Consider the following 72,089-nt stretch of genomic DNA (forward strand, 5'->3'; position numbering starts at 1 on the left):
ATCAACATGAATAGTAGCAGTGCAAATGGTACAACATCCATCGCTAAACAGGTCGAGATATGTCGCACGTATCGATCTGATGTAGGTGGCAGTGGAGGTGTAGCAGATGATGTCACAGCAGTAACGTTGTTGATGACAACGTTAGGAACGACGGGTCGAAGTAGACGGCGTTGAAGACGATGGTAGGCAGCACCGCCCGACTTGGACGGAAGGTGACCCGTGATGAAGAATTTGAGCAGTCGCGTAGAGCGCTTCCCAAAAACCTAGTTCGCCCTCTCCCATACAGGATCGCAAAGACGAGCGGTTCCGGAGACCTGCACTCCCGTTCGCCAGTGCACGCCGGCGGGCGGGATGGAGTAGGCTACGATGGTGGCGCAAGCAGAGAGAGGTGGAAACCCTAACTTGTGTATATGGTGTGTTTCTGCGGTAGCCGGGCAAGAGATTATATAGGCTCGGGAAACCCTAGGCAACGTGGGCCACGCCCACATCGCACGAACGTTTCGAGTCGGTTACGGATAGCCCACGATCCGAGAGCGACCCGAACCGACTAACTGCGAAGCGTCCGTCTAGGACTAGTCTCGGCTAGAGGCTCAATCCACTCACCATGATCGCGACTCGCGTTGCGACGTGTCGAGACGAGCGAGGAGGAGGAGCGCGCGTGTACCACTCCTATTCTCACTCACTTACTAGTGGTGGAACAACCCACCATATAAGGTGGTCTAACTTCCTCCCAACTTTCCATGTGGGACTAAACTTCCCACCTCTTGCCACTCCCTAGTGAGCTGCCACCAACTTGGGCTCAAACTCACATGGGCTACCACAATGTGGGCTTTGAGATTTATAGGTAAATCTGAAATATAATGTGGGACTAAAAGTGGACCCAATATTTCAACATATACAACATAGATATGAACTTATCTGAGCAAGTCGAAAAATTTCAGCTCGAAATTCAATATACAATCGGAGAATCAAAAAAGATAAATTCTACTGTGAATAGTATTAGGGTAGTATTTCACACTATTCATTTCTAAATTTGTTTTTTTAGCTCTCTAAGTGTAGGTCGAATTTGAAGCAACAGTTCTTTGGTGTTACATACATAACACAAATGTATGTTTTCAACCATTTTGAGAATATTTCAACATGTTTTCTGTCTTCGAAAGAAGTGATTTCAGATCCTACCCAAGTTATTCACGGGTTCTCCTCTGCGTTTAGGGCGGGTGCACCCAGCTGGCGTTCCATTTGGTCCACGCTGCCATTTTGTTTGTTTTTTTTATTTGAACCAATATGTATATATAAATGGAAATAGCAACAACAATTGAATGTAATAGCTACTAGATTACAGCTAATTATATGGAGTTCAAATGCCAGAACTAAAGAGCAAAATGGCAAGAGTTTCATAAGATATTTACAAAATAAGATAGATACGTGACACCACGTGTCACGTTCTCGGATGACCATTTGCCTCTTCAAGAACCAAGCAAGCAGGGTTAGGTGGGTCCATGATGGTCAAGTTGGCCATCATGATTCGGTATTCCTCGGCGAGCAATTTGACCTCTACCTCCATGGCTCATGAACAGTCATTGCTCTCTTCAACTTGAAGAGCTCTCTCTCTCTCTCTTACCTCAAGTGTCTTCATTTTGGAGGTCAAGAAAGCTTACCATTGTGTCCTCCTTTCTCCCTCCATGCAGCACTTCTCATCCCTCTTGGCATTTGCCTTCTTCTTGTCGGCGATTAACCATTTCAATGTTGTGACGCAAGTGCTAAAGCATTACAATTGGGATCATGCTTGGTGGCCCTGTGGCCCCTAGGCTGAACTGCACGACGACCGGGGCTTTTATCACTCGTGCTTGGGTCATCTTTTCAAGATAGGTGTCCGATGATTAGTTGTCACCCTTCTTCGAGGCTTCTAGAATCTTTTTGTATGAAGCATAGCTTTTTCCACTTGGGACACTTTTTCGTTATCTTCCAACAATGGGTCAACATAGACCACTTGTTCTCATAGAGCTCATTGAAGTAGTCCAAAACTTGGAGCAGCTACACATATCGATGAGATTCCAATAGATATAGTCACGTATGCAATGTACATTCACAAATTTGGAATAGATGAGATTTTATCATGTCTACAACACAGATGCTCACGAGTCATGCTATCACATGCTCGTATGCACCACAAAATTGTACCACAAAATTTATTTCACTCTGCTTGGATACTTGCTGATTCGGCATCGAGGCACTCTTTTGAGTTCGCCCCTCTGACAACGGATAATGGAAATCGAAACTATTTGATGTCTGACTCAGGCAAAAAGAAAAGAAAGAAGAGAACGAAAGGAGAACAGAACTTTGTATTTGGTAACTCTCCGCTCTCCTCTTATTTCTTCATTGGAGGGTTCGGATGGACTTCGCCGTTCTTTCCCAACGAAAATGGAAAGGGCTGTATCACATCGAGATACGACAGCTTTTTCGTACACGTTCACTTGCATCACATACACCAACAGGCGTAGCTATCGATTGGGGGAGCCTCGAGCATTCGCTGATCGATTTCTAAATGAGTGGAATTTAGATTCTCTAACTGCTAAAATAGCAATGGTTTCCTGTTCAAGATAGATGGTTGGCTAAGCCATTAGGTTGGATTATTCCCAACTTTCTGCCATCCTTCCTTTTGCTTTGATTAGCTGTTGTCATGCAATAAGTTGTGAGTGGTCGCTCCCAAGTGATCGATGGAAGCAAAACCAAGGGATTTTTTGATTTCCTAAAAGAGTTTCGGTATAACAGTTTTTTCTCAGAACAAGAAAAGGCCATACCTTCATGGACTAGAATTTTGCCATTAAAAGCAACCGTAACCACCTGTCTTTTTGTCTTCGGGACTACCGATCTTCACTTCTTATTCGCTTTACCGCTCCCGTAGCATACAGAGCTAATAGCCCCCGACCAAAAACTTCCTCAGCTACCTGACCATCTCTTGTGAAGATAGACGTCATTCTAGTCACTATCAAAGTAGTAGGACTTGCATTCCTCCCTATGCCCATGAAAGTACTTGCCAATTCTATGCCTCCTTTTTTTGCTCGGTACCCACTAGTGGAAAACAGGCCTAATGTCGCGGGTCGTATGACCCTTTTTTCGCGGGCGGCCAGCCGCGACAAGGGAGGCGCGACAAAAGGTCCCCCTTTTGTCGCGGGTCGCTTACGACCCGCGACATAAGGTCCACCACGTGGCAGCTGCGGGGCGCGCAGGGGACAGGCCCTTTTGTCGCGGGCGGTATTACCACCCGCGACAAAAGGCCCTCTACGTGGCGGGCACACAACGCTGCTGCTTTAGGGTTTGAGAGGTACAGCACCCTCCCCCCCCCCTGCCACCGACCGCCTGTTATTTCATTTTTTCATTCGAAAATAAAAGTTGGATATATTTGTACGCTACTAGAAGTGGTACACGTTCATTCATTATATATAGATCGATCAAACAAATATTGGAAGCAAAAGTCGATTCCCCTTACATATATATATATACATTTAGCTCACGATCGACAAGCGGTACTAACGACCGTCTATTTGGAGGTAGAGCATCTATTTGGACTAAACAAGCTTTTGTTGTTTAGTACTTCTTTAACCAAAAGTCCCGCCAGTTCCTCCGCAATTCCTAGTAGGTGTTCCTTTGGTTGGAGTCTGTCCCGCATGTAGTCCACCTATATACCAAAATGAGATGAGTATGACTATATCAATCTTGATAACGAAATATTGACGATAATAAATAAAGTTGTGAGTGTTATTGCTTACGTTGAATTTATTTTTGTTCTGCTTCTCAGTGGTTAACATGCGAATGGACTCGCAAACGTAGAATCCACATAGATTTATCCCTTGTGGCTGCTGAGGGCACGGTACAGGAGTAAATGTTAGCTTCTCTGCCCAGGTACCATCCTGACGATGTCTCTTGAAAGCGGTCCAAGCCCTGCCAGGCAAAAGAATGATTGAATGAGTGGATAATTAATTGATATCTCACGAAAGATATAGCGCGGCGATGAAGGAAATTACACTTGGAGCAACTTCTGCAAGTCGCTGAACCCGTCCACGCCTCTACTCAGTGGGTCTCTTACTTCAACTATTCCCTTATCAGGTTGAATGTCTAGTAGAATCCAGTGGAAGCTGCACATGTTATGTATATACGTCAGGAATTACACTTAACATCGAGTAAGAAAAATTGGATGTGCATAAAAGATCATTAAGACTCTCACTCGTAGTTGTAAGGAAACAATATTGAATCACAGAAATATTGCTCCCCCAAAAACCTTAGTAGGGTTCCCCCCGTATCTTCGCGGTTATGCTTTACCGTTTGAACATGTATTTTATCTGGGTCAATAAACCCAATATTGATAATATTATTACTTTTGCATTCACTGATCTTCAGTCTGCATAATAGAGAACACATAAGATATAATGAGTATATGCAATGAGAACGAACATGAACTGAATGAAAATGAACTTATATGTAGTTAACAACTTACAAAGCAATAGCAACTCATGAGAGATTTGTCAAGGGCTTCTAAATTGAATAACTGCCAGAGTTCATTCATCTCAATATGGATCTCTGATACGTCTCCGACGTATCGATAATTTCTTATGTTCGATGCCACATTATTGATGATATCTACATGTTTTATGCATACTTTATGTCATTATTATGCGTTTTCCGGAACTAACCTATTGACGAGATGCCGAAGGGCCAGTTGCTGTTTTCTGCTGTTTTTGGTTTCAGAAATCCTAGTAAGGAAATATTCTCGGAATTGGACGAAATCAACGCCCAGAGTCTTATAATTGGACGAAGCTTCCAGAACACCCGAGAGCCGCCAGAGGGGAGCCCTAGGGGCCCCACACAACACCCTGGCGCAGCCAGAGGGGGGGCCGCGCCCCCCTAGTGTGTGGGCCCACCAGGCCCCCTCCGAGGCTGCCCTTCCGCCTACTTAAGGTCTCCGTCGCGAAAACCCTACCACGTTCGATGAAACCAGAGAAAACCTTCCAGAGCCGCCGCCATCGCGAAGCCAAGATCTGGGGGACAGGAGTCTCTGTTCCGGCACGCCACCGGGACGGGGAAGTGCCCCCGGAAGGCTTCTCCATCGACACCACCGCCATCTTCATCAACGCTGATGTCTCCCATGAGGAGGGAGTAGTTCTCCATCGAGGCTCGGGGCTGTACCGGTAGCTATGTGGTTAATCTCTCTCCTATGTACTTCAATACAATAATCTCATGAGCTGCCTTACATGATTGAGATTCATATGATGATGCTTGTAATCTAGATGTCATTATGCTAGTCAAGTGGATTTTACTTATGTGATCTCCGGAGACTCCTTGTCCCACGTGTGTAAAGGTGACAGTGTGTGCACCGTGTGGGTCTCTTAGGCTATATTTCACAGAATACTTATTCGCTGTTATGAATGGCATAGTGAAGTGCTTATTTATATCTCTTTATGATTGCAATGTGTTTTGTATCACAATTTATCTGTGTGCTACTCTAGTGATGTTATTAAAGTAGTTTATTCCTCCTGCACGGTGTAATAGTGACAGTGTGTGCATCGTGTAGTACTTGGCAGGCTATGATTGTGATCTCTTGTAGATTATGAAGTTAACTATTGCTATGATAGTATTGATGTGATCTATTCCTCCTTTCGTAGTGTGAAGGTGACAGTGTGCATGCTATGTTAGTACTTGGTTTGGTTATGTTGATCTGTTATGCACTCTAAGGTTATTTAAATATGAACATTGAATATTGTGGAGCTTGTTAACTCCGGCATTGAGGGTTCGTGTAATCCTACACAGTTAGTGGTGTTCATCATCCAACAAGAGGGTGTAGAGTTTAGCTTCTATCTATTTATTCTGTTATGTGATCAATGTTGAGAGTGTCCACTAGTGAAAGTATGATCCCTAGGCCTTGTTCCTAAATACTGCTATCGCTGCTTGTTTACTGTTTTACTGCATCTTTACTTCCTGCAATATTACTACCATCAACTGCACGCCAGCAAGCACTTTTCTGGCGCCGTTACTACTGCTCATATTTATTCATACCACTTGTATTTCACTATCTCTTCGCCGAACTAGTGCACCTATTAGGTGTGTTGGGGACACAAGAGACTTCTTGCTTTGTGGTTGCAGGGTTGCATGAGAGGGATATCTTTGACCTCTTCCTCCCTGAGTTCGATAAACCTTGGGTGATCCACTTAAGGGAAACTTGCTGCTGTTCTACAAACCTCTGCTCTTGGAGGTCCAACACTGTCTACAAGAAAAGAAGCACCCGTAGACATCAAGCTATTTTCTGGCGCCGTTGCCGGGGAGGAAAGGTAAAAGGCATTCATACTTCGGTCCCAGGTACTAAGTACTTTTCTGTTACCGTTGTGTGTGTGCTCGAAGCTATTTCCTTTAGATCCTGCAATTGCATCTTTTTGTTTCTTGTTTACACTAGTTAGGCATAATGGACAACAATGAGCTTCTTATTCTATTTCCTGATTTAAGACATGGATGGTTTGATGCGAAAATTAAAAAACCTATGGAACATATTAGTATGAACGCTTTGAACACCATTGTTGCTAATGATATGGAAAATTCTAAGCTTGGGGAAGCTGGCCTTGATGAGCATGATATTTTTAGTCTCCCAAGCATTGAGGAGAAAATTTACTTTGATGATACTTTGCCTCCTATTGATATTGGTCTTTTAGTACCGCCTGTTATGGAGGATAAATTTGATTATGATTACAATATGCCTCCTATATTTGATGATGAGAATAATAATGATAGCTACTTTGTTGAATTTGCTCCCACTACAACTAATAAAATTGATTATGCTTATGTGGAGAGTAATGATACTTTTATGCATGTGAATAAGAATGCTTTATGTGATACTTATATTGTTGAGTTTGTTCATGATGCCTCTGAAAATTATTATGAGAGAGGAAAATATGGTTGTAGAAATTTTCATGTTACTAAAACACCTCTCTATATGCTGAAATTTTTGAAGTTACACTGGTTTTATCATCCTATGCTTGTTACTTTGCTCTTCATGAACTTGTTTATTTACAAGATTCCTATGCATAGGAAGCATGTTAGACTTAGTGTTTTGAATTTGCTTCTTGATGCTGTCTTTTGCTTCAACTCTTATTTCTTGCGAGTACATCATTAAAATTGCTGAGCCTATCTTAATGGCTATAAAGAAAGAACTTCTTGGGAGATAACCCATGTGTTTATTTTACTACAGTAATTTTTTTTATATTTGTGTCTTGGAAGTTGTTACTACTGTAGCAACCTCTCCTTATCTTTATTTTATTGCATTGTTGTGCCAAGTAAAGTCTTTGATAGCAAGGTTCATACTAGATTTGGATTACTGCACAGAAACAGATTTCTGTCTGTCACGAATCTGGGCAGAATTCTCTGTAGGTAACTCAGAAAAATCTGCCAATTTACGTGCGTGATCCTCAGATACGTACGCAACTTTCATTCAATTTGGGCATTTTCATCTGAGCAAGTCTGGTGCCATTTTAAAATTCGTCTTTACGGACTGTTCTGTTTTGACAGATTCTGCCTTTTATTTCGCATTGCTTCTTTCGCTGTGTTGGGTGGATTTCTTTGTTCCATTACCTTCCAGTAGCTTTGGGCAATGTCCAGAAGTGTTAAGAATGATTGTGTCACCTCTGAACATGTGAATTTTTGATTATGCACTAACCCTCTAATGAGTTTGTTTCGAGTTTGGTGTGGAGGAAGTTTTCAAGGGTCAAGAGAGGAGGATGATATACTATGATCAAGAAGAGTGAAAAGTCTAAGCTTGGGGATGCCCCGGTGGTTCATCCCTGCATATTTCAAAAAGACTCAAGCGTCTAAGCTTGGGGATGCCCAAGGCATCCCCTTCTTCATCGACAACTTATCCGGTTTCTTTTCTTGAAACTATATTTTTATTCAGTCACATCTTATGTACTTCACTTGGAGCGTCGGTGTGCTTTTGTTTGTGTTTTTGTTTGAATAAATGCTTGTGTGGGAGAGAGACACGCTCCGCTGGTTCGTATGAACACATGTGTTCTTAGCTTTTAATGTTCATGGCGAAGGTTGAAACTGCTTCGTTAATTGTTATATGGTTGGAAACGGAAAATGCTACATGTAGTAATTGGTAAAATTTCTTGAATAATTTGATACTTGGCAATTGTTGTGCTCATGTTTAAGCTCTTGCATCATATACTTTGCACCCATTAATGAAGAAATACATAGAGCTTGCTAAAATTTGGTTTGCATAATTGGTCTCTCTAAGGTCTAGATAATTTCTAGTAAAGAGTTTGAACAACAAGGAAGACGGTGTAGAGTCTTATAATGTTTACAATATGTCTTTTATGTAAGTTTTGCTGCACCGGTTCATCCTTGTGTTTGTTTCAAATAACTTTGCTAGCCTAAACCTTGTATCGAGATGGAATACTTCTCATGCATCCAAAATCCTTGAGCCAACCACTATGCCATTTGTGTCCACCATACCTACCTACTACATGGTATTTCTCCGCCATTCCAAAGTAAATTGCTTGAGTGCTACCTTTAAATAATTCAAAATTTATCACCTCTGATTTGTGTCAATGTTTTATAGCTCATGAGGAAGTATGTGGTGTTTATCTTTCGTTCTTGTTGGGCAACTTTCACCAATGGACTAGTGGCTTCATCCGCTTATCCAATAATTTTGCAAAAAGAGCTGGCGCGGGGTTCCCAGCCCCCAATTAATCAACCTTCATTAATAATTCTCTTCACATGTTTTGCTCTGATTCATCAGTAAGCAACTTAATTTTGCAAATAGACACTCCTTCATGGTATGTGAATGTTGGAAGGCACCCGAGGATTCGGTTAGCCATGGCTTGTGTAAGCAAAAGGTTGGGAGGAGTGTCATCCATAAATAAAACTAAAATACATGTGTAAACAAAAGAGAAGAGGGATGATCTACCTTGATGGTAGAGATAACGTCCTTCATGGGAGCCGCTCTTTGAAGGTTTGTCTGGCAAGGGGGTTAGAGTGCCCACTACCATTCGTTGACAACAACAAACACCTCTCAAAATTTTACTTTTATGATCTCTTTATGTTTTCAAAACCAAAGCTCTAGCACAAATATAGCAATCAATGCTTCACTCCGCGAAGGGCCTTTCTTTTACCTTTTATGTTGAGTCAGTTCACCTATCTCTCTCCACCTCAAGAAGCAAACACTTGTGTGAACTGTGCATTGATTCCTACATACTTGCATATTGCACTTGTTATATTAGTTTACATTGACACTATCCATGAGATATACATGTTACAAGTTGAAAGCAACCGCTGAAACTTAATCTTCCTTTGTGTTGCTTCAATACCTTTACTTTGATTTATTGCTTTATGAGTTAACTCTTATGCAAGACTTATTGATGCTTGTCTTGAAGTACTATTCATGAAAAGTCTTTGCTTTATGATTCATTTGTTTACTCATGTCATTACCATTGTTTTTGATCGCTGCATTCATTACATATGCTTACAATAGTATGATCAAGGTTATGATGGCATGTCACTCCAGAAATTATCTTTGTTATCGTTTACCTGCTCGGGACGAGCAGGAACTAAGCTTGGGGATGCTGATACGTCTCCGACGTATCGATAATTTCTTATGTTCCATGCCACATTATTGATGATATCTACATGTTTTATGCATACTTTATGTCATTATTATGCGTTTTCCGGAACTAACCTATTGACGAGATGCCGAAGGGCAGTTCTTTGTTTCATTGCTTTTTGGTTTCAGAAATCCTAGTAAGGAAATATTCTCGGAATTGGACGAAATCAACGCCCAGAGTCTTATAATTGGACGAAGCTTCCAGAACACCCGAGAGCCGCCAGAGGGGGGGCGCCCCCCTAGTGTGTGGGCCCACCAGGCCCCCTCCGAGGCTGCCCTTCCGCCTACTTAAGGTCTCCGTCGCGAAAACCCTACCACGTTCGACGAAACCAGAGAAAACCTTCCAGAGCCGCCGCCATCGCGAAGCCAAGATCTGGGGGACAGGAGTCTCTGTTCCGGCATGCCGCCAGGATGGGGAAGTGCCCCCGGAAGGCTTCTCCATCGACACCACCGCCATCTTCATCAACGTTGTTGTCTCCCATGAGGAGGGAGTAGTTCTCCATCGAGGCTCGGGGCTGTACCGGTAGCTATGTGGTTAATCTCTCTCCTATGTACTTCAATACAATAATCTCATGAGATGCCTTACATGATTGAGATTCATATGATGATGCTTGTAATCTAGATGTCATTATGCTAGTCAAGTGGATTTTACTTATGTGATCTCCGGAGACTCCTTGTCCCACGTGTGTAAAGGTGACAGTGTGTGCACCGTGTGGGTCTCTTAGGCTATATTTCACAGAATACTTATTCGCTGTTATGAATGGCATAGTGAAGTGCTTATTTATATCTCTTTATGATTGCAATGTGTTTTGTATCACAATTTATCCGTGTGCTACTCTAGTGATGTTATTAAAGTAGTTTATTCCTCCTGCACGGTGTAATGGTGACAGTGTGTGCATCGTGTAGTACTTGGAGTAGGCTATGATTGTGATCTCTTGTAGATTATGAAGTTAACTATTGCTATGATAGTATTGATGTGATCTATTCCTCCTTTCGTAGTGTGAAGGTGACAGTGTGCATGCTATGTTAGTACTTGGTTTGGTTATGTTGATCTGTTATGCACTCTAAGGTTATTTAAATATGAACATTGAATATTGTGGAGCTTGTTAACTCTGGCATTGAGGGTTCGTGTAATCCTACACAGTTAGTGGTGTTCATCATCCAACAAGAGGGTGTAGAGTTTAGCATCTATCTATTTATTCTGTTATGTGATCAATGTTGAGAGTGTCCACTAGTGAAAGTATGATCCCTAGGCCTTGTTCCTAAATACTGCTATCGCTGCTTGTTTACTGTTTTACTGCATCTTTACTTCCTGCAATATTACTACCATCAACTGCACGCCAGCAAGCACTTTTCTTGCGCCGTTACTACTGCTCATATTTATTCATACCACTTGTATTTCACTATCTTTTCGCCGAACTAGTGCACCTATTAGGTGTGTTGGGGACACAAGAGACTTCTTGCTTTGTGGTTGCAGGGTTGCATGAGAGGGATATCTTTGACCTCTTCCTCCCTGAGTTCGATAAACCTTGGGTGATCCACTTAAGGGAAACTTGCTGCTGTTCTACAAACCTCTGCTCTTGGAGGCCCAACACTGTCTACAAGAATAGAAGCACCCGTAGACATCAATCTCCTCCTTTCGTTAGTAATATTCCCATGGTATAGTCGCCACGATGTACATTATGTTCTCCTTGCATGCATCAAGGTACCACTGATGCAAATTTCGCATATGTGTTGGCAATTTATGCAGCTTCTCTGTGCTGACCAAGTCGGCCCCGTAGACAAATTTAGGAGCTATATCAGCAGTGGGTAGTGCAACATCTACTGCATACATCAATTCCTCCACGGTAACGTCACAGGCAGCCGCTAGCTTTCAGCTTCTTCCATATCGAAACCACCCTGTTCCTGGTACAGCTTGGGAACATTAAACACTTTGAGTGCTGGAATTGATTGTTTGGGCTGATCTCCGAGGAGGGGAACTTCCTTTCTATTTTTTCCTTTTGTCGTTTGCTTGGCCTTGAGGGGTGCAGTTGTTGAACTTGACTTCTTCTCGGCTGCACTTCTAGCTGATGATTTGCTCGTGGTAGCAATATCCTTCTTCTTAGCCTTTTCATCCTTGTTCTTCTTAGCCTTTTCATTCTCCCTATTGTCATCAATTACCCTCGCAAGGTGGCGTGTATAGTCATCCTTCTTCTCGTGTAAGTCATATTGCGATGGTGTGTTCAGAAAAGAAGTAGCATATGCTATTTGCTTCTCGGTGTATGGCTCTGGCGCTGGAGGTTTTGGCTTATGGAAATGATCATAGTTGTGTTTCGCAACAGCGGCCGCATTTTCCTCGACAGTAAGATCCCAAGGACGGGGGGGAGGAACCTTTGGTACTTTTGGGAGGGGCGACATCTTGCGGATAGGACTCTTGAAACGCTTCTTCCGGTAGGGTGCATTCCGAGTCTTAGTGGGCGGAGGCGGCGGCGCTGGAGATGGAGATGGACTACAGATGTCGTGGTCGACGTCGTACCCATGGGGTGATGGTGGCGACATGTGATCAGTAGGAGGAGGTGATGGTGGCCTGCGATCATCTGGAGGTGGTGATGGTGACCTGCTCGGACGACTGGTACTAGGGGCTACCCAGCCTGGCAGCCTGATGTTCTTCTTTTCCCAGAGAATGATTTCTCCCAGCACCTCTCTGAGTGTAAGCCCCCCATCACCTCCAGGGATTTCGAGCTCCAATGTCTCCCACGACGGTACAACTGAATCCACCCCGACACGAGCATAGCCAGCTGGAATCTCATTGCCATGCCATGTTGCCGGGTCTCCTTCAGGTCCAAATGCAGGTAAGACATAGCCGACCGCCACCTTAACAGACATGTTCCTGAACACCACATGGAGATCACAAGGTGTTTGCTCCTTGATTCCATCCACGGGGTCGCCAGGACCGCCATCTATCATCCGTGTAGGAGGGGCCTCCGAGTCGGCCACGCTGCTATCTCGTCGCTGAGATATGCTAGCGGTATTATCTGGCTGGCGTTGTCCTTTTAGTTCATTTATCTCCCGCTGCTGCTGCTGAATCTCCCGCTGCTGCTGGTCAAGTTGGCGTTGGAACTCGGCCATCCGGTCATTCTGCACCTCCAGCTCGCGTTGTTTAGCTCTCGCTCGGCTTCTATAAGTCTCCGCGTCGGCCGGAAACCCAAGCGACCACGGAACACTAGGGCCGAAGCCTCTTGTTCGTCCTCCCTTCTCAGGATTACCGAGGACAAGCGTCAGCAAGTCTTTCTCTCTATCGGGAGCGAACTTTAGTTTTCCCGCCTTTATATCTGTCGTCACCGTAATCCATTTTTCCCTGGGTACCCTAACCCTGCTGTCACTTTCAAGAATGTTCCCTGTCTTCATGTCATACTCACAGCCATGCACGAGGAACCAATTTCGAGCCCTAATGTCCCATCCTTCTCGCGTGGGTTCTGGAGTGATCCCATTCCGCTCCATCTCAGCCTCTTGTGCATCCCACTTAGGCATGGCTACTTCGTAGCCCCCTCGCCCCGTATGATGGTGATATTTCTTTTCGCTTGCATTCTTCTTGTTTTTCTTGGACAGGTTCACAGCCTCCTCTGATTCTTTGTACTTCACAAATTCTTCCCAATTATGCTCCTGCTTCGCTAGGTAGTTTTCGAATACTGGAGGCTTCTTCTCGGCCTTATAAGCTTTCCATAACCGGTTCATATACGCTCGGAAAAGTTCCCCCATCTTCTTAAGAGCCCATTTCTTCACTAGCGCCCTCTGCTTGGCATTCTCAGAGTCCGATCCCAAATTTGGCAAATTGAAATGTGACATGAGGTCGTCAAAAAGTGTGTTCTTGTACCTATCGGCAACCTGATCTTCGGACACATTCTTGGTCTTGTTCCATTCTCTAACAGTGATCGGGATATGATCTCTAACCACAACTCCGCATTGATTCTTAAATGTCACTCTGACACTCGCGGGTGCCACAGGTTGGCCTTCCGGTGATATAGCTTCAATGTTGAAGTGGTTTTTTTTGCCCAGTCTCTTTGCCGGGCCTCGTTTCTCCAACTTATCTTCGGAGGCCTAAGAGAATAAAAATCAGTTAATTTATATACATATGTACATATAGAATTCCATTAATGCCTCAACTGATCGTATACCTCGTCATTACCGGAGCCGTCGGCTTCTCCATCACCGGAGCCGTCGGCTTCTCCATCACCGGAGCCGCCGGCTTCTCCATGATCACCGGAGCCGTCGGCTTCTCCATCACCGGAGCCGCCGGCTTCTCCATCACCATCGCGGATTATGTTCTCGAAAATGTCTTCCTGTTCCAAGTCCCGTTCGAATGGATCCATTGTTTCTGCAAAAAATTAAATCGATAAGTACATGTTCTAACCCTAACCCTAATCAAACACTAAGCAAACCCTAACCCTAGCTAACCAAACACTAACCTAACCCTAACACTAATCGGCGTCGGTTGTTCGCGAGAGGGAGAGGGCCGATGTCGGCGTCGGTTGTTCGCGAGAGGGAGAGAAGATGGGAGTTGCGGCGTCGGTGGTTTTCGCGAGAGGGAGAGAGAGGTGTTTGCGAGATGGAGAGGGCCGGTGTCGGCGTCGGTTGTTCGTGACAGGGAGAGAAGATGGGTGTCGGCGAGTGTTGTTCGCGAGAGGGAGAGGGGTGTCGGCGAGTGTTGTTCGCGAGAGGGAGAGGGGTGTCGGCGAGTGTTTGCGTCGGTTGTTCGCGAGAGGGAGAGGGGTGTCGGCGAGTGTTCGCGAGATGGAGAGGGGTGTCGGCGAGTGTTGTCCGCGAGAGGGGTGTCGGCGAGTGTTTGCGTCGGTTGTTCGCGAGAGGGAGAGGGGTGTCGGCTAGTGTTCGTGAGATGGAGAGGGGTGTCGGCGAGTGTTGTTCGCGAGAGGGAGAGCGGTGTCGGCGAGTGTTGTTCGCGAGAGTGTCTGCGTCGGTTGTTTATAAGCTAACTAATATAAAATTTAAATTAATACAAAATTTAATCTAACTAACTACAAGATTTGAATTAATACAAAATTTAAACTAAGTAACTACAAAATTTGAATTAACTATCTACAAAAATTTAAACTAACTAACTAATACTAAATTTAATCTAAATACTAATACTAATACTAACTAACTAATACTAATTAAAACTAAATACTAGTACTAACTAAACTAAACTAACTAACTTAATTAAAAAACTTAATGAAAAAACTTAACAAAAAAAAAGGCCGGGGCATGGCCGGCCGGCACCGGCGGCCGCGCGGGGCGGCGAAGGGTGGCGGCTACCTGCAGATCGAGGGTGGCGCAGAGGGGGCGGCGGCGTCCGGGGGTGCCCCAGAGGAGGCGGCGGCCAAAGGTGGCGCGCGCGCGAGATCTCGTCGGAGGTTGCGCGCAGAGGGCGCGGTCGGCGCGCGCAGAGGCAGCACAGAGTGGCGGAGGCGGCGCAGAGGGCGGGGGCGGCGAAGAGGCGGCTCAGAACTGGCGGGGGCGGCGGCCGGAGGCGAGGAAGATGGCCGGCGGCGGCGGCGGTGAAATTGGGCAGCCTGGAGGCGCAAATTTTGCTAAGGATTGGCCTCCGGGTGTCGCGGGGGGGGGCTCCGCCCGCGGCGGTAGGTATTTATACCTTACCCCTTTTGTCGCGGGTGGTGGCACGACCCGTGATAAAAGGCCCCCCTTTATCGCGGGTCGTGCCACCACCCGCGATAAAAGGGGGGTCCTTTTATCACGGGCCGTGGCTCGACCCTCGACAAAAGGGGGTAGGAGCTGATCCGTGGCACAGCCCATCCAATGGCTCTGGCCGTTTGAATCCAACGGCCTAGAGCCGTTGGATGGGGTGTGCCACGGATCAGCTCATCTCACCCTCTTCACCCCTTTTCTTTTTTCTATTTTAAATTAATAAAACTATTATTTCAATAACTTTTGAATGGTAACTCAAATACAAATGTTTTATATATGAATATTGATCAGAAAAAGCTAATGAACATGAATATGACATCCATATACCTATTCCACGTGCCTCTGTGCACCGCCGCCGTGCCACACGTGTCGCGTCCCCGTGCCACGTGTCGCGTCCCGTCGACACCGTCGTGCGACGTGTCGCCACCGCTTCCACGTGCCTCGCCCCGCCGACGCCGTCGTGCAACGTGTAGCCACCGCTTACACGTTCCATGCCCCGCGTGCGCTATATAGAGCGACGAGTGCGGGCGCAACCACATGTCGCCACCGCCTCCGCTCATTCATCTCTGGGATGCCTCCATGTCGTCGAGGGGCATCCGGTTTCCGTGGCGTTCAAGTGCGTCCGAGCGGTAGGTTCACCACCGAGATACGCACCGGTGGCTTCCGCCTCACCCTCGGCACGTACAACACGCCGGAGCTGGCGGCGCGCGCTTACGACGCGGCGGCGTGGCGCTTTCGGCGGCCAGGGCACACCATGAACTTCCCGGATGTTGAATCGCTAGAGGAGCGGAGTTCCTCGCGCCACCGCCGTGCCTCATCGACGACGAGGACCATCGCTGGCACCGCCAGGTGCAGCGCAGGATCGCCATCGCCGAGCGCGACGAGCAGTTGATGCGCCAGTGGAGGGCGCAGTTCCCCAACGATGTCGACAACACCGACGCGTTCTTTGCTAACCTTAGGGCACAACGCAGGTCCAACAGGCGCCCCTTTGCCGCCTTCGAGCTCGAGAACCCGAATACAACTTGGACCGAAAACGACCCTCGGTGGGATGACATTTGGACGGAGACAACCTCCGACGACGAGTAGAGACTAGACTAGTAATTTATCTATTTTATTGTAATTTCAATAAAGTCGTTGTCGGTTCTATTAGTTTAAATTTAGTTTATAAAGTCATTGTCGGTTGTTTTGTTCAATAAAGTGGTTGCCACGAAATTTATTACGATTGAACTGAAATTAAAGTACAGAGCTCAACTGAAAAATAAGATACATGGCCAGATTCGAATGTTGGAGCCATTCAATCATAGTCGTGCCTAGCCCTATAATAGTCGCCACTGTAGTCATCATAGTCGCCGACGTCATCATCGCTAGCATCGGGGTCGCGGTTGTCGAACCTCGGCGGATGACCATGCGTGGGCTGGGATTGAGGGTAGCGCAGGCGGGGGGCCACGATAGGCCATGACGCTCTGGAGAGTCCGGCCGCTCATTCACATCCGACGGCCGGCCTCGTTGAAGTTCGAAGGAGGCGGGCCGTCCTCCTCGTACCTGGCAACCGCCCTCTGACGCCGATTGATGAAGAAGCTGTCCCAAGTCGGGCTGTAGTTGGGATGCCACTGGGGATTCCTCCGCTGCTCAGGCGTGAGCTCGAAATAGTAGTGGTTCGTGATGGCCATCTCGCGTGGCACACCTACAGGGATAGGAGGGACCGGTACGCCTCCGACGCTCAGCAACCAGCCGGTCGGGACGCGGTAGCCGGGCGGGCAGGGGTAGTTCGAGGCGCAAAGCGCCTTCGCCTCCCGGGGTGTTAGACATACGATGGAAGCCATGGGAGAGAGTGATGAGGTTTGCAGATATGAGTCCAAGCCTACATATATATAGTGGAAAAATGGCGGGAATGCGGGAAGAAAATAGGCGGGAACAAAGTGGCGCGCGAAACTTTCATCCCGGGTGGAGGCTCAAACCGGGACAAAAGACTGGGGGAGGCTTATCTAGGAGGGCCTTATCTGGGGGGATGATGTGCGGGTAACCTTTTGTCACGGTTGGTGGCTGCAACCGGGACTAAAGCTGTCGGCAGGATAAGGATGTGTCGGTAACCTTTTGTCACGGTTGGTGGCTGCAACCGGGACTAAAGCTGTTGGCAGGATAAGGACGCGTGGGTGGACGCACTGCTCGATGAGATAAAGCATGTAGCGCATGACGCCCTGTCAGGAACAAGACAAAGTAGAAGCGGTGCCGTGCCTATAAAAGGAGCATCGATACGCCTTGCCAAGCAGATCAACAAGCCAAGCACAGTTTCATTCCCATGGATGAAGGAAAGGGTTGGGAAATCTCCCGTGGCGCAGCTTCTCGAAGATGTCGTTGGTGCACACGCCCTACGGCATCTTCGGAAGCTGCTCCTCGGAAAAATTTCCCTGCAAGCCCGTGAAAGACTCCGTCTCCTCTAACAGTGTTGGGGAAAGGGTTCTCATTATTACATAAATGTAGAGATTGTCTTGGGAACTATATATGAAGAATACATTATTACATCGCCATCTAGTGTTGTGATCTTCTACGCCGTAGCCATGGAGAATCTTCATCATTTAGTAAGATGCTTGGGTCAATTTTCACCGTGAAGGGCGGAATTTCTTTAAACTTATTATAATCTTCTGACATGTCTGTCTTGTCATCCACTCCCACGATGTTTCTTTTCCCCGAAAGAACTATGTGGCGCTTTGGCTCCTCGGTTGATGTATTCTTTTGTTGATTTCTTTTTCTTGATTTGCTAGACATGTCCTTCACGTAGAAAACTTGAGCCACCTCGCTGGCTAGGACAAATGGCTCGTCCAGGTACGCAAGATTGTTGGGATCCACTGTTATCATACCGTACTTATCGTCAATATGTATACTGCTGAGCTTCACCCATTTGCACCGAAACAAAGGGACCTTAAAAGTGGGACCATAGTCAAGTTCCCATATCTCCTCTATGTATCCATAATATGTGGTGGTCTGCCCATTCTCGTCTTTTACATCGAAGCGGACACCGCTGTTTTGGTTGGTGCTCTTTTTATCTTGGTCGATCGTGTAAAATGTATTCCCATTTATCTCGTACCCTTGGAATGTACATATGTTTGAAGATGGTAACCTGGCCAACAAGTACAGCTGCTCCACAACAGATGGGTCATTAATGAGATGTCTTTGCAACCAACTGCCGAAGGTATTCATGTGTTGACGTGTAATCAAGGACTCGGGCTGGCCCGGGTTTATTTCTCGTAAAGCATTCTTATGTTTCTCGATGTACGGAGCCACCAAGATGGAATTGTATAGAACTGTGTAGTGTGCTTGATTGAAAGAAATCTTGTCCCTGCACACCGTTGCTTTTCTTCCTAGTGTGCCTTTTCCAATCAGCCTCCCCTCATACCGAGATTCAGGAACACCAATCGGCTTAAGGTCAGGAAGAAAGTCAACACAAAACTCAATGACCTCCTCAGTTCCGTAGCCCTTTGAGATACTTCCTTCCGGCCTAGCTCGGTTATGAACATATTTCTTTAAGACTCCCATGAACCTCTCGAAGGGGAACATATTGTGTAGAAATACAGGACCGAGAATTCTAATCTCTTCAACTAGGTGAACGAGGAGGTGCGTCATAATATTGAAGAAGGATGGTGGGAACAACAACTCGAAGCTGACAAGACATTCGACCACATCTTCCTGTAATCCTGACAAAGTTTCTGGATCCATTACCTTCTGAGAAATTGCGTTGAGGAATGCACATATCTTCACAATGGCTAGTCGAACATTTTCTGGTAGAAGTCCCCTCAATGCAACCGGAAGCAATTGTGTCATAAGCACGTGACAGTCATGGGACTTCAGGTTCTGGAATTTTTTCTCCTTCATATTTACTATCCCCTTTATATTCGATGAGAAACCAGACGGAACCTTGATACTGAATAGGGCTTCAAAAAAGATCTCCTTCTCTTGTTTGGTAAGAGCGTAGCTGGCAGGCCCTACAAACTGCCCTGGATGATTTCCGTTTCGTCCTTTATGACGTTCCTGGTCCTCCCGTGCTTCTGGTGTATCTTTTGTCTTTCCATACACGCCCAGAAAACCTAGAATATTCACACAAAGATTCTTGGTCAGGTGCATCACGTCGATTGCAGAGCGGACTTCCAAGACTTTCCAATATTCTAGCTCCCAAAAAATAGATTTTTTCTTCCACATGGGCGCGTGTCCGTCAGCGTCTTTCGGAACAGGTCGATTGCCTGGACCCTTTCCAAAGATAACATTTAAATCCTTGACCATGTCAAATATATAAGCACCACTACGGGGGATAGGCTTCGGACGGTGGTCTGCCTCGCCATCGAAATGCTTGCCTTTTTTCCTTAAGGGATGCTTGCGCGGAAGGAAACGACGATTGAACGGGTACACAACTTTTCTGCTTTTTTCCAAATATTTACTTTCAGTCTCATCTAAACAGTGTGTGCATGCATTGTATCCTTTGTTCGTTTGTCCTGAAATGTTACTAAGAGCAGGACAATCATTGATGGTTACGAATAGCAACGCTCGTAGGTCAAATTCTTGCTCGGTGTGCTCATCCCACACACGTACACCTGGTTTGGCCCACAACTCCAAAAGTTCATCGACTAATGGCCTTAGGTACACATCAATGTCGTTGCCCGGTTGCTTTGGGCCTTGGATAAGCACTGGCATCATAATGAACTTCCGCTTCATGCACAACCAAGGAGGAAGGTTGTAGATACATAGAGTCATGGGCAGTCTTTGTGGATCGCAGCTCTGCTCCCCAAAAGGATTCATGCCATCTGTACTTAGACCAAAGTATAAGTTCCTTGCCTCACCTGCAAAATCCGGGAACTCTCTCCCGATGTTTCTCCACTGCCGACCATCAGCGGGGTGCCTCAACATCGCGTCTTTCTTACGTTCTTCCATGTGCCATCGCAACAACTTGGCATGCTCTTTGTTTCTGAACAAACGTTTTAACCGTGGAATTATGGGAGCATACCACATCACCTTCGCAGGAACCCTCTTCTTGGGTGGCTCGCCCTCAACGTCACCAGGGTCATCTTTTCTGATCTTATACCGCAATGCACCGCATATCGGACATTTATTCAAATTCTCGTACTTCTCACCGCGGTAGAGGATACAGTCATTAATGCATGCATGTATCTTCTGCACATCTAATCCTAGAGGGCAGACAAGCTTCTTTGCTTCATATGTACTGACGGGCAATTCGTTATTTCTTGGAAACAGCTTCTTTAATATTATCATCAATTTCTCAAATCCCGAGTCAGTCACACCGACCTCTGCCTTCCATTTCAGCAATTCCAATATGCTACCCAGCTTTCTATGTCCATCTTCACAACCTGGGTACAACAATTTGTGGTGGTCCTCTAACATCTTGTCGAACTGCAACCTCTCCTTATCCGTGGCACAGTCTCTTCTTGCATCAGAAATGGCCCGACGAAGATCATCATCAACAGGATCATCTGATGCCTGTTCTTCACCTCCTTCTTCTTAATTGTCGTCCATTGCGGTATCATCGCATTCAGAGAACATAGATCGGTACTGGTCATCGTTATCTTCTTCTTCATCGCCGTCTTCCATCATAACCCCTTCTTCTCCGTGCTTGGTCCAAACATTATAGCTGGACATGAATCCAAACCGAAGCAGGTGGCTCTTAATGTCTCTTGAGCAAGAGTAATCCTTCTCATTCTTACATTTCAGACATGGACAACACATAAAACCTTGCTTCGACTTGTTGGCCTCGGCCACAAGCAGGAAAGAATTCACGCCCTCTCTGAAAGCGGGAGCACATCGGTTACCGTACATCCATGGATGACTCATCTGCATCATAAGTGTATCAGATGCAATCACCTTGCTAAAATTATTATTGTACGGACTATGTATATACGAGAAAATAGTTGCTAACCTTTTAGGATCAAAAAGAGGAGAAATCTTATCAAATAAAATCAAGTGGCATCCCTCACAAGCATTCCATCAAACACCTCTTGTCACATCAAGAAAAAATGAGCTAGCATACACCTCCACCTTTCACCACCAAGGAAAAAATGTAGGGGGAGGTGGGGGGGGGGGGGCTGGCTGCGTGTATATATAGGCATGGACCTTTTGTCGCGGGCCGGATTACGACCCGCGACAAAAGGTGCAGGAGGCGCCAGAGCACAGACCCCTTTTGTCGCGGGTTGTGATACGGCCCGCGACAAAAGGGCGCGATAAAAGGCCCGGCTCGCTCCAAATGGTTTCGGGGCGACGTGGCCAGGCCATTTGTCGCGGGTGCAGGCACACCCGCGACAAAAGGCTCCCACGAAAGTCCTGTTTTCCACTAGTGACCGGTCCTCCTAACCATGTATGCTCTTGTCCTTTGACTTTTCTTTTATGTGGTGCGGTGTTTTATGGGTCAGAATCATACATAGAGCCGACATCATTTCTAAAGAATGCCATCAACATAGAGTTCATCTTGTTGAGTCTCTTGCTTGGTCCCTAGTATATGGCCCATAGGGCTGCCCCACTGATCATGTGTTCATGATGCAGTAAGCGGTATGCCTAGCATAATTGCATATTACAAGCCTTTTGACATGCCTATGGACGGATAAATAGATGGTGCAAGCATATCTGGTTGGACGACATCAGGCATGTCATCTGACGAACAGGTTGCGGGACACGGCCATGCTGGCGCTAGGTGATAAGGGATTAACTTATCAATGCCTACAAGTTGTAGACTAGGGTTTAGTTGGAAGTAGAGGGCAAGTAGATCTCGAAGGTTTCGGCCGGAAAAGTGCTCGACTGCTATGAAAACTAGGGTTGCGTGAAACAATGAATCAATCCTCTCTTTGTTCCTCGACTCCTCCTTATATAGAAGGCGGAGTCGAGGGTTTCGTGATGTACAAGTTACAGAGTTCGGGAAGGTTTCTGAACCGTCCCGTAACAATTACAAGTTGACATTCCTAATACAATTCTATCTTTCCAAACTATGTAAAACTTCGGGTCGTGGGCCTCCAGTAAACCCCGGGTGCCTTCTTCGGTAGACCCATTGGGGATGCCTATGTCACTAGGGTCATCGTGGCCTCTTGTTGGTCTCAGCGCCAAGTCGCCAGCCACCGAAGTGCAGTTGAGGTCGAAGGCAGTCATTACCGGACTGCGTGACATGGACAAGATCTCCAACGACATGGAACATGTGTTGCTGATCCAATAGGACGTGGGGATGTGCTCGATGGCGCATAGAGCACCAGCGATATAGCTGTCGACTGGGATCGAAGAGCCAGTTGTGCGCTCACAAACCAATCTTGTCGAAGAGGCGTCAGCGTCACCAAAGGCCTGGGCGATGACAGAGGTGCGAGTCTCTTGTTTGATCATGTTAACAACCTAGGCAAGGGCTTGGGCGGTGATGACTAGGACTATAAATGGATAGGATAATTTCCGCGCTGAAAACGGCCCCGAATTCGTTTTAAGGAGTTCATATCTGATTTTAAGGAATTCGACGGATAAGAATATCCGATTCCGAAGTGGTGCTCCGGATACGGCATAGGATATGGTTTAACGTAGCATGCTGATATGGATTAACTGATATTTAATTAGGATAATCTTAAGGTTTTAAATCGGATAGTGCGATTTTTGAGTCAAAATCCAAGGCCAATTCACAAGGTTAGTAGTTATTGAGTTTCCAAATTAATTTGGCCAGCATGTTTGGCTCTAAATTCTATCAATTCTTAAGTTTAACATAAATTGTGTCTCTTTTTTCTTAACTACACAAGATTAAAAGTTTAAATCATTCTCAAGATTTGCAAAAACTATAACTATCTTTCGATGAAAGCATGTATCCAACTATGTTTGTTTTCGGACCGAGTCCGCCCCGTTTCTGATTCGAATCCGCAGTCCGATATATCCGCATTCAAATCCGAAACCGATCAATATCCGCTCCAATCCGGATCCGAGAAAAATATATGGTAAACGTTAAGGTATGAGCAAAATCTGATTCGATCTGATCCGTTTACACCCCTAGTGATGACGTTGGTGGTAGTCTTGGCTTGAAGGGTCACGATGAACTCGGCCTCCTTCTTTTGTTTGGCGATAGCTTAGATTTTGGCTACACGCACCTTGTCATTGAGTCGCCGGTTGGCGCGCTTCTAGGTCTCAAGAGCACAATGCTGATCCGTTGGCTAATTGTTTGCCTTGACCAGGGCCTTGCCTTGGAGCTGCCGGTGGTGGTCCTCCATCGTTTCCTAGGGCTTGGGCAGCTGTGTCGGAATAATTCGTATGGGAGTGGAGGGAGGGGAGTGGATTGTGTGCAATTGGCGCGAGGGCTCCGGGGACAGAAAGGCAAAGTGCGCCAACACGGGAGTTGTTTGGGTGACAAAATTTCCAGCCAAATTTAGATTAGCAATAGAGCGTGGCGGATTGATCCGAAACACTCGGTCCATTTGAATCACACAGTTGGACCGCACCCCCGATCCATTTAAGTCGGCCCATGCCCTGAATCCTTCACAAAAGAAAAGAAGGGATGGGCAATGGAAAACCCCTTTATGACCCTACTAGACAATAGGGTATTATTTCTTGAAATGTTTCATCTCAGATATTACTTCTAGAATTTCTATAAATATAATGATATTTAAAAAAACCAATGTTGTGGTACAGTCTCTCGAGGATGTAGAACTTTTCTAGATAGCAAAAGCGTTGTGTGAATAAAAAAGATCTTCAACATGCGGCAAATCACACGTGTAAATTAGCTATACCGGGAGAAACTAGCAAGCAGAACATGAGTTTATGTGAACCTCATTTTCAAAGAATCTAAAAATGGTATTTTAAAGTTTCAAAAAAAGAAAATGAAATAAATTGTGCATGTTAATATTATTTTGACGCTTACTCATGCAAAAAAAAAGAATAAAATTGCGTGGGGCCTAAAATGAAAATAGGAAACTACATTTTGCAACTAGTTCCACCGCACCTTATTGTCAGACATCCCGCTTCTGGGTTTCCAAAGAAATGTGAAATAAACTATGTTATATATTGTGCATCCACAATTTTTTATCAAGAAATACGACAATCTGTTTCCTGCATAAAAAACAAACGATCTAGGATAATTGCGGAATATCATTTTTTTCATAGGTCGCATATGGCCATAATTTGGGACAAAATTTTGTAGATGCATAAGATACAACATAATCTATATCTATTTCAGATTTTTAGAAAAACTTGGAAATGTCCACCTACGTACTTTCTCTACACGCATGCAATATTTTAAGAAATTGTTTTTTTCCTTATAAAGGATATAAAATAATAGTTTAAAAAAGGAAAAAACAAAATCGAGCTACATGTAGCCTGGGCTACATTTGATGTTTTCGTAGTTATTGTTCCTTACAATGGATGTTCACAAAATACCTTGTCATGTCTTGTGTTTACTGGAAGGATGATACCACTACTTCTTGCAATCCTATCATATTTCGTCCTGGTCTCGATGTCACATGTTTTTGTCATCTGGTTCTGAGGTACGACTGACATTCCACGAAAGGTGTGTTTGACCGTATCCTCCATTTTCTTGGCACGAAGGAAAATCTCATTACGTTACCTTGGGAGAGAGCAGAGCATTTGGCGCCGAGAGGTCCCCGATGCAAATTGAACGTCAAAACCGGCTGCGTTTCTGTGGGTCAGCTGGTAGATACGAAAATAGTTATTTTTACCACGTGTACATTTCTGTCGGGAGTGTCTCTAGCAGCCTAACGCATATTTTGTTAGCTTTTTTCATTCAAATATAAATAGAAACACTACAAAAACTAGTACTTAGTTTAGAACATGGTTAAAACAATGTAAAATGAGGTAACCTAACTTATCTGGTTTCGTGGCCCTGGTCTTTTTCGCTGCGAAGAAAGAACACTCATAGGCATCCAGTCATCCAAACTAGAAAATCCAGCTGGCAACTGATGTGTCCGGTCTTCTCTGCATCTACGGAAGAACATCTAGAATCCTACACTAGTGATTTCAGTTGACAGTGGCTATCTTCGCTGCAAAGAAAGAACATTGTGACAGTACTAACTATCGGTGTCCTTGTTGGACTCATAGTTGTGGTAGTTCCTGCAGTAGAATGTCTTGTCAAACACCTTGATGGTCATCTCGCCGTCGCCTTCCTAGAGGAAGGTGAGTAGGCAGCCGGCTTGGAGGCTGCGACCGTGGGCGAACTTCTCCCACCTATTGTGCAGGTATCTTGCCCTTCTCGTCGAAAGAGACCCCAACATGCCACCGGCCAAAGCCACAACCGGCCTCTTGTAGCGGCAACTCCACCGGCTCAACGTCGTCGACGAACTCGGTGAAATTACCCGGGACAGGGGCGGAGCTGCATAGTCTTACCCTGATGCACATGCATCAGGGTCAACAATTGGTTTTACTAGTACTTGGAAGCTTAATGAGAAGAGTGCATCAGGTTAGGCGAAAAAATGTGCATCAGGGAGGCAAAAATTTAACTAGCAAAGGCTGAAAGCTTGAACGTGCATCGGGGTGATATTTCCTCTAGCTCCGCCCCTACCCGGGAGCCTCTTGATGTCGAGCGGGTCCTCGTCGATGCGAAGGAGGAACTCGAAGCACCTCGACTCCTGCGAAGACGGCAACAGCGCATGCGACGACGAGCATGGGGGCGATGCTGCTCTAACACTGCGGCCCTGGCCGCGCCTGCGACCTCAACCACCTCGCCGGCCACCTGGCCCCGCCATGGATTCCCTCGCTTGGGTTGTGAGAGAGGAGGTGGGGGCGGCGCTACGGTGGAGGTTGTGCAGCTGTATGGTTGGGATGAGGAGGTGGGGGCGGCGCTACGGTGGAGGTTGTGCAGCTGTATGGTTGGAACTGAAGACCGACTTGGTTAAAACGTATGCTATGCTATGATAATCCATGTAAATCCAAGCTAATTAGGACAAGGTGCGGGCACTATTGGTATACTATGCATGAGACTTGCAACTTGTAGGACATAATTTACATAACTCATATGCTTTATTACTACCGTTGACAAAGTTGTTTCTTATTTTCAAAATAAAAGCTCTAGCACAAATATAGCAATCCATGCTTCCCTCTGTGAAGGGCCTTTCTTCTACTTTTATTGTTGAGTCAGTTTACCCATTTCCTTCTATCTAAAAAAACAAACATTTGTGTTAACTGTGCATTGATTCCTACATACTTGCATATTGCACTTGTTATATTACTTTATGTTGATAATATCCAGAAGATGCCACCTTTTGCCCTTTCAGTCCAAATGTCATTTGGTTTTGCAATGTTCTTCCATAGATGATTTTTCTCATGGTATACAGCCGATGCACGGACATCGACTTTAGAGCTAAGAAATAAAGCCGATGCACAGCCATCGACTCTAGTACAATTACACAGGATCTACCCGCTGCGTGTTCAAGACGCGGATTTTCACCAAGTCGGTCTTCAGTTCAGCTTCAAGGCCTTCTGCTTCCTTGAGGGAGTGAACAATGAGAGCTTCCTCAGCTGCAATGAGCCGATTTTGGTGCCCGAATTTTCTCTTCGAGGACTTCCAACCCTTTACGCCAGTTCAGCAGTACTGTCAGAAGCGCCAATTTTGGCATGCAAGGCAGCCTTTTGCTCATTAAGCCGTTGGTGTTTCGTCTATAATATCGGCTTTCAACGGAAGAAGAGGCGATCGATGGGGGCAAGTGGGGATGAGGCAGCCTAGCGCGCGCCCCTCTTTATACCCGGAGGCAGCTGAGGGGCGGCACGCTTGGCAATGTCATTAATTTCATTGGCAGAGGTAGGCGGCGGCCGCTCGGCAGGCTAGACATCGCCGTTAACGTTGCGTGGATTGCCGAAGCGATGCCTCCTCACCAGCGCGTCGTTGAGAAGATCATTGAGCCAGATCACTGTTAGACGGATCCGTGGGAGAAGCGAGCGGTCACACGGCGCGGTTGGGCCGCGTCCATGGAAACGCATCCAAGGTGCAAATTTGATCAGCCTCGACGGACCGGTCACCCGCTAGGGCTGGATGTTTCAACCATGCCGTTGGAGATGCCCTCCCCTACCTACAACTTGCATGGTGGCGGTGGGGCTGCTGAATATCTGACGGTTTCAGTCAATCTCTTCTTTCCTTGTTTCCTGGTAGTGCTCCAGTGCTGCAACTGCAACGCATACAGCGGCGAGGGCTACGGACTACGGTTAGTAGATGTGCAGAGCGAAAGAGCGGTGCGCAGGTGCACGTTATGGTTTACTGCCGCTGTAAGAGGCATGAGGCCATGAGGGGTAAAGGTTCTCTGGCTTCTTGCTATCTGCTATCTGCTGTCGCTGCCCCTCTTCTCTCAGCGATCCTGGGAAATTTATTCGTGCTCGGTGCGGTTGCATGGTTTTGGGGGTGGTGAGTGGGCACAAAACTGTTTTGGAACTTGTTCAGCTTTGATGCCAACGGCACCTCATTGCTCGGTCAAAACAATCCTCCTTTTCTCTCTCTCCAATGTTGTTGTGATGTTAAGATTACAGCGTTGCGGTATTAAGAGGTTGTCTATAGCCACATATGTTGCGGTATTATTTTGTTTTCATGGTTGAATTGCTTCTTTCTCACTCATCCGCTAGAACAGTTTTGTTTGTAACGGAAAAGATATCATGAAAAATAGTTCTATCGTTGGTGAATATAGCCGTCTCTCTTACCGCGCGACGCTGCTGCCAAACTGCTCCGTCCATCGAGGCCTCGGAGGTGTGGCAAACCACGCTACGAGAAAGTTCTCCCTTCTTTTTTTTAAAGATAATTTTAGTATACTGTTTAGGATGTTTTGACATTTTAAAATTAGAAAAGGTCATGTCGGCCATATCATATGAAGTTGCCTTCCCAACAGATCCCCTAAGATTTAAGGGGTGTTTGTGTTTGTTGATATGGTTGTTGCTTTGGCTCTGCTTATCTACAATTCTCATCGACGATCGTTGTTAGTGTGGTGTGCTAGTTTTTAAGGTTTTAAAGCATCTCCAGCCGCTTCCCCCCAAACAACGCCTGGTTAAAGCGTCGGACTGGTCGTGTGGGCGACCCCGCGTCTTGGTGTTGTGCTTGGGGGCATCCCTCTCTAGCTACGTTTCCCAAACCCGACCCCCAAACAACTTTCTATTTAAAATTAACGTTTTATTCATATTTTGAAATGCTTCGTTGCTTTAACATGGAAAAAACATTAAAACGGCCAATGAAGAACATACAGAAACCTTGGGAAACACCAAGAGAGGGCATAAAAACCTAGACTACAGGTTGGCCCTAGTCTTCTTCATTGTTGTCGTCGTTGCTGTCGTTGCTCGATTCGTTGTGGTAGTGGATACAGCAAGACTCTTTATCATACATCTTGACGCTCATCTCGATGTCGCCTTCGTAGAAGAAGTTCACAAGCAGGCTGATCTAGACGTCATGGTTGCGGGCAAACTTCTTCTAGCCGGTGTGGAGGTACATCTTGCCTTCCCCGTCGAACAAGACCTCCAGGGTACACCGGCAGAAGTCGCAGTCTGCTTCCCGTGGGGTCACCGCGGCTGGCTCCCAGCCGGCAAGAAATTCGGCGAAAACGCGTTCGGGAGCTTCTTCTTGCCTCGGTGATGAAGACGAAAATCTTGAAGTACTTGTTGCAAGGGCAATCATCTTCCTCATGCGACAACGAGCGTGCAACACGATCGCCCCTGCCACGGCTACGGTCAATTGAACCCGCCATGGAGCGCGTGCGGAGAAAGTTGGGTGGCGGCTAGGGTTGTCGATATGTGGTGCTAGGGTTGTGTGGGAGAGACGATGAGTGAGCACTCTGTTTTATACACCGGAGGCAGGCGAGGGGTGGTGGCGCGCATTGAGGCCGGCACACATGACAAGGCGCGACGAGACGTCTCATTGCGTGTTTGTGGAAACTGCAATGTCGCTGCGCGGAAATTAAATTGTGTTGGCCAGATGTAGACGACGGGTGCTCGACAACCGTGTGTGGCTGACGATGTTGGCCCATCACTCACGACGTGTGTTTTCGTTCTGTCTGGCGTCCCCGCAGCATTTCCTGTTGTAATATCCCAGGTTTAGAGGCTACAAAATGAGAGAACACCAAAGTGTGCATTGCATTCATGCATAGAAAATCCGGGGAATTTTCGCGCTTTCAAAAAAACTTACCACAGTAACTGAAGTTTCACTTGACTTGCTGGAATTGAAGTAGATCATCAAGTCAAGCGCTATAAACTTCACTGTGATCTTTACTAAAACCCTGTTTTGGGTAGAAATAATTTGATATATGGGCTGGATCAAATAGAAGTAGATTTACAACAAACAACACCTTAAGTAAGGATCAACTACAAGATCTTATAAAGCATCTCAATATGATAATTCTAACCACAACACATGAATACTTATTCAACTATAAATCAAAGTACACAATTAACTAAGAAACTATTCTATACTTATCTTTTCTATGTCATTTACTAAATAAGTAATTCCCACCCTGAGTCACATGGTATATCTTTTCAACTACAATACTTGAATCCAAGCCAAGGACATTCTTATTCATTCTTTATCTACCCTTGACTATTCAATCTTGTTCATTCAGACTCTTTTGCATTAAAACCTAGAGAAAGGAGAGAATTGTTCATGTGCTTATACTATCCATTGAGTAGAACCTAGCTTAATACTCAAATCCTATCCTAGTGAGGTAAACCATTAATACTAATTAATACCATAAGGAGTACAAGTCAAGTACTAAACCCTATTTGACCTAGCCAACCTTTGGTGGTAAGTAAGAACTTGTTGGATTAGTGATCCAAGAGAAGCAAGTATTATGATCATTACAACTTGGTAATGATCATAAACCCTAGAGGAATCCTAACTATTCAAAAGAGCTCAACCTAAAGAGGTATACTCAAGTATGTTGACTTACACTTGATCTTGGAGAAGAGAATCATGATTCACTACTGAATTATTATGAGGCCAATACTTTGATCATTACAAATTGGGTGATGATCATAAACCCTAAGAATCTAAGTGAGTGTGATGGGAGAAGTTCTAGAGAAGAGAGACTAGTGAGGAATGAGTGGATCATGTCTAATACATGATCATACCTTGTAGATTTAGATGATAAGTTAAACTATTTGTAAGATCAATAGATCTCACCCATCACATGAAATAATAAGTATAGTACTAGTAGTTAACCCAAACCAACCCTCATGCCTTGTGTAGAGGAGTATGAAATCATAACCCAAGCTTATGCCCATGTCTTAAACCTAGTTGTATATCATATTGATGATCACTACTAAAACCCTAGACCACATTTGAATTCCAATCCAAGTATCACTTTGAATCATAAGTAGAACCCTGCCATGCCTCATGCCTATTTATACTTCAATTTAGTGAAGCTTATGCAAAACCCTAAACCTTTTCAAGTAGAATTCACCCCACATAGAATATTATGTCCTAACTTGTGTATAATGGATCACAAGTATAAACCAAGCCATATATACTTAAGCGCTAAAGGTCATTTGGTGAGTAGAGTGAACCAATATCCAATTCTATTTTGCTTTCCAAGTACTTGCTTAGGGAACCAAATGAAAAAGTATTTTATAAAATAGAATCACCACATAAGCAATTGAATTAACCATGAGGAATATAGGATTCATCCTAAATAATTTAAGTCAAAGTTTGATTGACGATTATAGAATTTATTCAACCATCTTCTTGAATCCCTAAGAAACTATCATCCACATAAAATCATAAACCAATTCCATTCTCTTTACTATTTATTAAACCCTAGCCATAATTAAATTGTATGTGAGTAATCATTTTGGTTAATCACTAGAAAATTATAATATGTTCACCTTGCAAATGTTCTAAATTCCAAATCTTTTAAACAGATTTGATCCTTAAATTAAAGAGCAATTTAAATGAACCCTAAATTCATAACTATTTTGAATTTTGGATTATGTCTCATAAGAACACAAAATAAATCAATTATAATATGGTTATTTATAAACAAAACCATACAGTATGTAGCATTATCAAATTGTTTTGATATTCAAATATTCTAGAACCTGCAAAACAAAACAGAATTCAAATTTGAATTCAAACAACAAAATAGAAAATAGAAAATATAAAACAGAATTTGAAAAAGGAAAAGAGAGGGAAACTTACCAGACCTGGCCGCAGCAGCCCACCACAGCAGCCCATCAAAGCCCAGGAGCAGTCCAGCCCACGGCCAAATACCGTTTCGCGTGCGTCAAGAATCGTGTGAGGAGAATAGGCTTCGTCGTCGTCGTCTCTGAGCTTGACAGCGGGGCGGAGCCAGTAGGCCACGATCTCGTCGTCGATAATCCTGCCCCGGACGTCGCCAGACACTCAGAACTGATGGGGTTCGTTGCATAGAAAACAAAAAATTTCCTACCGCAAAGACGAATAAATCCAAGATCCAATCTATGGAACACCCAAGATCTAATCTACAAGATCGGAGCAACGAGATTGATATGAGACTAACCCTCGAAGATTTCCAAAGCCTACGAGATTAAATCTCGTTGTTGGTGTAGACGATCGTCCCCGGTGCTGCAATCCGGCAGCACCTCCGTACTCGGTCGCGCGTACGGTGTCGATGTAGCCCTTCCTCTCCCCGTTCCAGCAGGCAGCGGAGGTGTGGTAGATCTCCACGGAATCCCAGCAGCACGACAGCATGGTGGTGGTGGTGGTGGAGAAGAATTGTTGCAGGGCGCTGTGCAGCGTATGGAGGAGGAAGAGAGGGGGGGGCCAGGGTTTCTGGATTGGTGTGGTGGCCGACCACCCCCTCCCCTCTTTATATAGGGGGAGGGGTCGGCCTACGGTTCCCCCTGGGGCCCACCACTTCCTTGGTCGGCGCATGAGGGGGGGGGGGGATTTTCTTCCCCCTCAAGCCTTCCCCTTATCTCTTCATTTAAACACTTTATTTTAGAGATAGATCTTATCTCTAGATTTAAACCATTTAAATTAAGAGATAGATCTTATCTCTAAGGGGTAGGCCGGCCTGGACCCACATGTCATAGTGGGCAGGCCCCACCATGCCATGTGGCGCCTATGTGGCCTCTCCCGGGGTGGTGGGCCCACTGGTGGCCCTCTAGAACCTTCTAGAAGCTCTGGTCAAAACACCGGACTTTTTCCCGAACCCCGGAAAATGACTTCCCTTATATGAATCTTATTCTCCAGACCATTCAGAACCTTCTCGTGATGTCCTGGATCCCATCAGAGACTCCGAACAAAAACTTCGGACTCCATCTCATATTCCGAATCTACTTATGCGACATCGAACCTTAAGCGCGTCACCCTACGGTTCGTGAACTATGTAGACATGGTCGAGACTCCTCTCCGAGCAATAACCAATAGCGGGATCTGGAGATCCATAATGGCTCCCACATATTCAACGATGACTTAGTGATCGATTGAACCATTTACATACGATGTCGATTCCCTTTGTCACGCGATATTTTACTTGTCCGAGGTTCGATCATCGGTATCTCCATACCTTGTTCAACCTCGTTACCGACAAGTACTCTTTACTCGTACCGTGGTATGTCATCTCTTATGATCCAATCATATGCTTGCAAGCTAATCAGATGACATTCCACCGAGAGGGCCCAGAGTATATCTATCCGTCATCAGGATGGACAAATCCCACTATTGATCCATATGCCTCAACTCATATTCCAAATACTTAATCCCATCTTTATAACCACCCATTTACGCAATGGCGTTTGATGTAATCAAAGTACCCCTCCGGTGTAAGTGATTTACATGATCTCATGGTCGAAGGACTTAGGCAACTATGTATCGAAAGCTTATAGCAAATTGAACTTAATGACTTGATCTTATGCTATGCTTATTTGGGTGTGTGTCCATTATATCATTCACCTAATGACATAACCTTGTTATTAATAACATCCAATGTTTATGATCACGAAACCATGATCATCCATTAATCAACAAGCTAGTTATACAAGAGCCTTACTAGGGACTCCTTGTTGTTTACATAACACACATGTATCAATGTTTCGGTTAATACAATTATAGCATGGGATGTAAACATTTATCATGAACACTAAGATATAACAATAACTAATTTATTATTGCCTCTTGGGCATATATCCAACAAGAACCACGCCCAACCTCTCCCGCGTCCGAGCTTATCCGCGGACGAGAAGATCCTTGCCAAATCGAAACTTCCAGAGACCGCCACCTCCCGACCATGGCCGTCACCGTGTCGAGGCCACAGGGCTTCCCTTGGCCTATAAATAGGTGGAGGGCATCGTCGTGCACTCCTTGTTCACCTCCATCACTCCGTTTCTTCTCACACAACCTCTATCTCTCACGCCCATCTGTTCTCTGTCGCCGGAGTCGAAGACGAAGCCGACGGAGGAGGCCATCCCAGCCTCCGGCGTGTGGTCCAGGAGGAGCGCCTGGACTCAAGGAGCACCCTGGAGGAGCAGAGCATCAAGGGGAGCAAGGAAGCAGCTCAATTTCGGCATTCCCTTCTGTAGCACATCGCCGGGAAATGTCCAATCGCCATCGTCTCCATCGACCATCGCCGGAGCCGACCACACCTTGAGCTTCAGGGTGAGCATACGCGTCTATAGCACCTACTCTCGCTTCCTGGCATCGCCCGTAGCCCTAGTTCGCATATTGGCCAGAGTAGCACCGCCGCCGAACTTGTCGTCGGCGACGCTCCGATGATGCTCTTGCAAAACCAACACCACCATTCGATTCGTCGTGTTGTCCTCGTTCAGAAACGCCTAGCCGCGCATCCTGGGAGACCGTAAATCGGCGGCGCCACCGTCTGTTGACAGCCGGCATTTAACCGCCGGTGAGGTCAAAGGTCCTGGTCAACTTTGACCAGTCCTTGCTTGCATGGCAGCCGACGTGGACACAAGCCCAACCAGTCAGTGTCTAGGGCTAGATCTGTCTCGGTACATTTAGTATTTTTAGTTTTAATTTAAAAACCAGTAAATAGCTGAAACTTTGTAAAATCATATAAATTTCATTTCAACTCAGAAAAATATGAATAATATATCAAAATTCTCACAAAAATAAACTCTATTCAAATAAAATAGAAAATAAAAATGTGTGTCAAAATAAAAAAATCACTTATTTTTTAAAAACTTTATTAATTATGCCTTTTCATTTGTTTTATATCCAATTTGAATTCAAGAATTAGTTTAGTTTAAAAAATAAATCATAACCAAGCAGTAAGTAAATAAAATATTAAGATTAGTTTTCTTTATCATGTTTCATTCACTTAAATATTAGTGATAATTCATAAACTCTAATCTGCAAATTACTATTTTCTATGTTCTTAAATAATAATGAATCAAGAAAATATTAACAGCCAATATTAATTTGGTAGCTTAAATATTGTGAACTCAAACATTTTTAATTAGCAAGTTATTATCTTTAAAACTTAATAACAATTGTTAAACCCTAGTTTTTAATTAAACCTAATTAGGTGTTACTCTAATTATTAATTCTTGTGAAAAATTAATAAAATGTCAAACCATTATTAATTTGGTTTCAAAGTAATTAGTAACCACAGCTATATTGTCAAATATCATTTTAAGAGTTGTACCATAATTTAGAAACCCTAGTTTTAATTTAAGTAAGACCTGGATCCCATTATTTTATGTGTTCATCCTAAATAGTTGGAATCCTAAAAACCCTAGGGGTTTAGCCCATATGATTATATAAGCTTCACTTATACCTATAAAACCCTAGTAAGAAACAAATGAATGCATGCTTATGATTCACTAGCATAAAACCAAGTCACATGAGATTATCATTTCATGTCCCTATTCTTAATTAAAACCTATATGATTCCCTAGTGTCACTTAGGAGCAAACCCTAACTTGTTAATTGGATTAGTACCATTGATCACCACTCCTATATACCATATCATTAGGACCAACCTCAACCATCAAACCCTAGTAGAATCTTAATGATGAACCCTAACACTAGTTTTGTGTAGTAATCCCACATAACATGCTCCTATACCACTGAACCCTACTTAGAAAGTAATAAACCACTTAGCTTAGAAACCATTAGTGATTCCTTGGTGAAACAAATAGGAAGTTATAGTAAACCCTAACCCATAGTATCACCTTGAATCATCCTTTTATATGATGTCTAGGAGAAACCATAGTAATAAACCTGCCAAGACTTGATGTATATAGACCCATTCCAACTAAGAACCAACTAGTCTCTAATAATAAACTAATTGAATCTAATAGTAAACCCTAGAAGTCATAGCTCCTATTTAAAGTAGTTCTTATTCTTATTAACATGTTCTTCAAAAGTCATTCTTTTGAAGTACAACTGTCAATCCAACCATAGAAGCCCTAGTTCTTATTTGAAGTACTTACTATTTCTTAATCAACATGTTCTTCAAAAGTTATTCTTTTGAAGTATAATATAAGTAATCATCCACCATACACTATATGACTTAAAACTGACAACTACTCTTTACTTATTATGCAACCATTATTCCTTTGTGTGTATGATTGTTATGATGCTTTATATTCCCTATTTATGATATCAATATAACCAAACCCTAATAAGAACCTTGTTTGTGAACTATTCTAAAAGTGCAACACACCCTAAAGAAATCTTTACAACTCATCCATTCTAAATCATCAAGGTTAGGTTACGCTTGGGACGATTGCATCTCATACTATGAATTATAGCATCTTTGCCAGTTCTTTAAACATTGTCCTTACCGGACAATGATGGTATTTCAGAATTTAGAGTTATCACATATCGAAGCTTTTGCCTCAATAATCTTGCAGTCAAGAAAGGCAAGTTCATCGCTTGCTCATGTCATTTGATTATTTTTATCAAACTATATGCAAGGTACTATACTTATCACTCATGCATTGAAAAGCAAAATATTATTTTACAATTATGAATATGACTATGTGGTGGGTAATGGAACCATGGTATGTGTTGATATGGTGGAGGTTCCATTGCACGGGTTTTATTAACCTAGGACTAAGTACCAATGTCGTCCAGTGATTCTAGCGCCGTACATATCGCGTTGACCATAAGATCTATAATGGCTCTGGGGAAGTCAGCTGTATCTTTTCCCTCCTACACGCAAACGGACTTGATAGGGCCTGGCTGGGTGTTGGGATAACACTGCAGTAGGTTGGGAAATCCTTTAAAATCCTCATCCGTGTGGATGAGAGGCTCTAGCGTCTATGAAGGATTGTCCGTAGTACACCGGGGGTAAAGCCGTATGATCGGGAGATGTCTACCGGGGATGTACGGATGGACAAAAGGGTGGGTTTGCAGGGTCGCGGAGAAGGCAGTGATTGGCTTGGATCTTACACCTGGCCCCACACCAAGGAAGTGTGGACGAGAAACGCGTCTCGGATAGGTATCAAGGATAAGTTCTCTTATGGGAAAAGTAACGCACCTCTGCAGAGGGTATCAAAATTGTGGTTGTCACTCCCTGTTCCGGGAAGGGAACTGCGAAGGCGGTAGGAAAGGAACTCCACGAAGTTCTGTTCAACCTGTGAAGACTGACGGGCATAGTTTTCAGAATAAAATAAACCTTTTGAAGAAATGTTTATGAAAACTTGCATTCGCCTATGACTTTCTGGTCTATGGCTGTAGCTAGTGCATGATACACTTATTTCCTAATATGAACTTGCTGAGTACGCTCGTACTCATCCCACTGTTAAATCCCCTGCTTAGCAATGGAGTCACCGGAGGAGGAACTACCGTGGAACTCGAAGACAAAGAAGTCAACTGCAACAAGATGAAGAATACAATCAAAAAAGTCAATGGAGTCAACTTCTGCATCAGTTAGAGTGGAAACTTAGACTAGTACTAGAAGGGAACCTTTCCCTAATCCTAGCACCTAAGTAGATAGAATTGTAGTAAGCCAGATATCTCTAAAGCTTGAGTTAGCAATAGCTTAGACTACGAGTCGTTCTTCTGGAGCTTTATTTGAAGTTTTACCTCACTGTAAAGTAGGAGGCTGTGTTGATCTTCTGTAAACAGATTGTGTATCCTTCTATAGACATACCTTAGACTCGCATATGTCATATGTTTCTGTTGTACCACTCTGAGAGATGTAATATGAGTGGAACGGTGTTTCACTTGTGTTATGTCAACGACTTGTGTACTACATCATGCAGTGGTACGCTCGGTCATCACACCTGTGTAGCGGGGACATGCTCGGGGGCGTCGGACACCTTATTAGGCCGCGTCAAACGAAAATAGGCTTCGGGACGCACAAGACTGAGGGAGGTCAAACGTCCGGCGTGCCCCAAATCCCTTTGGAGACGCGGCTAGAGATGTTTTTAGGACGATCAATCTACTATAACAATTACTAGGATTCCCAACTTCAACGAGGGAGGGACGAAGACGGCGGGGCACCTTTACCTAGCTCAAGTGTCTATAGTCATCCTATATGGTCACATGACCTATTTGTAATTTTTATTATTTTCAGATTTTTTTATAATACTACAGATGATTATTAATAGGTTGGTGGATTTTTTTCGCAAAAAAATTGTAGCCAAAAAAAAATCTAAAGGACTTTGAGATATTCCGTATGAAAAACAAAAAGGTGAGACCTCAAAACAAAAGAATAAAAGGATGAGATCTCAAAACAAAAAAAAAATTAGAGGTGAAACGTTTACGGTGTAGAGCCATAAAGAGAGCGCAGCAGTTTGCAGGAGACAAAATAATAAGAATTTAGAGACTCCAACTATATGATCCAACATGCCCTTACAGGATAAATTGTCATATAGATTTGAATTCTCCTAAATTCTTACTCCGCTAAAATTCTACAATTCAAATAGGCAGCAAAAGATGGGTAGTACTCAATGTCCATCCCCGGTGCAGGCTAGTTTAAACCATTACTTCAAAATGAGAAATGTAATAAAAAATAGGCAAAGAAAATATTCCACACTAGCATCGCAGGAATATTTTGCTATGTAACACCGCCTTGGATTGCAATGGATAGTACTCTAACACGGGAAATCACATAAAGCATCGACCGGCCTATTCTTCGCCAACCAAGTACGTACCTATCAGGCTCTGTTTGAGATTCAGAGGGCAAAATTAACAACATCGTTCCACAGGGAACGTGCCTCCTGACAGTAATCAGCATTCAGAAATTCGTATTGTCATTCATCAGCACAACTTCTTGTGCGTCAAAAAGAACCAATTGCCAACAGCGTATCATATATTTGTGGACTCGAATCAATAACAGTCTGCTCTTTTGTGGAGCTGCCATGATTCACCGCATGTGCCTTACAGTGCAGATTTTGGCGCCACCAGATATAGTCAATCAGTCTTCCCCTCCTGTGCTCCAACCTCCTGCAGGTAGTGCTCCGCATCCAGAGCAGCCATACAGCCTGCACCAGTAATGCATACGGTATAAAATTAGCAAACTGTTCTTCATTTTACATGTCATCGCAATGAGCTCATTCCACAGAAACTAGCATTGCCAACACAGGTTGCAACTTACTGAAACATATCGAAAAACAGGATTCAGCTTACGTACCAAGATAAAATCGATTAAGAAAACATCATTACATAGTTAAGTACAGAGGGTAGACAAACCTCAAAAAGGAAGCATGATAGAGCGTAACCGATCTAATAGTGTTACCTGAAGTGGGGTTCTTGACCCCATGCGAACAGAAATGTCAATCAAGTGTTCATAAAGCAGCTCAGTTTTGATGTGCATTAGCCATGTCAGGAAATTGGGACAAGCTTTTCAAACAATGGCAGCACCCATATACGACATCCTGATATACTACTCTTATTGTGCTATTTTAAATATATAAAAACAAAGAGATTAGGACATGCAGGCGGTTACAAATTACTGCTGTCCTTTACCGTTCCATTATAGCTTCCTTCACTTTAACTTCAATACTTTCCTGTTGCCAGTTTGCCACCCTTCACAATGGGGCATGTGATGGAAGCGCACAATTATGTCTTGATATTACTATGATTGATGTTGGTTAGCAGAACATATAATTAATCATGTCCATTCATCACATAAAAGTGTGCCTAATGGCAAGCTTAGTTGTTGTTAGTACAGCAAACAAACATGTCATTTGCCATGGTACTACCATTTAGGCTTTAGCTGTTGAACTCGGTCCTCTTATCTAAGAATGTTGTTGAAAAGAATGGCGCAGAAAAAGAAATCTTATGATTTGAATAAGCAAGAAGATTTTCCCAATACTCCTATATGGTGATGAGGCCTAGTTTGTAATGAGACTTTTACGAGCGGTGCACCTAATAAGTACTAGGGGACATCCTCCATGACAAAGACCATGAAAAGCGAAACTAGCGATAAAACTCTGGATGAAAATCTAGAGTAAGCTGAAGCTTATATCTCATTTTCAATTTCAAGCAAACACACATGTTACATGGGCATGCCCCATTTAGAAAAAAGAAGATGAGCATGCTGCCAGGTACCAACTGTTTTCAAACAGGCTTGACTTTGTCCAGTACGTCTTTTGATCCCTTTCCAGCCCAACCAATTCCCATCTAACCATCATTTGCAATGGGACATAAAATGCTCAGTACTCGGCAGCCTCAGCTGCATGATCCTGCAGTGCAATCCTAGGCAGCCTGGATGTTAGGGGCTATGTTTCCAACAGGCTTGACTTTGTCCAGTACGTCTTTTGATCCCTTTCCAGCGCAACCAATTCCCATCTAACCATCATTTGCAAGGGGACATAAAATGCTCAGTACTCAGCAGCCTCAGCTGCATGATCCTGCAGTGCAATCGTAGGCAGCCTGGATGTTAGGGGATGTTGCCGTTGGCCTGGAAGCTAGGCCTTCTCGAACACTTCGCTCACATGTGCAAAAGAGATCTGAACCCATTGAGGGGAGCAAAACTGGGCTCCCATGTGCTCTTATTGTGGTTCAATACGGAGTATCACATAAATGTCACTCCATCCGATCCATAATAAGTGTCGGGTATTTAGTTCAACTTTGTACTAAATCCCCGACACTTAATATGAATCGGAGGGAGTATTAAAATATTTGAAGAAATTTAAATCTTCTGAAAATTCAAGACCGTTTTACACCCTCAAGGCAACACAACCAAACACCCTAAGCTATTGATCATATGGTTAGTTGTTCTTTCCTTGTCGGAGCAAGTTAGGCAAAGAATTCAAATATGCCAACAGATCTAAAATCCAGCAAACTCCAATCTAGGCTTGAGAATTGTAGAAAACATTATGTATACAACCTAAACAGAGCATCTTCTCTTATATTCTCCTAAGAAACCATGAATGCCTGACTCTTTTCAAGCACAATGGAGGCAAGGATGCAGATAGAAGGCAGGCATTAGGCAACATATCTGGCATGGCATTTAGTACTGGCAGTAACTGATTAACAAATACTGTACTATTGCTTCCTCATATTCTATCCAAAAGGGTCAGGCATTTAAAACAACGAGCCCAGTATTTCAGATTTCTTTACTAGACTCCACAAACTGTTGTCATTAAGCAATATTAGCAGCGATTAAAGCACCAACATACAACAACTGCCACAATGTGCCTTTCAAGATACTAGCTAATAGAGTGCAGAATCAGAACATGACACTAGAAAATCCAGGTTGATGACCCAACTAGAGCAGGATTATGATACCTTAGAAATGGGTGTGCATTCAGAAAAAAGGAAAGTAATAAAGAGAAAGAGAAGCAAAAGGAGGACAAAATTGGTTGCTCTCCAGGCTTGGCTGTCCCTTTTCCACCACCTCACTCAATCCCATCATGCCTTGCTTGACTTGCTCCTCACCCTAGTGCCACCTTTGTAGAAATTCCCCTGCCTCCTGGTATACCTTCCTTGCTCTCGGAGCAATTGCCAACTGCAGTGTTTGGCAGACACGACCATGACATGGCAGGAATGAAATCAACTTGAAGTCAGTGATATCAGTGGCTGGGCTAGACCAATTTGTATCGATCTTCATCTCTCCTCTTCCCCTATCATCTCATCCAGCCCTCTCGCTAGGTTCATGACAAGCAGGGTACCGCTGGCGAACGGCAACCGAGGATGGTGACCACAGACTAAGTATGCTTAAACAGTGCGCATGATTATCTCCAGCAAACGATACTTGTTCGGTCCTGATATATGAATTTAATGCTTGGTGCAAAAAACAAGCTCTGCAAGCGCCAGATCATCACATTGTGTGCCTACTGTTTGACTTCAAATCCAACATAGGGCTCAAATGCTTGTAAAAACAAAGGCATATAAACTGAACCTACTAGATTGTTCTATATTTTATTAAACAAGTAGATGTGCCTTCTACTTGCATACTCTGCAGCTCTGGAAGAGAGGAACAAATGGGGAAAACACGATCCAGCAATGTGTTTAATTCTAAATTTATCCAAATGTCATACCCATGATTGGCACCAATTTCTAGTCGTAATTATAAGGCAGTATCATCAAGGCAACTTAGACATAATAAAGGCCTGATCCTCATCAACAGAAATAGAAGCTAAGGGTTCAATAGAGCTTAGTATATACCTGATCCAGCAGCAGTAATGGCCTGGCGGTACTTCTTATCCTGAACGTCCCCGGCAGCGAAGACCCCCTTGACACTGGTGTGCGTTGAGCCTGGCTTGGTGGCCACGTAACCCTCGGAGTCGAGCTCGAGCTGTCCACCGAGAAACTTGGTCGCTGGCTCATGCCCGATGGCGAAGAAGAGCCCTGCCACCTGGAAGTCGGACACCTCGCCGCTCACCAGGTTCTTCACCTTGACGCCGGCCAAGGGGCCACCGTCGGAGCCGCCGTAGGCCTGGACGACCTCGGAGTCCCAGACGACCTGGATTTTGGGGTTGGAGAGAGCGCGGGCCTGCATGATCTTGGAGGCGCGGAAGGCGTCGCGGCGGTGGATGATGTAGACGCGCGAGCCGTACTTAGTGAGGAAGTTGGCCTCCTCCATGGCGGAGTCCCCGCCACCGACGACGGCGATGGGCTTGTTCCGGAAGATGGGCGCGGCGCCGTCGCAGACGGCGCAGGCGGAGATCCCGCGGTTCCAGAAGGCGTCGGAGCCGGCGAAATGGAGGCGGCGCGCGACGGCGCCCGTGGCGACGACGACGGAGTCGGCGTGGACGACGGTGTCGTCGGAGGAGACGCGGAAGGGGCGGGCGGAGAAGTCGACGGAGGTGACGGTCTCGGAGAAGATTTTGGTCCCGAAGCGCACGGACTGGGCGCGGCAGCGGTCCATGAGGTCGATGCCGAGGATGCCGTCGGGGAAGCCCGGGAAGTTCTCGACGTCGGTGGTGGTGGTGAGCTGCCCGCCCGCGGCGATGTCGTTGGCGAGCCAGCCCTCGAAGAGCACGGGCCTGAGCTCGGCGCGCGCCGCGTAGACGGCCGCCGTGTGCGCGGCCGGCCCGCTGCCGATGATGCAGACGCGCGTGCGCAGCGGGCCCGCGGCAGCCGCGGCCTCCTCCATCCCGTTGGCGGCGGCAGCGGTGGTGACGGACGCGGAGGCGGCGGCGGCGGTGGCGGCGAAGGGGCGGGACCTCCGGAGCAGCGCGGCGAGCTTGGAGCAGAGGCGCATCAAGGCCGGCTGAAGCGGCGACGGCGGCGGCGGCCGAGGATTTGGGTGGGTTTTGGTGGCGCGGGCTGCGGGCCGGGCTGCGTTAGTCAAGTGGTGGCTGCAACTGCAACGGGCCGACGCGCGCGTGGTTTGAGCGGGATTTTATGCAACGGGTGGGGACGTGTGGTCGTGCTCGGCCGTTCGACTCAACGAGAGCAAATGTTCGACACGGCGGCTATGTCGACCAGATCGCCAATCACAACTGTGATGTTGAACATTTCAATGTCGGTTTGTTACTTGGTTTTTGTATCTGTTCATATTACACCGTACGTAGAGGTGTAATTCGGATCGATTTTTGCTCTAACCGTATTTTTATCAACTTTTATTTTGGGATTTAGATCGGAGCGGATATTAACATGTTGTGGATTCGAATATGAATACATTGAACCACGGATTCGAATCGAAAATGGGATGAAATTGGATAGGGAACAGAAATAGCCAGATGTATACTCTCATGGTAGACAATTATAGCCCTAGCAAAATTGTAGAAGGATGCAACCTTTATCTTTTAAGTTTAAAGGCAGTCGCACCTACCGTTCGGTTAAATATAAAACGGTGTTTACGTACAAAGTTTAGGTCATAACACAGGCACTACGAAGCCACTACGAAGGCGCTGCAAGGGCGTCTCCAAGATCTGTAGTGTGGGCATAAGCCCTCTCGGCAATCTCCTCCTTCACTAGAGCTGCCACCAAATCCGGTAGGGCCTCACTACGAAACACACTCCAATCGCTCCTTCCAAATTCAGCACATAGAGTACGCGATTGGGTCATTGGCCTCAACCCGCTTGGTTTTCTTGAAGGTTGCAAGAAGAAGATAATGAAGAAGATCAAGTGACAAGTATGTCTTGAAAAAAGAAGACGGAGTGATATATCATGTACATCTTCAAGACATCAACAATATGAAGAATGAAGACGATGGTGTGTGCGTTGAAGAAGTTGGATGAAGACGGAAGCGTGCACTGTTGAAGAGGGATGAAGACGAAACTTGCCGGTTCGAGTGGAACGCGTAAGGTCAATGTTTGTTCTTGATAGGCTTTCTCTCTTACCGTCTCTTGTTGTAGTTGGGAGACCGGATGTGTAGGCTGGTTGGCCGCTCTATCAAGAGGGCTCTCGAATGCGTCACTTGGTCGTATCGTTCGGAGAGAACTCAAACCATTGCATGCTTTCCATTGTGTTTCTTGGTTGTTCTTGGTTTTTATCCATGTGATGTTTTAGAGCTTGTGTCCATTCTCATCACAAGTTCTAACTCATCGAAAACGGATTCCGCATGCATCACTTGTTGAGTTTTCGAGTTGGGTGATTTTCTCGGATCCTCGTATTAAGAGGTTGCACCTCTGAAATTCTTAGAAAATCAACCCCCACTTGTTTTCACATTTCCATCTTTTGTGGGGTAGGTCTTGTTACCCTCTTTCCAATAAAATTGGTTTCATTGCAATCGGAGTTTCCAATCTTGAGATATGATGTTTCTCGTATTTGCTTGCTACGTGCGTAGTTTTTGTTTAAAAAGGAAAAAAAGAAAGAGGGACCGGTACTATCGCTTGGGCTTCCGGCCCAGTACCAGCTGGCCTCCCAGCGCCCCTTGAATCTGGCCAGTATCAAACCGGTACCGGGCCCAGTAGTACCGGCTGGCCTGTTCTTCTTACCCAGCTGCCAGCCCACCTCCGCGCAGCGTCGCCTGTCCGCACCGCCGGCTCCCGGGCCGCCGCTCCAAGCCGGCCACACTGCTCGCTCCCACGCCTTCCCCACGCGTTAACCCGCTCGACGCCATTCGCTCGCCGCTCGCAAGCGCGCTCCTCACTCGCCAGCTGGCTCCCAAACGTCGCATGCTTGCTTCGATGCGTGCCTGCTCATACCCGCGCTGCCTCGCTGGCCCTGCCCCTCTCTCCTGCCTTCGTTTATCTGTTTTGCTCTGCTTTTACACAGCCGGTAGTACCTGCCCATATAACGGTAGTACTGGCTCGGGTCGGGTCGTATTTTTGCATTGTTTTAGTACGAACGATAATAGCGGCCGCTGACATAGGCATCCCCAATGGGCCTGCCGAAGATAGTACCCGGGGTTTACTGAAGGCCCACGTATCGAAGAATATAAAGTTCGGAAGCGCAAGATGGTGATAAGGAAAGCTAGAGTTGTAATAAGAAGTGTTATTTGTAATCTTGCGGGACGGGTCAGAAACCCTCCCGGACTCTGTAAAACTTGTGTACTACGAATCCCTCGGCTCCGCCTCCTATATAAGGGGGAGTCGAGGGACAAAAAGAGGATCGAATCGTTGTTTCTCAAACCCTAGCTTTTACATCGTCGAGTACTTTTCGGCTGAAACCTTCGAGATCTACTTACCCTCTACATCCAATGAAACCCTAGTCTACTACTTGTAGGCATTGACAAGTTAGTACCTTGTCAATTGGCGCCGTCTGTGGGAATTAGAGGCGACAAGGAGCTGATCTCGATGGCACGTTCAAGATCGTCGACTTCGTCGATAGCAAGCAACATCATGGACAGAGGTAAACAGATCGAAACTGGTCTCGTTGATTTTGTTCCTCACCCGCCCTCCCGTTTGGATGCATATGCATATCTGGAGGAGCCCATGGAGATGACGTTCGGAAGGTTCCACTTCCGCGTCGAGAAAGAAGGAGCATACCGTCTCGAAGTTCCGATCTCGCCGGGATTGTCGGCGGTCGACCCTGACTATTCAAGCTCAGCATCATCCGTCGAGTCAGGCGATGAGGAGATTTCGTCACCACGCTTCATCAGCACCAGGGCAAGCGAAAAACTCGCCAAGATCTTCAGCGACATGTGCTTCGAGTCATCCGCGGACTCCTATATAAGCAATGACTCGAGTAGCATCGACAGCTTCGACTTCATCGACAAATCCATCACTGTTGAAAAGGTCTTCACCAATCTCTACGATGGTGTCACCAAAACCAGCAAGGTGCAGAATCCAAAATATCATCAAATTTACGCCATTGGAGAAGCAATTCGCGATCAGGAGGAAACGTCGGAGGCTTTCGACGATTTGGGAAATCCATATGTCGATCCCTATGACCTAAGGCGAGGTTTAGGCAACAAATACGTCGGGCCTACACCACGTGTTAGAGTTCAACTACCACAAGCAGCATGGGATAGAGCCGCAAGAGCTATGGATGGTTCAGAACCAATGGCGACAACTGCTACGATTGAAGAATTGCAGGCTTACCAATATAGACTCGATCGAGCTGGAAGAGAATTGGAAAAACAGACAGCGGCTCTGAACAGGAGAAGGGAGGCAGCTTCCGCATCGAGCAGGCGAAGAGCGGAGTTGAGTCGACAATCAGGAACTTCGGGAGATAGTCACAGGGAAGCTCGACGGAGAGCACGATCTCGGCTGCAAAATATACCTGAAGCTGAAAGAGAGACTTTAGTTCAAAACCTCGATATGTCTTTTATGTCAATCGACACGAGGGGGAATATCATCCCAAAAACACCGGAAGCAGGATACATGGCAACGCAAGCTTTCATCTTAGCGTCTAGGCCACCTCCCGGAGATCCAAGAGAGGCGTTGTACAACATGGCCATGGCAGGATGTGGAGCCATGGGAGCAGCATTCGCAGCCACACCTCCCGAAGAACCTGCAAGACAAAATAGCCCGAGACCTACCGCAGCAGTGCAAGATCCACCAAGAGCAAGTGGAGTCAGAGATACGGCAACTCAGGCCAGGGTAGATAGAGCACGACAAGAGAGAAGAGAACATCGGCGTTCACCAGAACTTGCCGAAGAAGATATGTGTGGACTCCCGTGTTTTACGCGACGGGTCCGGAAAACTCGAGTCCCATCAGGATTCAAGTTGCCTGATAGTTTCAAAAAAATTGACGGCCTGCAAGATCCTGAGGATTGGCTAGTCGATTACCTCGAGACGGTAAAGTTGATAGGTGGAACTAGAGCAACAGCTATGCAGAGCATTCAAATACACCTAAGCAGAGCCGCAAGATCATGGATAAAGAAACTTCCCCCAGGTTCCATCGACATCTGGGACAGTTTTGAGGATGTGTTTGTCAAGAACTTCCGATCAACTTGCAAAAAGCCTGCGACACTTGAGGAATTGAGATCATGTCGACAAAAACATGATGAATCAATGAGGAAGTACATCCAAAGGTGGAACATCATCAAAAACTCGGCAGAAAACATATCCGACGAGAGAGCGATAGATGCGTTTGCAGCAGGAGTTCGACGAGGAGATTTTGTGGAGGACTTGGGAAGAACCAACCCAAGGACAGTATCAGCTTTAATGGAAATAGCAAATAGATGGACAGATGGCGGGGATGATGTGCACAATAAACGACACAGGTCACCAGAGGAGGACCGCAGTCGAAATTTTCAAAATAGACGACGATTCTCTCGACAATTCTCGAGTTACGATGCACCTGGCCAAATCTCGGCTGGATTTCGAGCAGGCGCTGGGGGAAGCAATAGAGATGATTATGAAAGGAGCAACGAGCAGCGAGGCGACAACAGAGATGACTCCCGAAATAATAGGCCAAATAATGGGCCCAGATTCCAGAGACCCTTTGTGTCCCCCGAGGATATGATGAACGGCCTGTGCCAAATGCACTTCTATGTCGACAATAACGGAAAGAGGCAGTCGGGGCATTTGCAGAAAGACTGCCGAAACTTTCAAGCAATGTTGAAATTTGCCGGGCAAGCCAACGCTCAGGCAGTGAGTCGAAACCATCAGGGACCTAGGAGCGAGATCCACCTACCACCTCCTCCCGCAATGACGGACGAAAATCGACATCAGCTCAGAATAGCGGCAGCACCAGCGCCACCACCTTACATTGATCCCAACTCCCATGGAGCGGTCTCGATGATTCAGAAAGGCAGACCATCCAATAGAGCTCAGAAAGTAATCTCGCGACAGGTGTTCATGGCAGAGAAGATGCCTCCACCAACAGTTGAGTACCTCAATTGGTCAGGACAAGACATTGGCTTCACAATAGCGGATCATCCGCAGCAGGTCCCTCGACCAGGGCAGTCAGCACTTATCTTGCCAGCAGTAATCGCGGGATTCGACGTGTCGCGAGTATTCATAGATGGAGGCAGCAGTTTAAACCTTATGTATGCAGATACACTAAGGAAGATGAATATATCCTTGGCAAACCTCAAGCCGACGGACACACGTTTCCACGGCATCACACCAGAAAAGCCAAGTTACCCATTGGGGAAGATCAATCTCGACGTTCAGTTTGGCACTCGAGAAAACTACAGGATAGAGAGGCTGGAGTTTGAAGTCTTAGACTTCCCATCACAGTACCACGCTTTGTTGGGGCGCCCAGCATATGCCAGGTTTATGGCGGTACCACATTATACGTACTTATTGTGGAGGCTACCTGGACCTAAAGGACCAATTACAGTCAAAGGAAGTTTTGCGCTAGCCGATAAATGTGATAAGGATTTCCATCGGTATCGAAACTTTCGGGATGCAAGCAGAATACATGGAGTCAAGGCTTACGACAGATTACGATGTACTGCCAGATGTAGGGAGGCCTAATAAGGAATCAACTTTTAATACTGCAAAGGATTCAAAGGAAGTGCAGATTCACCCGACAGATCCGAAGAAGATGATGTCCATCGCGACAAATATGGACCTCGCATAGGAAAGCGTGCTCGTCGAGTTCCTCCGTGAGCACTGGAAAATCTTCTCATGGTGTCCAGCTGACATGCCAGGAGTACCCAGGGAACTCGCCGAGCACCACCTAAACTTGGATCCAATAGCGAGACCAATCAAACAACCTTTGCGGCTTTTTTCGGAACCAAACCGCAAGGCTATGCTGTCGGAAATTGATAGACTCGGAGAAGCTGGTTTCATCAAGGAATTACATACAGAAGCCACGTGGGTAGCTAACCCAGTGTTGGTGCCGAAGAAAAACACGAAAGTCCTTCGCATGTGCGTCGACTTCACGTGTCTCAATAAACATTGTTCAAAGGATCACTTTCCCCTCCCAAGGATCGATCAAATTATCGACTCCACGGCAGGATGCGAACGTCTTTCCTTCCTGGATGCTTACTCTGGTTATAACCAGATCAGATTAAAAGAAGAAGATGAAGTCAAAACAGCGTTCATCACACCTTACGGCGTGTTCTGCTATCGAACAATGCCCTTCGGTTTGAAAAACGTGGGAGCAACATATCAGCGGATGATGCAGAAGTGCTTAGCAACACAGATCGGGAAAACATACAAGTATACATCGACGACGTCGTCATAACATCAAAAAAGGGGGACACGCTAATCAAGGACTTGAAGGAAACTTTCGACAATCTCGATAAGTTCTGTCTCAAGCTGAACCCGACAAAATGTTCTTTCGGCGTCCCTGCAGGAGAACTTCTCGGGTTCTTAGTTTCAGCAAGAGGGATTGAAGCAAATCCCGAAAAAATCCAGGCCATCGTAACGATGAGAAAGCCAACAAAGTTGAAAGAAATACAACAGCTAACCGGGCGAGTCGCAGCTTGAAGCAGATTCGTCGCCAGGTTGGGGGAAAAGGCGTTACCGTTTTACGCCTTGATCAAAGAGGGAGAGAAGTTCCAGTGGAACGAAGAAGCAGACAGAGCCTTTGAGGATCTCAAACGCAAAATCTCGACACCACCAATCTTGGTGGTGCCGAAAGAGAAAGAACCTCTGCTGTTATACATTGCGGCCACACCTCAGGTGGTAAGTACAACACTTGTCGTTGAAAGAGAGGAAGAAGGAAAACTCCATGGAGTGCAGAGGCCTGTATACTTCGTCAGCGAAGTCTTATCGCCTTCAAAACAGAGGTATCCTCAGTATCAAAAGCTAGTGTATGGAGTGTTTACAACCGCAAGAAAATTGCGGCACTATTTTTCGGCACACCCGATAATAGTGGTTAATGAGGCACCCTTGTCCAATATACTCAACAATCCAGAAGCTACGGGTCGTGTCTCCCTTTGGGGAATAGAACTTTCCCCTCGGGACATCACGTATGAAAAAAGAAAGGCAATAAAGTCACAGATTCTACCAGACTTCATCACAGAGTGGATGGAGTTACAAAATACAGGACCAACGGATTTATCGAGAACTTGGACTATGAACTTCGATGGGTCCAAGAGATTAGAAGGAGCTGGAGCAGGCGTGATACTAATATCACCTGAGGGCGACAAGCTGAAATACGTCTTGAGGATGATGTTTCCAAACGCATCTAACAATGAGGCAGAATACGAAGCTCTCATACACGGGATGAAGATGGCGAAAGCTTGTGGCGCAACTCGACTAAAAATCTTTGGCGACTCACAGTTGGTGGCTCAGCAAGTCATGAACCAATGCGATGCAGTCAATGACAGTATGATAGCATACAAGGAAGTGTACAATGAGCTTGAGAAGTTGTTTGATGGATGCGAAGTAAATCACATCAGCAGGCTGAGCAATGACGAAGCCGACGTTCTCGCAAACATCGGGTCACAATGCCTCGCAATTACACCAGGCGTATTCTGGGAAGAGATAGCAGAGAGATCTACGAAGTCGACAAAACCAAAAAAGAAGGAGAAGGACAAGAAACCCTCGGGGGCTACCAAAGAAGCACCAGAGGAAGAAGAAGAAGAGGAACATGACTTGGTCATGATGGTGCAGATACCTTGGATGCAGGTATACATATCATACATCCTAAGGCAAGAGATACCCGAGGATCCAGTGGAAGCAAGGCGAGTTATTAGGCGATCTAAGGCCTTTACTGTGGTCAAAGGGGAGTTATACAAACGAAGTATTTCGGGAGTACTACAAAGGTGCGTTACACCCGAAGAAGGAAGGATGATCTTAAAGGATGTACACGAAGGAATCTGCGGCCACCACGCAACCAGTAGAGCTATTGCAGCCAAGGTTTTCAGAGCCGGGTTTTATTGGTTAACAGCAATCGAAGACGCAAAAGAGATAGTTCGTACTTGTGACGCGTGCCAGAGATTCGCCGTGAAACCTCATTCTCCGGCAGCAGAACTGATGCCAATACCATTGTCTTGGCCCTTTGCTCAATGGGGCCTCGATATGGTGGGGAAGTTACATAAAGCTTCGCCAGGAGGATACGAGTATATGCTCGTCGCTGTCGATAAATTCACCAAGTGGATAGAAGCCAAGCCGATAAATTCACCAGACGGGGCGTCTGTCGTCAAATTCGTGAAAAGCATCGTCTTCAGGTTTGGAGTACCTAATACCATCGTCACGGACAATGGTAGCAACTTCACATCCAAGGAATTCAAGGCATATTGTGCAGAGGTAGGCATCAAACTACACTTTGCATCAGTTGCGCACCCGCAAACCAATGGTCAAGTCGAAAAAGCCAATGGCATTATCTGCAACGGGATTAAGAAGCGCTTGTTGGCACCACTGGCAAAAGCTCGACATACTTGGCCTGAAGAGTTACCCAGTGTGTTATGGAGTATACGAACAACACCAAATACAGCAACACATGAAACTCCGTTTTTTCTGGTCCATGGAGCTGAGGCAGTGTTGCCAATCGAAATAGAGCATGATTCCCCGAGAGTCACAGAATATGACAAGGAAACCTCAAGAAGAGCATTGGAGGACAATGTCGATGCATTAGATGAAGCTCGAGATGAAGTACTATCACGGGTCACCAAGTATCAGCAAGACCTGAAAAATTATCATAGTCGACGTTTGAGACCAAGGTCCTTTCAGGTGGGAGATCTAGTTCTACGACTCAACCAACAGAGCACTGAAAAACTCGAGTCACCATGGCTTGGTCCTTACATCGTCACGGAAGTCATCGAAGGAGGAGCATACAGAATCAAGGAAAAGAAGTCAGGGGTTCCCGAGAAAAAACCCTGGAATGTGGCACAACTAAGGCGTTTTTATGCTTAGTGTCGAAATATAGTCCTCCTTGTAAAAATACAATGTACTGAAACGCCCGCGAGTTTTCAGACGCACTCTTTTCTTTTTTCGGGGCACCGAGTGGGGCCGAAAAAGGTTTTTAATGAGGCGGGCTCGCGGTGCTACAATATAATAAAGATAGTTGAGACATATATTTCTTCCACAGGCCCAGGGGCTTGTGCTTAAGACTTGCAATACATATCTCCGAAAATATTTCGCCTTGGTGCGAAAACACCTCGCAAAATAAACAAAGATACAAGATAGCGATCAACAACAAGGCACGGGGGCTCGTACCCGCAAATATAGTATATTCAATATAATTTAGTTGCCTTGGTTCAAAACCTCGCACATACAATAAAGAATTTCGCCACCAAGACACTCGGGGGCTTGATGAGGAAAAATAAAAATATTTATTGGCTTTACAATATAGAACATGTTCACAACATACAAGAGACAATTCCTGAGAAAAACTCAACGTGACCAGAGAAAAAGAAAAATCAATTATGCCCTAGTATATTGTCTATGGTCATCCGATTTACAGTACGAGTACTATGTTCACCATAGCTGCCCTTCACGAAGAACTCAGAATCCATCCGAAGAAGTTCATCCATCATATCTTCGGCAACAGGGGTCACATGATCATCAATTTTGCTAACATCCCTTTTCCTTTTCGCCATATTGGCCATGCATTTGGAAATAATTTGGCTCATGTCAAATTTGGGATAGCAGATTTTGATCATCATCATAGCAAACCTGGCGCCAGCAGAAAGTTGCGCCCGGACAAAGCCATGGATTTGCGGAGCATCTCGAAATTTCTCCATCAAGCCAAGAAGAGTATCGGGTGCCTCGTTCCGAGGAAACATCGTCTTGTAAACCAGAGACAATGTTCTAGTGCAGAAATCCAGGAAATCGCGAACCTGACAGGCGCGGTCTTGAAATCTGACAATTTGTCGGGTCCGTTCTGGAGTGGCCCAGAACAGACAACCATGGTCAAGAGAAAGGTTAACGAGCAGGTTGGTCCTCATGTTTACCCTTTCATCTTCAGCCGCAGCATCGAGAAAGGAACCTATTTGACGACAGCACGAAAAACTCAAAAAGGATACAGCAGAAAGATAGAAGGAGTTTTGGTTCGAAATAAAATACCGGACATATCGGCAGCGGCTTCATTCATCAGTTCAAGCATGGAATTCTCTCGGGTAGTTGCCTTCTCAGCTTCAGAAACGGCGGCTTCCTTGGCAGCCATGGCCTCTTGAGCTTGTTGAAGTGCAATTTTTTCTGCTTCGGATGCCTTGCGAGATTGCTCCATCATCACAAGTGTTTGCCTCTTCGCATACAGAAGTTGTTGCCGAAGTTCTTCCAAATCTTGCGATAAACTCGCACTCGAGGAATCTTCACCAAGTTCAGTATTAACAAGCACTTTCCTCGAGCGAGAAGAAGTAGGCAAAATATCGGAAGGAGCAGGAGTTGGAGTATAGTTATCAAATATCAACTGAAATTAAAAAGTTCGACATCAATCATCAAGAAAAATAGAATTCCATTGATTTTCAGAATAATTACAAGGCATTACAATGGAGCTAGTGGGATAAGTGTCACCCAAAGCTACTTTGGCGACAACATCAAAAGGAAGAAAGAGAAACAAAAAAGGAGGAAAGACAGGGTGGTCTACTAGACCTCCGTTTTGGATGAGCTTGGAGCTGGAGTTGGTTTGCACCCAAGATAAGCGAGGACCTTCTTTGAGTTTGGCTTTGCAGCTTTGATCAGCGACTGCCACCTTTTGGTCTCCATCTCTTGCGTGTCGCCAACCCTAGTCCAGTCGATATTCTGTTGGCTATCGGCTACCAAGGCGATAGTACCCTCCACGCCAACCTTCAAACTTTCTTGGCGAAGTTTGAGCCCAAGGTTTTCGGGAGTTTTGAAGCACTTGGCGAGGGCAAGGAACGGCGCGGGTTGTTCTTTCTTCGGGAAGAAGTAGGGATAAAGTTGCGACAACCCCGCTTCAGCTTCGGCAAGGCCGTCGCGTGCCTCGTCTCCATGAATCTCAAGGAGAGAAAGCGCGTCAAGAAGGGGATCATTCTCGGGATCCGTAAGTTCATATTCTTGACCCGTCTTTCCTGCTAAGACAAAAAAATTATTGATAAGTAAGCAAGATAGAAGAAGTTCAAGGAAGTCAAAATAGTTTGGGCACTTACTGGCAAAACGACGGCTCTGCGACGCCAGGCGCTTGATAATCGCTTCTTCGCGAGCAGATTGTTCAGAAATCCGCTCGCTTAAAGACTCTTCCGCCTCATGAAGTCTCTTTCGAAGATCTTCGACGGTGGAGGCTTCTGCCTTAGCCTTTTTGGCATCTGCTTCAACCTCCTTGCGAGCTTTTTCACTTTGCTCCAGTTTGCGAGCAAGTGTGTCAGCACGATTTTTAGCTTCCGCAAGATCGGCTGAAAAAGCAGTCGACAATAATGACTATTGCAACAAGAATTAAGAGGAAGGAAATGTAATTGAGGAAAAGATAGCAAGATAGTACCTTTCAGCTGGTTCGAAAGATCACGGTACCCGACGAATTGGGTACCGAGTCGGAAAAACTCCTTCATCAAAGGCTAGAGAAATCCAAAGACAGAAAAGTCAAATATAGTACGGGAAAAATTCGATGGCAACAAAGAAAAAAAAAGAGGTATCAAACAAAAGAGTAATGGATAAAACTTACGTCATTCAGTGAAGAAGTCGTGAAACCACCACTTAATTGAGTGGGTTCTTCGACTGGTTCAGTCCTGGCCCTCTTCGGTGAAGGGGCTCGGGGGCTTGCAGGTGGAGTTGGATGCTCGATGTTATGTTGAGGAGGCGAAGTTTCCTCTACATCAGGTTGAGCATCCGACACAACTAAAGTACGTGACGTGCTCGTTCGAGCAGCCACGTCAATAGGAGGATTTTCTTCCTCGTCATCACTGCAATAAAACGTCGACAATATAAGGAAAAACGACGACAAGTATTTTGCAAGATAAGCAACAAAGCACAATAAGGACTTACGAGCTGACAAGGGCATCCAAGAAAGGGTCGAAAGCTTTCTTCCCTTCGGAAGGACCAGCTTCTTCGGCTTTGGAGGTGCCGGAATCTTCGAATTCATTCCTCTTCCTCTTGTTCTTCGGAGAAACAACAGGAGGAGGGGAATGTGCTGAGGCAGTGGCCTCAGAATCGGTCTCTTTTTCAGAGGACACCGTAGATTTTCGAGAAACTGCGGCTTCACTCTCAGGGCGAGAAGTACCCTGGTTGTCGTCGGTGACAACGACCCGTTCCTCGACTTCTCCACCTTCAGGAAGGGGAGGAAGAGAAACAAGATCTGGATGGTTCTACAAAACAGAAGAATGTCGACAAGGAAGTTATACAAAAGATGTCAACAACAAAAAAAAGTGGTCGATAAAAAAAGGTCACACGAGAAATTACCTCAGGGAGAGGGTTGGTGGCGCTATACGGCTTCACGCGGCAAGACGAGGGGACAGGATCTTTCTTGTTGAGGGAGGAGATTTTTCGGACAAGTTTTTCTAAGTCCTTGACCGGCAAATCCACTGACAAGCGATCCACATCTTCGTTGCCAGCATATTTCCAGAGGGGATTTTTGCGAGCTTGCAGAGGCTGTACTCTAATCCTAAGGAAATACGCCGTGATTTGGATACCTGACAACTCTTGGCCACGAGTGTTTTAAAGTTCGTGGATGCGAGTCATTAGTGCCTCTGTCGCCGCTTTTTCTTCGGCGGTAGCCTCTGCATCCCAGGATCGGCGACGATAGATTCTTTCGGCACCATCAAAAGGAGGAATGTTGTCTTCAACAGACCCATGGTTTTCCTCGTGGATGTATAACCATTTTTTGTGCCACCCTTGAACTGAATCAGGGAATTTGACATCGAAGTACTCGACATCAGGGCGAACGCAGATAACGACGCCACCTATGTTATAGGCGACGTTGGCAGAGCCATTGTGGCGACAAAAAAAAGAGACGCTTCCATAAAGCCCAGTTAGGCTGGACTCCAAGGAAGGACTCGCAGAGGGTGATAAAGATTGAGATGTGAAGTATGGAGTTGGGAGTGAGATGATGGAGTTGCAATCCATACATGAAAAGCAACCCTCGAAGAAAATTGTGAATGGGGGCAGAGAGGCCGCGGATGAGATGATCAACAAAACTAACCCGATACTCCATTGGAGGGGTTGGGTAGCTTTCTTCGCTGGGGAAGCGCAGTGCGTCTTGCTTCTTGCTGATCCCCAGTTTCTTCAGGAGGTTGATGTCTTGGGCGGAGATTTTGGATCTCTCCCACTCCGCGCTTCCCAGATCCGCGGCAGCCATCGAGGATTCAGTAGTACTGTGCCTGGTGAGTCTGCGCGGTGGCATTAACAATGGCGCAGTAGCACAGTGCGGGCGTGGTGGAGCTCAAAGAACTATGGGGCGCAAAGAAGGATTTGGGCAGATGAGAGCAGAGGAGCGGCGCGAGCGAAAGTGTAGAAGGAGGAAGACGATGATCTTAAATAAAGGTGTGGTGAATCGACGCACCGTTGGATGGAGAAATCGTGCGGTGGACAAGGAACTCGTAACTGAAGGGTAAAAAGTTACTTTTACTTAGATGGAACAGAATAGGCGTTACAATACGTGCGCCATGAAAAGCGGAGGACGTGTGTCCCCCACTTGCACGACGTGTCAACATGGTAGGAAATTTGGACCCACAAGGCAGGGACAGCAGTACTCGAGTTTCTTGGATACAAAGATCGTGGCTATCGTCAGTACTGAGGTCACTTTGACCAAGGGGAAAATCTCGACAAGTATGAAATAAGAAGATTGGCGGCAGAAAAATTTATCTATTACGTCGGAAGCCTTTGATCAAATACAAGTTTTTGCCCAAATGCTCGGGGGCTACTTTGGAAAAAAGTAAATTTCCAGTATGACAAAATAGAAATTGCGAGAGTCTATGATCAAATGCAAGCATTTGTTCATAGCCTCGGAGGCTACTCCCATCGGGAGCGCTGTTCGCGCACCCGATAGATATAAAAGCTTGAAAAGGAACGACAATATAGTGGCATAATGTGTGGAGCCTACAACCAAGTCCAAGTCCTTGGCTATAGCCTCGGGGGCTACTCCCATCGGGAACACTGTTCGCGTGCCCGATGAAATTATAAAAAAGAAAGAGAAAAAGAAGAAGAAAAAGGGAGCATATTTCGAGTTATGTAAATAACTCTACATATACTCCCATCGGGAGAGCAATATAAGTCAACCGTTGACTCAATAAAATGTGCTATTCCAACAGCCGAATAAGCACTCGACAATATATTCTCAGAACGCCAAAGTTGCGAATAATTTCTGAATGCCGCAAAACTTTGCGAAGGTAAGACCCCAGATCCGTTCTGTGTGGCGTGGCGCCGTCTCTGACGTCGGTTTGCTACTTTTTCCGTATCAACAGATATGAAGAAAAATCCTAACGGACGCGTTAGGTACCCGATAAACATGACTGGGACTCGACAGAATGGTAAGACCTTAAGCGGCACCTGCCGAAGTTTACACCAGTATCCCGAGATCATGTCCAGGGACGTGATCTTGAAGTAGGTTTTTGCGGATTGCCACTAGAGCAGTTAACTAGTACCTGATCCGTCAGATGAACTAGCCCCAACTACCATTATCCCTGTACAATATAGAAATTTGTATGCGAAGATATGTGGTAAAGTTCAAAGATATTGAATAAATATAAAAGTGGAGATTTTCCTTGACTCTACGATTCAAACAAAATCTCGGGGGCTACTGACATAGGCATCCCCAATGGGCTTGCCGAAGATAGTACCCGGGCTTTACTGAAGGCCCACGTATCGAAGAATATAAAGTTCGGAAGCCCAAGATGGTGATAAGGAAAGCTAGAGTTGTAATAAGAAGTGTTATTTGTAATCTTGCGGGACGGGTCAGAAACCCTCCCGGACTCTGTAAAACTTGTGTACTACGAATCCCTCGGCTCCGCCTCCTATATAAGGGGGAGTCGAGGGACAAAGAGAGGATCGAATCGTTGTTTCTCAAACCCTAGCTTTTACATCGTCGAGTACTTTTCGGCTGAAACCTTCGAGATCTACTTATCCTCTACATCCAACGAAACCCTAGTCTACTACTTGTAGGTATTGACAAGTTATTACCTTGTCAGCCGCAAGTCCGGTAGTATCGGTTGGGCGCGACATCTGCCCATTTTTCTGCCCCAACAGTCATATTTTTTGGGTATCTATTTATACCTTTCTACCACCTCTTTCCACATAGCTCTTCTTTCCTCATTCTCTCTCCATTGTTAACATTGAAGAGCTTCTTCCTCCTCTTGATTCCTCCATTATTTCTTGCATCTTTTTGAGGGATAAGAGAGAGGAGATCTAGATCTACTACTCCACCAATCGAAACCCTCTCTTTGTGAGGGGAACTTGCTAGATCTAGATCTTGGAAAAATTTGGTGTTCCTCCTACTTTTTGTTCTTCCTCCCTTATTCCTCCAATAAATTTTGTAGATTTGTTAGAATTTTGGAGTGAAGGACTTGGGCATCTTAGTGGTGTTCTTGCCACTGCATTAGGTGCATCGGTTTGGGTTCTCTACGGAGATTTTGGTGTCGTGAGAGTTCGTGAGTATTACCTCTTGGGTTCTTGGAACCCGAGACGGCTTGTAGACCTTAGTGGTGTTGTTGCATTTGTGGCGTAGTAGCCTTTATGGCATGGTAGCCTTTGTTGGGTTGTTGCCTTTGTAGTCTTGTAGACGTTTGTGGTGTGTTGTAGCCTCTGTGGACTTGTACTTGAGAGCCTCTAGTTGTTGTGGAGTTTACCTCAAGATTGTTACTTGGGCCATTGCCCCAAGGTTGTACGGGTTCATGACCACCATCAAGGGTCCCTTAGTGAATCAAGGTTTCCCCTTTTGGTGGGAAGGCTCGAGGAGAATACGGTGTCGACCGCTGTCATGTCCTCCCAATTCAACCTTTAAGTCTTGCATGAGCCAATTAGCCGAGAAAATAGAGAATAAATTAGGCTAAAACCCTAGTTTGACGACATGGTACAAATATAACTACTATATTAAAGGTGAACGAACATCTTTTTTCTCAGAATTTTGAGGCTACTTCTGAATTTCATCCGTGTGTAGTTTCGGTGCTCTCTTAGAATTTTTGGCCCATTATCTTCTCCTGTTCTTTGGTGCAGCCACAGTGCGATGTACCTGTGTTGGTTCGTTAGTTGTGTGACTTTTGCGATTTAAGGTGGGCCAGTTAGTTTCACGTTCTGTTTGGCAATAGATTTGGTCCTCCTCCACCGCTTTGACCACCTCTTTCTCTTTTAGATTCTCTGAACATGTTCCTGTTCACTCTGGAAGAATCCCGTCGAGTCCCACGTCCTCCCTCATCTTCCTCTTCTCAGAGCTACTATCCATCAACCTCACCTCGCCTCTCAGAGCTGCCCTGGATTTTTCCCCGTAGGATCCCTTTGGCGTCTCTCGGCCCGGCCACCTGGTTCGCTGTGTGGGCGCATGACGACCACCAACGCTGGCGGCTGCTCCAGATCGGAGGCACTGCCTTTCCTCGGGCAGCCACCGACAGCTACAACACTTTGGCAAGGCAGGGTGCGGCCGGAGTGGTGCAGAGCCGCATGGACAGAGGGAGTCCCGGTGGCGGCGGTCCTCGCGTGGTGCTCTGTGAGCGGCTATTCCTCGGGCCATGCCACGAGGATATAATTTTGCGTGAAAGTTGACATTATAAAGTTCGCCCGATTATATAACAAAATGTACCAAATTTTATAATTTGACATCAATATACTTAGAACCACGGTAAAATATATTTTCTTATTATACTAATTTTTCAACATTTTTAAAGTTTGACTTTGACTAAAATTTACATATAATTTATTTTTGGACGAAGGAGGTATTGGTGAACTCTGAGAGCAATTCTAGCTTTGTGCGTGCCCTCGTGAAGGTCATGTTTGAGAGGTTGTTTGTTACTTTTGGCCGGTTTCCATTAATTAACTGGCCAGCTCCATTCTCTCGAATTAATGAAAATGACAAGTCTATTGCTTTGTTTGAGAAAATAATATTGCTGATAGTAGAGCAACACTCTACAAAGTTATGGCACTACATAGATGAGAGCAGCGAAAGTACCGTGAACACGAAATCATCACATTTCATTGCAAAACAATCATATCCAAATTTCCGAAACACAATGAAACCTAATGATTTGGTGCAACACGAATGTTAAAGGAGAGATCAATGTGAATCTGACGGAGACATGTGCACGGGAGGTCCCGTGCACGGTACAATCACATTTCTCCTACGTAGAGTTAGACTGTATAGCTGTCCAGTATATGTACGACTGTATTGTATACGTATCTCTAGTACTCCTAGAGATGTGTGTGTATGTGTGTATACGTATCTCTTGTACATGTACAACTGTATTTATATATATGTATGTGTGTGTGAGAGAGAGAGATAGGCCACCCAAGAGGGTTGAGCCAGTTCCCCCAGAGTACTTTATTTTACATGGTATCACACTAGGTTAGGGTTTTGAGTCCACCGCCGCCTCTCCGGATCCTCCCGGCTCCACCTTCATGGACGTCACCTCTCAGGTCGCCGCCAACACCATGCTTCCGCCCAACATTGCTGCCACCGTCACGAGTGCCGCTTTCGCCGGCCTCAACGATGGGGTTCCTCCCGGCGTCCCTCGCTGCTCTTCTCAACGTCCCACTCGATCGCATCATCATGGCGGAGCCACAGATTGGTACCCTTGCGGTGGGCTCCATGTTCTCCTTCCCGCCGACAGTGTCTTCATCATCGGCGCCATCGACTACCTTCTCCCCGCCCGCTGCTGCTCCACCCCTGTCTGTTATGTCGACGACCTCTACAGCAGCGGCCACGGCGGTTCCCCCGCCGGTCGCCTCACCCCCCGCGGCATTCATGCCCCCGGTGGCCCTGGCTCCCTCTTTGCACGTCGTCACTCCCCCGGCTGCTGCCTCGCCGACCTAAGCGCCTCCTGCCATCTTCTCGCATGGTCCGCTGTCGGCACCGTTCACTTTGGCCATCTCATCACCGTCAAGCTGTCACCGAACAATTACATGTTCTGGCATGCGCATGTTCTTCCGCTACTTGGGAGCCACTACTTGCTTGGCTACGTTGATGGTACTCTTCCGTTCGCCCCTACACTTGTTGACAACGTGAATCGTCCAGTCTACACCCCGGTGCACCGTGTTTTGGCGGGGCAAGACCAAGCCAATCTCTCAGCCATCAAGGGGTCGCTCACTCCGGAGGTGGCTGCGCTGCTCGTCTTCGCCAAGACCTCCCACGAGGCCTGGACTATGCTAGAGCGCTCATTTGCCTCGTTGTCACAGGCCCACTCCACCGCCATCCGTCGTGAGCTTGGTGAGTGTGATAAGCTCGACTCGATGGTGACGGTGTTCTACATCAAGTTCAAGTCGCTCGCCGACACAGTGGCCTCTATTGGCCAGCCCCTCACCGACTCCGAGTTCAACTGCTACATCGTCAACGGCCTCGACGAGGAGTATGATGGCTTGGTGGAGATTCTCAACGAGCGCAGCAACACGTCGTCTCCAATGACGGCTCACGAGCTTTACTCGCGCCTCCATGGGGGCGCGCCCAGTCTGGCGGATCGCCGGCTGCCACGGGAAAGGCTCCTGTCGTGCCGTCCCAGCCGCTGCCGCCTTCCACCTCGTCCCCGAGCTCTTCCTGGGGGGGCACCTCGTGTGTGCTAGCTTTGCGGGCGCGACAGTCACTTCGCCTCCAAGTGTCACCGCCGCTTTCAGAAGAGCTTTCTCGGCCTCTACAACGACGACAGGGACACGAGGAACAACGAGCGTCAAGCCACCATTGCTGACCGCCCAGCATCGAAGAAGAAGCAAGGACACACTCAGTCTTACTCCGTCGACCCCCACTGGTACATGGATACTGGGGCCACAGATCATCTGACGAGCGAGCTGGGCAATGTAAATAGGAGTCTTCACCTTCGCAATGTTCTTAGATTTCCATCCATGACACGCAATCTCCTTTTAGTCCCTAAACTTAATTATGATAATAGTGTGTTCTGCGAATTTCACCCATTTGATCTTTTTATTAAGGATCGGGTCACGAGGGACGTACTCCTTAGCGGGCACCTTTACCAGGGTCTTTATCGCTTGGAGCAGACTAGCGTCTCTCGGGTTTTCAGTGGAGTCCGCGCGTCGTCATCACAGTGGCATGCTCGTCTTGGTCAACATGCCACTCCTATCGTCCGTCATCTTTTGCGTAGTGATGAGCTTCCTAGCATACCTAGTAATAAGGATGTAGCAGTTTGTGATGCTTGTCAGCAGGGGAATGGTCATCAACTTCCTTTTTCAGAGTCTAGCCGTGAGGTTCACGATCCTCTAGAACTTGTGTTTTCAGATGTATGGGGTCCTGCTCAAACTTCTGTTAGTGGCCATAATTATTATGTTAGTTTCGTTGATGATTACAATCGCTTAACTTGGCTTTGTCTTATTAAACGTAAATATAATGTGTTTTATATTTTTATTCGGTTTCAAAAACATGTTGAACGCCTTCTCAAGCATAAAATTGTTCATGTTCAGTCGGACTGGGGTAGTAAATATCAAAACCTCAACTACTTCCAGTCTCTTGGGATCGCACATCGTTTAGCATGTCCTCATACACATTAGCAGAATGGCTCCGTTGAACGGAAGCATCTCCATATTGTCGAAACTGGTCTCACTCTTTTGGCCCATGCATCTTTTCTCTTTAGATTTTGGAATGATGCCTTCACCACTGCATGTTTTCTTATCAACCGTACTCCCACTCGTGTTCTCGATATGAAAACTCACATAGAACTTCTCCTTAATGAACAGCCTCATTATACCTTCTTCAAGGTGTTTGGGTGTGCCTGATGGCTACATTTGCGCCCCTACAATAAGCGTGAGCTGGAATTCCAATCCAAAAAATGTATCTTTCTTAGATATAGTGTCACGCCCCAAGTCACTGCCTAGGAGAATCACAGCCGCCATATGCTTATGATTTGAAAGAACCATAAGCATACAAGGCTAAATAGTGAAATATCATTGACATATGCCAAGCAAGGTCTCCACTTTATTCATTATCAAATATTACAAGTACAACTTATTTATTACAACGCTAGTGATATTTTGTTTTATTAATATCTCGCTCCACTTCTACGCTATATGCCGTCATATGGATTTTCAGCCGTCGCCACTTGATCCTAAAATTGATCTGCGCATACCAGATAAAAATAAAAGACTGTGAGTATGTTAAACATATTCAGCAAGAATATACAGATTTTACATTCCATTATATCTCATAGCTCAGCAGGGTGCGATATGCACTCATAGCGACTAAACGCTCTTTGGCATAAACCAAGCAACACCAACATCCATATCATCCTTAGTATATATTAAAACCCAAGTTTTAGTTAAGCCTCTGCAGAGTATCAGCAAATCAATTGTCATAATCCCACCTCGTGATAGTATCGATCTCTGAGAATCACGTCGCCGAGTCCCCTACTTGTGTGGGCCTTCCCATCCGGGCCTGCCATCCCACACCTTTCAGGTATCGACCGTCTCAGGCTGGATACACCACACTTTTCATGATTATGACCAACCAATTTGTTGATATATGATCCCATATTTTATCTTGCTTGACCAATATACAACAATAAAAATGTGCTAAAACAACAAAGGAAGCAGCTCTACCGATATAGAGAATTAAGAGCATACAAAACACATATAAGCATAGCAACCAAATAAATCAAAGAAGGGAATACAAAGCACACAAGAAGATTCTGGTATACGCAGCTTGCCTTGACTGTCCTCGGTGATTAAACTTCAGTTTTCCCCTGACCTAATCATATTACAAAGTCGATATAAGATTAGGTAAGTATACTGGTATTATTCTCATACGTTCAAACTTAACTCTTAATTGCTCCTAGTTTATTGCCATGTATCAGCTAGTCATTCTGATGTTTATTTTAGTTCTTTGTCACTGTTCATGTTCCAAGTATATACATGCATAGCCTGTCTAATTTATTTTATCAGATCATGTATGTTAGATCCCAGTATTTAAATTCAAAAGGACATGTTTAATAGTGTCAGCCGATACTCCAAAATATATGCGCAGACGTTCTTTAACTAGTGTGGTCAGAACTAATAGGAAGCATATGGGACAAGCTCTTGGAGTTTTGGGTAGAAAGATGGATCGATGGATCCTTAAGCATGTAGGAAAACCATTAACTAGTACTACAGCTAGCTAGGAGATCACCATGGACTAGAATAACCACCAGAACTAGATTAGCTAGTTGCTTACCTCTGTACGCCCATCCTGATGTACTTTAAAATCTTCCAGGCAGCTTCTCTGATTCTCCTATTCTCCTATTCTAGTCTCGCTAGCTAAGAAGCAGAAGCAGAGAACTTCCCTAATGGTGGAACAGAAAGGAAAGGAGATGTGCGCTTGATTGGGCGATGGTGACAAGCTCCGGCTGAAGGGGTATTTATAGGTACCAGACCTCGTACACGATCGGAGATCTTTTGAGAGCAGATAAGACTTAGCCGATGGAAACTTGGGAGCTAAGAAAATAAGAACAGAAGATATTTTTGTCCAGATAACTCAAGAACCAAGCGGTGGTGAAATATCTAGCAATCTTACTTAGAAGTCCTTATTATTATGTTATTTTGGTTCTTTCATTTTCATCGGGCACTGCAAATTACTTCAAAAACACTTATTGTTTTATTTGAAATTCACAATTGTTACTCGAGTGGCGAAACTTAAACAAGCAAAACTTTGGATCATAACATTCCTCCCTCCTTATAAAAATTTCGTCCTCGAAATTTCAGATATAATATAGAGTAAGCTATGTTTTACAATTGCACTATTACTAACCTTGCTATATTGCTTGAGATTTATTTTTTTCTAGTGAAGAAAAAGACACATTAAATCGCGCAATTACAAATCAAAATTTAAATGTTACCTGACATTTCATTATCGGGCTCCTCTTTATTACTCTTGATTATAGTATACAATCGAGCATGATTTCCTCCAAGGTTCTTGTCTTCCTTCTTTGGTTGTCCTCTAGGAACCTTCTTTGTTGCCGGAACTTTACGCGATGAATTATTTGGTGGAGTGAGTCCAGTCAAATACAAAGGTTGTGTGGGCGCTGGCAACAATGTTTGTTTTGATGGAGCTACTTGAGCTATAGGGCTATTTTGCTTTAGAGATGGACACCGATTTTGAGTGTGCCCGGCTTGTCCGCACTTGTAGCATCTTCCCCAACGGTACGGACAAAAATGAGGAGGGTGATCGCCATTGCAAATAGGACATGGTATTACTCGGGCATTAGAAACTTGACCCGTAGACATTGAAAACCTTAGTTCCTCTTGAAAGTCCTCCTGAGGTTGATGCATATTGAATTTGGGCTTCTTTGATTTTTGTTGTACCTCCTCCACTTCGTCATGGTAACCTTTTTCTAAGAGTTGAGCTTTGTTCACAACCTCCCTGAAGGAGTTCAACTCAAAGGCTTCGACACGTCGTTTAAGAGGTTGGCGCAATCCACTCTCAAACCGGCAGGCCTTCGAAATATCAGTTTGAACAAAAGCAGGGGCAAATCGAGCAAGTCTAGAAAACTCAATTTCATAATCTGAAACTGATTTGTGCCCTTGTTTTAATTCAAGGAATTCCTTCTCTTTTATCCTTTTAACACTTTCTGGAAAATACTTTTGATTTGATAGAAAGCTTCCTTAAATAACTTCCATGTAATTTAAGCATCGTGCTCGTAAGACTTCCTATGAGCATCCCACCACTCGAATGCACTAGACTGTAGCATGTACGTTGCGAAGGAAACTCTCTCATTGTCAGTACAACTCATTGCATCGAAGGCTTTTTCCATGGCAATAATCCAATCTTCAGTTTCCAAAGGATTAGATGTACCAAGAAAAGTTGGAGGCCTTAACTTTTCAAAATCTCCAAGTCTATTACGTTTCCCATCACTCCCCGCAATGTGTTCTACTATTTGCATTTGCCTTTGTTGGGTTCTTTCTTGCTTTTCAATAATATCAGCAAGCAAATGGGATAGATGGTCTTGTCCATCTACATTACGGATCACATCCCCCGAGTAGCTATTGCTAGCACCATTCACATTGTTCATGTTCCCATCATCCATCTATCATAAGAAAATTACTATTAATTAAGGGAAATTTCTAATCATCAACAACACAATCAGTTCATGTTATTTAAAAGATAAGCTAGTCAGGAAAGCCAAAACATGAGTCGATCGTGCCGTAATGCACAAAAAAATACGATTCATTTATTCTACCTTTATTTTGTGCCAAACTTACGCTGCATATCTCGGAAAATAAAAACATCGTCGCTCTCTTACGCATAATATTATTTCTATATGATTATTACCTATCATATTATTTTTCCATTTTTAATTTTAGATATTATGTGGAAACCTTGGCTCTGATACCACTTTAACTGTCACGCCCCAAGTCACGGCCTAGGAGAATGACAGCCGCCATATGCTTATGATTTGAAAGAACCATAAGCATACAAGGCTAAATAGTGAAATATCATTGACATATGCCAAGCAAGGTCTCCACTTTATTCATTATCAAATATTACAAGTACAACTTATTTATTACAACGCTAGTGATATTTTGTTTTATTAATATCTCGCTCCACTTCTACGCTATATGCCGTCATATGGATTTTCAGCCGTCGCCACTTGATCCTAAAATTGATCTGCGCATACCAGATAAAAATAAAAGACTGTGAGTATGTTAAACATACTCAGCAAGAATATACAGGTTTTACATTCCATTATATCTCATAGCTCAGCAGGGTGCGATATGCACTCATAGCGACTAAACGCTCTTTGGCATAAACCAAGCAACACCAACATCCATATCATCCTTAGTATATATTAAAACCCAAGTTTTAGTTAAGCCTCTGCAGAGTATCAGCAAATCAATTGTCATAATCCCACCTCGTGATAGTATCGATCTCTGAGAATCACGTCGCCGAGTCCCCTACTTGTGTGGGCCTTCCCATCCGGGCCTGCCATCCCACACCTTTCAGGTATCGACCGTCTCAGGCTGGATACACCACACTTTTCATGATTATGACCAACCAATTTGTTGATATATGATCCCATATTTTATCTTGCTTGACCAATATACAACAATAAAAATGTGCTAAAACAACAAAGGAAGCAGCTCTACCGATATAGAGAATTAAGAGCATACAAAACACATATAAGCATAGCAACCAAATAAATCAAAGAAGGGAATACAAAGCACACAAGAAGATTCTGGTATACGCAGCTTGCCTTGACTGTCCTCGGTGATTAAACTTCAGTTTTCCCCTGACCTAATCATATTACAAAGTCGATATAAGATTAGGTAAGTATACTGGTATTATTCTCATACGTTCAAACTTAACTCTTAATTGCTCCTAGTTTATTGCCATGTATCAGCTAGTCATTCTGATGTTTATTTTAGTTCTTTGTCACTGTTCATGTTCCAAGTATATACATGCATAGCCTGTCTAATTTATTTTATCAGATCATGTATGTTAGATCCCAGTATTTAAATTCAAAAGGACATGTTTAATAGTGTCAGCCGATACTCCAAAATATATGCGCAGACGTTCTTTAACTAGTGTGGTCAGAACTAGTAGGAAGCATATGGGACAAGCTCTTGGAGTTTTGGGTAGAAAGATGGATCGATGGATCCTTAAGCATGTAGGAAAACCATTAACTAGTACTACAGCTAGCTAGGAGATCACCATGGACTAGAATAACCACCAGAACTAGATTAGCTAGTTGCTTACCTCTGTACGCCCATCCTGATGTACTTTAAAATCTTCCAGGCAGCTTCTCTGATTCTCCTATTCTCCTATTCTAGTCTCGCTAGCTAAGAAGCAGAAGCAGAGAACTTCCCTAATGGTGGAACAGAAAGGAAAGGAGATGTGCGCTTGATTGGGCGATGGTGACAAGCTCCGGCTGAAGGGGTATTTATAGGTACCAGACCTCGTACACGATCGGAGATCTTTTGAGAGCAGATAAGACTTAGCCGATGGAAACTTGGGAGCTAAGGAAATAAGAACAGAAGATATTTTTGTCCAGATAACTCAAGAACCAAGCGGTGGTGAAATATCTAGCAATCTTACTTAGAAGTCCTTATTATTATGTTATTTTGGTTCTTTCATTTTCATCGGGCACTGCAAATTACTTCAAAAACACTTATTGTTTTATTTGAAATTCACAATTGTTACTCGAGTGGCGAAACTTAAACAAGCAAAACTTTGGATCATAACATATAGTTACCTTCATAATGGATATAAATATCTTCATGTTTCCACTAGTCGTGTCTACATATCTAGCAATGTCATGTTTGATGAGCATGTTTTTTTCCTTTTTCTACATTACCGGTATCCAACACTGAGTCTCCACATATGCATTCATCCTCCATTGATGCTGACCAATTTTAAGATGTCGCATACTCTCATGTGTTGTTACCTATCCATGGTGAAGGAATTGGCCGCGGTGCCCGTCTAGAGTTTCTTGAGCCAGCCTCTCCTTCGTCACGGTCGCTAGATTACGTCGATCGTGGTTCTCTACTGCATGACCTCGGTCCACGTGCTGGGCATGCAACACCGGTCGCCTCGGCCCCTGTGGCCTCCTTGCTGGCCAGCCACTCGCGGCCCCGCGTGCCTCGCCCTCGCCTATGCGGCAGGACGTCGGCTCGTCACCTGGTTGTGCGACGCCCATCTCATTGTCGCCTGCTCCGCCGCCCAGTCCCTCGTCGACTGGGCCGTCGCAGTCGCCCAATCCCTCACCGACTGGGCCGTCGTAGCCGCCCAGTCCCTCCGCGGCTGGTTCGTCGTAGCCACCCAATCCCTCACCGCTGGGTCATCCTCGTCGTCGCTTAGCCAGCTGTCGGCTGCTTGATGACCCACAAGTATAGGGGATCGCAACAGTCTTCGAGGGAAGTAAAACCCAATTTATTGATTCGACACAAGGGGAGACAAAGAACACTTGGAAGCCTTAACAGCGGAGTTGTCAATTCAGCTGCACCTGGAAACAGACTTGCTCGCAAGAGTTTATCAGTAGTAACAGTTTTATAGCAGTAGCAGTAGTGAAATAACAGCAGCAGAGTAACACAGACAGCAGTAGTGATTATAGTAAACAGCAGGATTAAAATACTGTAGGCACGGGGACGGATGACGGGCGTTGCATGGATGAGAGAAACTCATGTAACAATCATAGCAGGGCATTTGCAGATAATAATAAAACGGTGTCCAAGTACAAAGCAATCAATAGGCATGTGTTCCATATATAGTCGTGCGTGCTCGCAATGAGAAACTTGCACAACATCTTTTGTCCTACCAGCCGGTGGCAGCCGGGCCTCAAGGGAAACTACTGGATATTAAGGTACTCCTTTTAATAGAGTACCGGAGCAAAGCATTAACACTCCGTGAACACATGTGATCCTCACATCGCTACCATTCCCTCCGGTTGTCCCGATTTCTGTCACTTCGGGGCCATCGGTTCCGGACAGCGACATGTGTATACAACTTATAGGTAAGACCATAAACAATGATTATCTTGATGAAACAATAACATGTTCAGATCTGAGATCATGGCACTCGGGCCCTAGTGACAAGCATTAAGCATAACAAGTTGCAACAATATCATCAAAGTACCAATTACGGACACTAGGCACTATGCCCTAACATTCTTATGACTATTACATGACCAATCTCATCCAATCCCTACCATCCCCTTCGGCCTACAGCGGGGAAATTACTCACACATGGATGGGGGAAACATGGCTAGTTGATGTAGAGGCGTTGGCGGTGATGGCGGCGATGATCTCCTCCAATTCCCCGTCCCGGCGGAGTGCCAGAACGGAGACTTCTGGCTCCCGCGACGGAGTTTCGCGATGTGGCGGCGTTCTGGAGGGTTTCTGGCGACTTCGACTTCTCCCCGTGCGTTTTTAGGTCGAGGCGAATAAGTAGTCCGAAGGAGGGCGTCGGAGGCCGGCCGAGGGGGCCACACCACAGGGCCGCGCAGGCCCCCCCTGGGCCGCGCCGCCCTATGGTGTGGGGCCCTCGGGCCTCCACCTGACTTGTCCTTCTGGCTCCGTCAGTTTTCTGGGAAAATAGGGCCTTCTGCATAAATTCCGAGGATTTTCCCGAAAGTTGGATTTCTGCACAAAAACGAGACACCAGAACAGTTCTGCTGAAAACAGCATTAGTCCGTGTTAGTTGCATCCAAAATACACAAATTAGAGGCGAAACAATAGCAAAAGTGTTCGGGAAAGTAGATACGTTTTGGACGTATCAACTCCCCCCAAGCTTAGCTTATTGCTTGTCCTCAAGCAATTCAGTTAACAACTGAGCGATAAAAGAACTTTCACGAACACATTTGCTCATATGATGTATATATTCTCATGCTATGGCTAATACTTAATCAGTTCATAATGAAATACATGCAAATAGGATCATCCAACAGCTATGCCAAACATGGAGAGGTACCAACAATTAATAATAAGCATCATGAATCATGTATATAAGCAGGATTGCAATGTTCATAAGAGAGTATGATAAAGTGGTATCTCGCTTGCCTGTATTTGATTGGCAAAACATAAATGCCCGGGCACCTCTGGAGTTCATAGAAAGACTAGAAGTAGTGATTGTCAAAAGATAAATGCATCAAAGTTATACCACAATCAATCATATTTTGAGACAAGCATATTATACTAAGAATGACAGTTGTGCTCTCAAGATAGTGCTCAAAGAAATAATGGAGACACAACATAAAAGTAAAAGATTGACCCTTCGCAGAGGGAAGCAGGGATTAACATGCGCTAGAGCTTTTCATTTTTATAATCAGGAGTAAAATTATTTTGAGAGGTGTTTGTTGTTGTCAACGAATGGTAATGGGTACACTAACTACCTCGCCAACCGGACTTTCAAGAGCGGCTCCCATGAATTATTGCATATTTATGTGGCACTCCTTCCAACCTTTCTTGCACAAACCATGGCTAACCGAATCCTCGGGTGCCTGCCAACAATCTCATACCATGAAGGAGTGCCTTTTTATTTTATTTTTATTATGATGATGACACTCCCCCCAACCTTTGCTTACACAAGCCATGGCTAACCGAATCCTTCGGGTGCCGTCCAACAATCACAAACCATGGAGGAGTGTCTATTTAAGTTAATTAATTCGGGACTGGGAATCCCATTGCCAGCTCTTTTTGCAAAATTATTGGATAAGCGGATGTGCCACTAGTCCATATGAGAGTCCGTCAAAAGTAAATGACAAGGTTGAAAGCTAAACACCACATACTTCCTCATGAGCTATGAAACATAAACACAAATTGAGAAGCATTTTGAAGGTTTTAAAGGTAGCGCATGAGAATTTACTTGGAATGGTTTGAAATGCCATGCATAGGTATTTATGGTGGACACTTTTGGAACAACTTGGTTTTCAGGTGTTTGGAAGCACGAGCAGCGTTCCCGCTCAGTACAAGTGAAGGCTAGCAATGGACTAGGGAGCGACAAATCAAGAGAGCAGTACCTGTCATAATCATGCTTGCGGCAAAATAAATTAACGGAGGCATAAAAGTGATACAAGAACTCTGAAGCAATATAGATCATCGAGGCTTAATTGACTTTTTGTTCAGTCATATGCATGCGTGAGCATGTGCCAAGTTGATATAAATGAATTATTCAGAGGAGGGTACCACAATGCCGTACTTACTTATGAATAAAACAATACAAGCAAACATCCATGACATGCTACTCATATTAATAGATTGGTGCTAAACATGAGAGATCATGAACTACTAGACTTTCTCAAATAACATATACCTCACATGAACCAACTAAGCATGCTCACATGGATGAGTATATGTAAAAAATGAAAACAAATGGAGTTCCTACCAGCCTCTTACCACAATCAGATTGTCGTAGATCGTCATTATTGCCTTTTCACTTGTGTAGCTTGGATAATATGAAAGGAAAACCACGCTCCAGCCACCGAAGACCATTGAACTCATAAAGAACTTTACAAACCAAAGAAGAACAGCAAATATTTTTGGTGTTTTCGAATTAGAAACAAGAACAAGAGGAAACAAACAAACAAAGCAAAATCTTTTTGGGTTTTCTTATAGCAAACTAGCAATAGCAAATAAAGTGAAACAAATGCAAGAAACCAAAGCAAACAAATGGTGAAGAGAAACAACAGAAATATTTTTGGTCTTTTTGTGTTTTGGGAAGGAAACAAAGCAAAAACAAGAAATAGCAAACTAAAAGAAACACAGAAAA

At 45.2% G+C, this 72,089-nt stretch overlaps 1 protein-coding gene and 2 long non-coding RNA genes across 3 annotated transcripts; all 3 read right to left on the minus strand.

Annotated features, from left to right (window-relative positions):
• Window positions 1-38,429: 38,429 nt before the first annotated feature.
• Window positions 38,430-42,962, minus strand: LOC127317081 (thioredoxin reductase NTRA). Its single transcript, XM_051347598.2, has 2 exons — window positions 41,808-42,962; window positions 38,430-38,677 (listed from the first exon to the last, which is right to left on the minus strand). Exons 1-2 carry the CDS (start codon window positions 42,844-42,846, stop codon window positions 38,607-38,609), a joined length of 1,110 nt encoding a protein of 369 aa, XP_051203558.1. The 5' UTR covers window positions 42,847-42,962; the 3' UTR covers window positions 38,430-38,606.
• Window positions 42,963-62,814: 19,852 nt separating this feature from the next.
• LOC139829820 (uncharacterized) lies at window positions 62,815-64,687 on the minus strand. The gene is made up of 2 exons (XR_007860880.2): window positions 64,065-64,687; window positions 62,815-63,602 (listed from the first exon to the last, which is right to left on the minus strand). It is a non-coding gene; the product is annotated as an uncharacterized lncRNA (long non-coding RNA).
• A 1,646-nt stretch (window positions 64,688-66,333) lies between these two features.
• Window positions 66,334-68,063, minus strand: LOC127317080 (uncharacterized). Its single transcript, XR_007860882.2, has 2 exons — window positions 67,584-68,063; window positions 66,334-67,121 (listed from the first exon to the last, which is right to left on the minus strand). It is a non-coding gene; the product is annotated as an uncharacterized lncRNA (long non-coding RNA).
• Between the last annotated feature and the right edge of the window lie 4,026 nt (window positions 68,064-72,089).

The sequence above is a fragment of the Lolium perenne genome, chromosome 7 (assembly GCF_019359855.2).
Source record: "Lolium perenne isolate Kyuss_39 chromosome 7, Kyuss_2.0, whole genome shotgun sequence".
Classification (NCBI taxonomy): domain Eukaryota; kingdom Viridiplantae; phylum Streptophyta; class Magnoliopsida; order Poales; family Poaceae; genus Lolium; species Lolium perenne.

Excerpts from the sequence above, each read along its gene's own strand:
- LOC127317081 (XM_051347598.2), bottom strand. The coding sequence starts at position 42,846 with ATGCGCCTCTGCTCCAAGCTCGCCGCGCTGCTCCGGAGGTCCCGCCCC. Across the intron at positions 38,678-41,807 it reads CATTACTGCTGCTGGATCAG|GCTGTATGGCTGCTCTGGAT; the intron begins GTATATACTAAG and ends TTACTGGTGCAG.